The sequence below is a fragment of the Thamnophis elegans genome, chromosome 8 (genome assembly GCF_009769535.1).
Source record: "Thamnophis elegans isolate rThaEle1 chromosome 8, rThaEle1.pri, whole genome shotgun sequence".
NCBI lineage: Eukaryota > Metazoa > Chordata > Lepidosauria > Squamata > Colubridae > Thamnophis > Thamnophis elegans.
Genome location: NC_045548.1, coordinates 78434825 through 78505213, shown reverse-complemented (window position 1 = coordinate 78505213; position 70389 = coordinate 78434825). Strand labels below are relative to the sequence as shown.

Here is a 70389-nt window from a genome sequence, read left to right as displayed (position 1 = left end):
TGGAAGGGGAGGGCAGCTTTTCCCAACTTATTTGGGGGGGGGGAGAAGGGGACCCCCCTTTTGCAAGGGAGTCCTAAAAGCCCCCAATTAAAATCGCTCCAGCGGTGGGATTGCCCCCCCCCCACAAATAAATGCCAATTTTGCTGGATTTTTTTTTTTGCAAAAAATCTGGAGGTCTGCCAACTTTGCAAAGCTGGGGAAGGGGTTGCAAAAGACAGAGGGGGGGCTCATGCAACCCGGAATCCCGTCCCCCCCACCCCGGATCCAACGCCGCCCCTTCTTTCCCCAGCCGGAGCTCCGGAGTTTCGACTCTACTCCAGCCTTTTTCTCTCTCCAGCCTCGCAAGCCCAGGCAAGGGGGCCGGGCCTTGTCCAATGGCGGAGCCCCGTGGTCTGGAAGGGCGGCTCCCCTGACCAATCCAGAGAGGCGAAGGGAGGTCCGGCCCTGCCTCCCAGCGCCTTTCCCAGGGGAGTGGAAGGCGGAGCCGGAGGGGTTCGATCTCCCGGGGCAACCCCGGGGATTAGAACGCGGTGACGTCACCGAGGGAAAGAGCAGGCGGGTCGCGCGCTCCCTTGCTCGCTTTGAACTGCGGGGGGGGGGGGAAGCCCCTCTCGAGGCTAAGGATAGGGGAGGATAGAATAGGATAGGAAGGAAGGGAAGAGGAGAGGAGATAGAATGGAATAAGAATAAGAATAGAATAGAATTCAGAATAGAATAGAAAATAGACTAGAAAAGAAAAGAAGGAATAGAAAAGATAATAGAAAGAATAAAATAGAAAGAATAGAATAGTAAGTAGAATAGAATAGAATAAAAAATAGAATAGGATAGAAAATAGGATAGGATAGGATGGGATCATGGGATGGGATGGGAGGGAAGGGAAGAGAAGATAGAATGGAATAGAATAAAAATAATTAGAATAGAATAGAATTCAGAATAGAATAGAAGAAATAGAATAGAATAGAATTCAGAATAGAATAGAAGAATTAGAATAGAATAGAATAGAATTCAGAATAGAATAGAAGAATTAGAATAGAATAGAATTCAGAATAGAATAGAAAATAGACTGGAATAGAACAGAAAGAATAGAAACGAATAGATAATAGAAAGAATAAAATAGAAAGAATAGAATAGAATAAAAATAGAATACGATAGAAAATAGGATAGGATAGAATAGAACAGAATAAAAATAGAATAGGATAGAAAATAGGATAGGATAGGACGGGATCATGGGATGGGATGGGAGGGAAAGGAAGAGAAGAGAAGATAGAATGGAATGGAATAGAATAAAAAATAATTACAATTGAATAGAATTCAGAATAGAATAGAAGAATAGAATAGAATTCAGAATAGAATAGAAAATAGACTGGAATAGAACAGAAAGAATAGAAACGCATAGATAATAGAAAGAATAAAATAGAAAGAATAGAATAGTAAGTATAGTAGAATAGAACAGAATAAAAATAGAATAGGATAGAAAATAGGATAGGATAGGATGGGATGGGATGGAAGGGAAGGGAATAAAAGAGAAGATAGAATGGAATGGAATAGAATAGAATAAAAATAATTAGAATAGAACTCAGAATAGAAGAATTAGAATAGAATTCAGAATACAATAAAAAATAGGACAGTATAGAACAGAAAGAATAGAAAAGAATAGATAATAGAATATGATAAAATAGAAAGAATACAATAGAAAAAATAGAATAGAATAGAAAATGATAGGATAGGATAGGATAGGATAGGATAGGAGGGAAGGGAAGATGGAAGGGAAGGGGAGAAGAGAGGGGAGAAAGAAGAAGAGGAAAGAGAAGAAGGAAGAAGAAGCAGGAAGAGTAAGAGAAGAAAGAAGGGGGAGGAGGAGAAGAAATGAGTAGAGGGGAGAAAGAAGAGTAAAGAGGAGGAGGAGGAGGAAGAATAAGGAGAGGAGAGTAGAATAATAAAGAGAAGAATAGAATGGAATAGGATAGAATGCAGAATAGATTAGAATAGAAAATACAGAATAGAATAGAATGAAATAGAATAGACAAGGAATAAGAGCCGAGGCTACTTCAGCTGACTGTTAGCTGCAGTTTAGCAGTTCAAATCTCACCAGGCTGAAGGTCAACTCAGCCTTCCATCCTTCCAAGGTGGGTAAAATGAGGACCCAGATTGTTGAGGGGCAAGAGGCTGACTCTGTAAACCGCTTAGAGAGGGCTGTAAGCACTGTGAAGCGATATATAACCCTAAGTGCTACTGCTAAGATGGGAGAGAGGGAGGAAAGAAGGAAGGAAGGAAGGAAGGAAGGAAGGAAGGAAGGAAGAAAGGGCCGTGTTTGTCTAGTGGTTAGAGTGCAGTACTGCAGGCTACTTCTTTTGACTGCCAGCTGACTGAGGACCCAGATTGTTGGTGGCCAGAGGCTCTGTAAACCACTTTGAAAAGGCCGTAAAACACTGTGAAGTGGTATATAAGTCTAAGGGCTATTGCTAATAATGAATGGAAGATGATCAAGGAGAGATTCAACCTAGAAATAAGGAGGAATTTCCTGACAGGGAGAGCAATCAACCCATGGAACAGAATTTCCCTTCGGAGGTTGTGGGAGCTTCATCCCTGGAGGATTTCAAGAAGAGGCTGGACTGCCCTCTGTCAGAAATGATGCAGGGTCTCCTGCTTGGATGGGGTGGACTAGATGACCTGCAAGGTCCTTTCAAACTCTTCTGTGATTCTGTCTTCTGTTATTTTGGAAGTCAGCATTTTTGTTGAGCAGATAAAAAGAGGGAAAGACGTAAAGAGAAATCTAAAGCTGGTTCCCCAGCTCCAATCTGTTTTCCTTTGCAAAAGGGAATTCGATCTGGGCGGTGATAGATTTGGATGGAGGAGAGGAGCCGGAAGGAGCTTAGATACAACGCAGAGACTTTTGCGGCCAGATCCCATTTCTTTCCTGCTCTGGTGTTGATAGGGATGTTTCCCCTGCTCACTGGAGATACGCAGAGGACAGGAGAGCCTTGAGAAATCTTTGGCTTATCTCGGGCTGTGCATGAATAATCAGGACAGCAGCATCGGTGGTGATTTGGAGCACGGGAAACACGATAGGGACCAGCGGTGGTGCCATCGGTATCGTGGTGTTGGGAGAAACGTCCTCCTGGGTTCAGCTCCAAGTGGGGGGAAAAGACACTGGAAACATGGAGGCTGCTTGGAAAGATGGTTTAATGGTGGACCGGATCACATGGCAGGCAGGCAGAGAGAGAAAAAGAGAGGGAGAGAGAAGGGGAGAGGGAGAAAGAAAGAGAGAGGGAGAAAGAAAGAAAGAAAGAGAGGGGGGAAGGAAGAAAGAGAGACAGGGACAAACAAACAAACATCTTCTGGGTCCAGTTCCAAGTGGGGGAAAAGACACTGGAAACATGGAGGCTGCTTGGAAAGATGGTTTAATGGTGGACAGGATCACATGGCTTGAGCTCCTGAACAGAAAAAGGGGGATCAGATGCTTCCAGATGTTGGGTGAAGGAGAAGAGAGGGCAGAGATGCTGAAAGTCCCTGGCTTTATGCCCTCTCTGGCCTTTGATCTTGCGCTTGTCTTCTGATTGGTTGTCAGACTCCCATGGGGGGGCCATGCAGGGGCAACTCTCTAGGCTGCGCTTTGACTCCAAGTTTGGTTGAGCATCGCTTCTTCCCAGGTGCCCCGTGGTGAGGTGGGTAAAGGGCTAATACTATCATCCCTTCACCCCATCACCTTGGAGCTGAAGGGGGAGCTCTTTGTTATGTAGAATAGACTGCCTCGGCCCCGCTAATGGCCCATTGACAAAGGTGGGAGCTATTAAGAGTGATCTGTCCCCTGCCTAAAAACACAATTTCTCCATTTTCTGATCCAGGGAAAATATAATATTCTGCCTTTTCAGCATTTCCCAGGATATTTCGTTTTTTTCTAGGAGAGAGGGGTGGGTTTTGACTTCCCACAGTGGTGTAGGGCTTCTACTGATTCAAGGACGGATGGGTTGTTTACAGCGTTAACAGAGTTGGAAGGGACCTTGGAGGTCTTCTTTTTTTTTTAATTGTGATGGAGTGATGGAGCGCCCACAACCTCTGGAGGCAACTTCTGTCCCACTGGTTAATTGTCCTCGCTGTCAGGAAATTCCTCCTTACTTCTAGATGGCTTCTCTTCTTGATTAGTTTCCATCTGTTGCTCCTTGTTCTGCCCTCAGGTTTTTTGGAGAAGAGGTCTTCTTTGTGGCAGCCCCTGCTATCATGTCACCCCTGGTCCTTCGTTAGAAGCTGGATCTCATGATGACCATTGCTTATGAAGAGAGTTGGGGTCTCTAGGGACCATGTGATCCGCTCACTGGTTGTACTGAGCCACAATGTAGATTTATGGGTTTTTGTTGAGCACGATATGTCAAGTAAGTCAACTGAAGCTTATTCAACCAATCGCTGATGAGCAAATCAAAGCTTAAATGTGATTTGTGACCTCATAGACACTTGAAGCTGGTCTTGTAGACCATCACTTAATTGATGTAGCTCAGTCTCTGCTCACCTTGGCTTGAGGATCTTCAGCAAGAGAGAGATCTTCCATGACTCATGATTCATCCAAGTCCATCTCTCTTGACGTTGAACCTCAATCAACCTTCCTCATTTATTTATTTTTTAAGCCCCTATATCTAATCTCAATTTCTGGACAGCAGGAAACGAAGCCTTCCTTCATCCCCTCCATCTACATTTCTCTAGGTAAAAGTTATACTACATTCCTCTTCATGGCTTGTCTTCTAAACTCACGACTGTTGTCTTCTCAAACATGGAGCCCTGAATGTACAGTAGATGGAGTCAGGTGGAGGCATTAAAAAACCTCTTTTTTTAATATAGGTTACCAGCTGATAACCTGGCGTTTCTCTGGTCTTTATTTATGCTAATCCTATATTAGACAGGAAAAGGAATGAATTATATCTATAGTGTCAAGTCAAAGTAATGCTGGAATGCAGACAGACAGACAGACACATGAACTTGAATCCAAAATGTACACAATCGCTGTCAAAAGTACTGTGATTTGACAATATAGATATAATTCATTCCTTTTCATTTCAGCGGCCCAGGCGTTCCAGAGTTAATGCTGGAACACACAGACACAGACATAGACAGACACACCCACCCACACCAGGGGTGTTAGGGGTGTATTAACCCCAGAGTATTTGTTTCCAGAGAGTAAGTCATTTGTGTACCAAGTTTGGTTGAAATTTTTCAGCAGCCCAGGCATTCCAAAGTTATGCTTTGTACCAGTGGTGGGTTTCAAATTTTTTGGGAACCTACTCTGTGGGTGTGGCTTCCTTTGTGGGAATGGCTTGCCGGCCATGTGATCTGGTGGGGGTAGCTTGCCGGCCATGTGTTCTCTCTCTCTCTCTCTCTCTCTCTCTCTCTCTCTCTCTCTCCCTTTTGTCTCTCTGTCCCTTTTTTCTTTTTTTCTTTCATCTCTCTCTCTTTTTATTTCTTCCTTCCTTCCTTCCTTCCTTCCTTCCTCTCTCTCTGTGTCTGTCTGTCTGTCTGTGTGTGTGTGTGTGTGTGTGTGTGTGTGTGTGAGTGGTGGGTTTCAAAAATTTTTGGAACCTCTTCTGTAGGTGTGGCCTGCTTTCCGGGTCCACTGGTGGAACCTCTTCTAACCGGTTCGGTAGATTTGACGAACCGGTTCTACCGAATAGGTGCGAACTGGTAGGAACCCACCTCTGCTTTGTGTACACGTACACACACACACACACACACACACAATATCGATATGATATACCAATGGTTTTGGCTTTATTGTGGTTGCTGAACTTAGCCATTCTACTTGGTTGAAATCAGAGTGAAGCAAAGTATGGCTTAGTGGAGTTTTGAAATTCAGCTCCTAGGCTTATTAGGGGAAGGAAGCAAGGAATGCTGGTTTAATGTTGAACAGACTATGAATGGAAGCTTGTTTAGCCATTCCCACTGGCAGACAGATTCTGTGGGCTTCATGTACAAGCAAGAAAATTAATCCATTTTTTTTCCATCTGTCCAAAAACTCCTGTTTACAGGGTAGAGTTGAAATCTAACAATGATCCAGAGCTTCCAACATAATTGGTTTATGCTAGCATAGAATCGAATCTGTCTCAAAACCTTTGCATTTGGATTATATTCTGTCCCTTAGGTTTTATATGCTATTTTTCAAAATATAGTTTTCTCGAAACTTTTAGCCACATTAAAAACAATGCAAATATTAGAAAAAGAAGTGAAGAAAATAACAAATGAGAAATGAAATAGAAAAAAAAGAAAAATAGTTTCTCGTCTTCTTAAAAGAGGTTATAAATGCATTTATATTTTAATCTCTCTCTCTCGGGTTACTCATAATTTTCCCCTTTCCACATGGTCACCTTTGTCATCTTCAAACTCATAAATTACAAAAATCATTTTCTTTCTTTCTTTTTTCCCCATAAAAAGTTTGTAAGGTTTTTACCTGCTATGGTTTTTTTTTTAAATAATTTTATAAAACCTGGGTAGAGGTAAAGGTTCCCCTCGCATATATGTGCTAGTCGTTCCCGACTCTAGGGGGTGGTGCTCATCTCCGTTTCAAAGCCATAGAGCCAGTGCTGTCCGAAGACGTCTCCGTGGTCATGTGGCTGGCATGACTTAATGCCGAAGGCGCATGGAACACTGTTACCTTCTCACTAAAGGTGGTTCCTATTTTTCTACTTGCATTTTTTACGTGCTTTCAAATTGCTAGATTGGCAGAAGCTTGGACAAGTCAAGGGAGCTCACTCCATTACGCAGCTCTAGGGATTCGAACCGCCAAGCTGCTGACTTTTCTGATCAAGCGCAGCATCTTAGCCACTGAGCCACCCTTTATTAAACTTATGGAAGTCTAAAATACAAATAAAGATGAACGTATTGGGAAAATGGAGAAGGGGAAAAAAGGGAGATTTTTGATGCATTTGTCTTAATTTCTTTTCTCCTTCCAGAACTCTTGAGAATGTCATGGATTCCAGCCTGTGTAATGGATATGGTGTTCCCTTTCTGAGGTAAATTCAATAGGAGCCAGCCGTGTGCTGCAGCTGCCAAAAAAGCCAACACAATCCTAAACTGCATAAACAGAGGGATAGAATCAAGATCACGTGAAGGGTTAATCCCACTTTATAATGCCGTAGTAAGGCCACACTTGGAATACGGCATCCAGTTTTGGTCGCCACGATGTAGAAAAGACGTGGAGACTCCAGAAAGAATGCAGAGAAGAGCAAGAAGGCTCTTCTTGCTAAAACATATGAAGGATGGTTGCAGGAATGGGTATGTCTAGTTTAATAGAAAGAAGGACTAGGGGAGACATGATAGCATCTTCCAACATCTCAGGGGTTGCGTCAAAGAAGAGGGAGTCAAACTATTCTCCAAGGCACCAGAAGGCAGCATAGGTGGTATTTGGCAGCTGCCAAAAAAGCCAGTTCTAGGCTGCATAAACAGAGGTATAGAATCAAGATCACGTGAAGTCTTAATACTACTTTATAATGCCTTGGTAAGGCCACACTTGGAATCCTGCATTCAGTTTTGGCCACCACGATGTAGAAAAGATGTGGGGGCTCTGGAAAGAGTGCAGAGAAGAGGAACAAAGATGATTAGGGGACTGGAGACTAAAACATGAAGAACGGCTGCAGGAACTGGGTATGTTTAGTTTAATGAAAAGAAGGACTAGGGGAGACATGATAGCAGACTTCCAATATCTCAGAGGCTGCCACAAAGAAGAGGGAGTCAAACTATTCTCCAAAGCACTTAAGGGCAGCATAGGTGGTACCTTGCTCAATAGTAGTAACTGTGAGAGGGATCTTGGAGTCCTAGTGGAGAACCATTTAAATATGAGCCAGCCGTGTGCAGCAGCTGCCAAAAAAGCCAACACAGTTCTAGGCTGCATCAACAGAGGGAGAGAATCAAGATCACGTGAAGTGTTAATACCACTTTATAAGCCCTTGGTAAGTCCACATTTGCAATACTGCATCCAGTTTTGGTCGCCACGATGTAGAAAAGATGTGGAGACTCTAGAAAGAGTACAGAGAAGAGAAACAAAGAGGATTAGGGGACTGGAGGCTAAAACATGATGAAGAACGGTTGCAGGAACTGGATATGTCTAGTTTAATGAAAAGAAGGACTACGGGAGACATGATAGCAGTGTTTTGCTATCTCAGGGGCTGCCCCAAAGAAGAGGGAGTCAAACTATTCTCCAAGGCACCTGAGGGTAGAACAAGAGGCAATGGGTGGATACGTGTCCCGAGATCCTTAACAGTTTTGGGGTTTCTTGAAAGTTGAAATCCTGGAGTATTCTTGGGGGACGATGCAGCTGAGTTTTACGCACCTGTCTGAAGATCCCTTCTGCTGTGTTTGCATTTCAGAGAACAGCCGGCGTTAAAGAAGACCAGGCTTCAGACAGAAGAGGGGGCACATGTGGCCACATGTGGGAATAAGGCAGTAAGCATGGTGGAATTTTGTGTAGCATTTGCATTTAGTTGTGTGGTGGGAATGGCCTTGAGAGAAGAGGTGGGTTTCACATAATTTTTCCACCGGTTTGCCGCGTACCGAAACTGAGCATGCGTGCCTCCCGTGCATGTATGTGGCCTTCTGTGCATGCGGTTTTCTTGCATGCGCAGCTTGCATGCACGCACACTGCTTAGAAAACGGGGCTAAATAGGACGGCATAGAGCCGAAGCAGGTGGCCACTATCAGTTTGGCCGAACCAATCTGAACTGTCTGAATCCCACCACTGCTTGGGAGATAGGAGGAAGAGCTGCAGATTGGACAACTGGCAGATAAAAGATGTCTCACGCCACAGTAGGAAAAGGAGCATGGGAAGGGCCCAGAAGGGGACCCTCCCTAGTTTCCCAGAGAGTAAAAGAAGAGAGGGGCGAGAAATGTTTTTGTTCTTGCAAGATGCGACTACTTTAACCTTACAATAGAGATAGAGGTAATGCTTCTACAGACAGTCCTCAACTTGCAAACAGTTCATTTAGTGATCGTTCAAAGTTACAACGACACTGAAAAAATGTGACTTATGGCTGTTTTCCACACTTATGATGGTTGCAGCATCCCCACGATGACATGATCCAAATTTAGATGCTTGGCAATTGACTCATAGTTAAGACGGTTGCAGTGTCTCGGGGGTCGCACGATCCCCTTTTGCGAAATTCTGACCAGCAAAAGTCTATGTGGGAAGCCAGATTGCGCTTAACAATCAGGTGACTTAATTTATCAACCACAATTCACTTCTAGAAAGAGTGCAGAGAAGAGCAACAAAGAGGATTAGGGGACTGGAGGCTAAAACCTATGAAGAACGGTTGCAGGAACTGGGTATGTCCAGTTGAGTGAAAAGAAGGACTAGGGGAGACATGATAGCAGCCTTCCAATATCTCAGGGGTTGCCACAAAGAAGAGGGAGTCAAACTATTCTCCAGGGCACCTTTGGGTAGGACAAGAAGCAATGGGTGGAAACTAATCAAGGAGGGAAGCAACTTAGAACTGAGGAGAAATTGCCTGACAGTGAGAACAATTAGACAGTGGAACAACTGTTGTTGTGGATGCTCAAACACTGGAGGTTTTTAAGAAGATGCTGGACAATCATTTGCCTGAAGTGGTGTAGGGTTTCCTGCCCAGGCAGGGGGTTGGACTAGAAGACCTCCAAGGTCCCTTCCAACTCCAATTCTAATTCTAATTCTCTTCCATTCTATACTTTATTATTCTGTTCTGTTCTGTTCTGTTCTATTCCGTTCCGTTCTGTTCTGTTCCATTCCTTAATATTCTATTCTATTCTGTTCTGTTCTGTTCTGTTCCATTCCTTAATATTCTATTCTGTTCTATTCTATTCTATTCCTATTCTATTCTACTCTACTCTACTCTACTCTATTCGTAGTTACCTTTAAATCCTTCATGGCTTCTGGGTGGGTTACTTATGAGACTTAATGACTGTGACAAGAAAGGTCATAAGCCACTTTTTTAAAGTGCCATTGTAACTTCAAACGGTCACTAAATCAACTGTTATAAGCTGAGGACCGCCCGTAAACCCATTCACATTGTCTTTAACAGGTGATTGAACAGCAGGAGCAAGCTGCAGGCTCCTTCCAAAGTGATGGGCCAGAGGAGGAGAGGAGAAGAAAGAATGAGAGAATCCGTGTTGGGAAGGTAGAGGCAGAAGGTCATTCCACCCAGGAGGAGAAAAGGGGTGGCAGAACCACAGAAGGTCTGGACCAGGAGGGTTTCAGGGGAACAGAAGAAGGGAGGAATAATGACATGCAGCTGGAGCAGAACGTTGGACCAGGAGAGGGAGAAGATGTGGTGGACAGGGAAAGATCTGAGCAGAACATCGAGGTCAAGGCGGAGAAGGAGTGGGAAGGCGAGAGAGAGATGGACAGAGAATGGACTGATGAGGAAATCCCTCAGCTGGGAACAGAAGTGGAAGAAGAAGGAAGGACAGAAGGTGAGTCCAGACTTGGGGCACCATTTGAGATCAAGCTGGAAGGCAACTCAGAAGAAGAAGAAGAAGAAGGGACGGAAGGCCAAGGAGCCTTACAAGACCGAGTTGAAAAAAAGACCAAGAGAAGCAGAAGCAAAAGGGGTGTTCGAAACGTAGAATTTCTCAGGGGGTCCCGGAAAAGGAAAAACGAGGAAGTGGACAAGACTTTGAAGAAGAAGAAAAAGAAGAAAGATGAAGGAAATTGTGGGAGAAGGTCAAAAGCCGAGGAGGACAAGTGGAGATGGCACGTTTCTTATTTAAGTGATTTGTGATTTAGATGGCAAACGTTTTTGATGTTCAATCTCTACTATTGAAGTCCCCCCCCACTTGATTTTATACAGATAGAATAGAATAGAATAATAAAATACAGAATGGAATGGAATGGAATAGAATAGAATACGGAATGGAATAGAATAGAATAGAGTTGGAAGGGACCTTGGAGGTCTTCAAGTCTAGCCCCCTGCTCAAGCAGGAGAACCTATACTATTGCAGATAAGTATGGCACATTTCTTATTTAAGTGATTTGTGATTTAGATGGCAAATGTTTTTGATGTTCAATCTCTACTATTGAAGTCCCCTCCACTTGATTTTATACAGATAGAATAGAATAATAAAATACAGAATGGAATGGAGTAGAATAGAATAGAATACGGAATGGAATAGAATACGGAACGGAATAGAATAGAATACAACTGGAAGGGACCTTGGAGGTCTTCTAGTCTAGCCCCCTGCTCAAGCGGGAGAACCTATACTATTTCAGATAAGTGAGTGTCTAGTTTCTTCTTAAAATCCTCCAGTGATGGAGTGATGGAGACGTGGGTTACAGAGAAGTTTACCACCGGTTTGCCGTGTGTGTGCACACTCGCTTCATGAGTGTGTGTGCCTTCCGCACATGCGCTTTGCGCTCTCTCGCGGCTTTACACACATGCGCTCGCTTAAATAGGACAGCATAGAGGCAGGTGGGTCATCGCTATCAGTTCGGCCGAACCGGTCTGAAACGGCTGAATACCACCTCTGTGGAGTACCCACGATTTCTGGAGGCAAGCTGTTAGTTAAGAGAAAGACTTTTTCAACATTCAAATGCCCCCAACATTTTGGGGGAGTTAGTTTGAGGTAGGGTAAGATCGATCTATTGAATTTGCAAGGGTTTCTACATTTATTTACATATAAATATATAAATACAAATATATACTTATTTGTAAAGACATTGAAAAGCTGGGTAATAAGAATGGACAGTAAGTTATAAATCAAGTGTAGAAAAAATTGTAAGGCTTACAATGCAATAGCAATAGCAGTTAGACTTATATACCGCTTCATAGGGCTTTCAGCCCTCTCTAAGCGGTTTACAGAGTCAGCATATCGCCCCCAACAACAATCCGGGTCCTCATTTTACCCACCTCGGAAGGATGGAAGGCTGAGTCAACCCTGAGCCGGTGAGATTTGAACTGCAGAACTGCAGAACTAGCAGTCAGCTGAAGTAGCCTGCAGTACTTCACTCTAAGCACTGTGACACCTCAGCTCTTATTCCTTATCTATTCTATTTCATTCTATTCTATTCTGTATTTTCTATTCTTATAATATTTACAAGAAGCATCATAATTATTATAGTGCTTTGTTCCTGCTATACTTCTATTTATCCACTAGATGTCACCCAAGACCTCCGTTTTGAATTTCTGGCAGTTCTTTCAGTCTGGTGCCTTGGACTACGACTCCCAGAATGCATTGGTGTCTGGACTACAAGTCCCAGAAGGTGCTGCCACATTGAATTCTGTGGAATAGCCCATCTAGAAGAGAGCACAGAGTTGGAGCAAACTGTTAAAAGAGTCAACCTATGCATTGCTCATTAAAATAGCAATCACCTTCCAACAAAATTACTGGATGCATTAAAATTGCAATTTTGAATTGCAATTAAGAATCAGAAAGAAGCACCTTTTCCAAGTGACAGGTTTTATTACAGGATGAAAGCTTCGGGGATCGCTTAGAGTCCAGCTGATCCCAGCCTAAATCCTAACACAGTCCAGCCTGAAGTTTCTTTAAAACGTGAAGATGGGTGGACTTCAACTCCCAGAATTCCCCACCCTGCCTCTCTGTGCATCTGATGAAGGGAACTACAGCTGAATAAAACTTCTTTCTTTAAATATCAGATTTAGGTGTGGGAAAAGATGCCCCCAAATTTCTGAGCTTCTCTCCCCCTCTTGACTGATACGGGTCTCCTCCTCCTGGCAGGGGAATTCTGGGAGTTGAAGTCCACACATATTTACAACTCCTGGCTGGGGAATTCTGGGGGGAATGAATCCACCCACTTTAAAGCATGCTGGCTAGGGGATTCTGGGAGTTGAAGTCCACCCATCTAAAATCATGCTGGGTGGGGAATTCTGGGGGAATGAATCCACCCACCTTAAAGCCTGATAGCTGGGGAATTCTGGGAGTTGAAGTCCACACATATTTACAAGTCTTGGTTGGGGAATTCTGGGAGTTGAAGTCCACCCACTTTAAAGCATGCTGGCTGGGGAATTCTGGGAGCTAAAAGTCCACACATAGTTACAACTCCTGGCTGGGGAATTCTGGGGGAATGAATCCACCCACTTTAAAGCATGCTGGCTAGGGGATTCTGGGAGTTGAAGTCCACCCATCTAAAAGCATGCTGGGTGGGGGATTCTGGGGGAATGAATCCACCCACCTTAAAGCCTGATAGCTGGGGAATTCTGGGAGTTGAAGTCCACCCACCTTATTAAAGCCAAGATTGAGTAAAACAGTGTTTCTCAACCTTGGCAACTTGAAGATGTCCGGACTTCAACTCCCAGAATTCCCCAGCCAGCATGCTTTTAGATGGGTGGACTTCAACTCCCAGAATCCCCTAGCCAGCATGCTCCCAGAATTCTGGGAGTTGAAGTCCGGACATCTTCAAGTTGCCAAGGTTGAGAAACACTGGAGTAAAAACACTGGGTCACAGCATGACTTTCTGACTAAGGAGGACGCCTGTCTCTTTAAGGGAGCTCGATTGCTCTGGTATCGATTAGCTGCCCCTAAACCAGGAAATCCTTAAGAGGACTACATTTCCCAGGTGCCTCGGGATAATCCCATTGCACCGGAGCCTCCTAGCAAAGCGGGAGGCAGCATTTGGCGTGCGCTGCCTCGCTTTTGCATCATGCCTCGTGCAGGGAAAGGCACCACGCGAGCCCTGTTTAATTTTGCAAAATTTAATATTTATTTTTTTGAAAGCTAGGGATTGCACCATCTCACCCATGCACGTGGCCAGTTGGACATGACTGGGCTGGCAAGGCATGCTCAAGCATGGGCACAGCCTGGCACAGTGGGCGCGCTCTCCACGCCAGGTTGCGCCTCTGACTTTCACCCGGATTTGCGCCGCGTGGATCAGGGTCCTGGCCCCCAAAGCCAGGTACTGTGTTCAGGTTCTGCCAGGGTGTGTGTGTGTCGTGCAACGTGTTTTGCTGGTGTGGCATGGGGCGTGCGTGAGCGTGGAAGGCTCCCCAGCGTTGCTGGGCATAAAGCATGAAAGAGAAGGCTGGCTTGATTGCTCTTTATAATGATTTTCCATTGGATTTTGCTGCGTTTTTCTTAAAAGTGGGGTGCTAGAACTTCAAAGAGTAAGTGGTGAGATGAGGTCCCCCCAACCCCATGCCAACACTCTGCTAAGCAACCAATTGCCACAATAGTGTTACAACTATTTAGTTAGCCTGTATTACTATCCTCCTTCTCATCCTTCCTATTACCTATCTCCTTCTGTACTTGTGACTATAACTTTGTTGCTTGTAGCTGTATGGTTCATATTGGTTTATTTACTTTCCTAGTATGGTTTCCTAGTATCTTCCTTGTACCCTAACCACTTAGGACTATAACCGTGTTGCTTGTAACTTTGCAATTGATATTGTTTTATTTGTTTCCTGGTATGATTTGATTGCTTATTAGTGACCTATGATTATCGCTAAGCGTTGCATCTTGTGATTCGTGATGAATGTATTCTATAGTTCAGAAGCGATCTCCCCAAGTAGAAACAAAAGTACTTTTATATTCTTTTCTTGAATCAAAACAGTCAATTTTGCCATTCCAGCCATCAACATCTGCAACCATTCATCCATGGTGGGAATCGGGTTCCACCACAAAACCGCGGACGACAAAATCGCGCTCGACGAAAGCGCGTACGTGACGTCATCACAGCGCGATGAAAACATCGCGCTGTGATCGATAAATGTAAAAATAAAGTGAAAACCTTACCCTAACCCCCCCAAACCTAACCCTAAACCTAACCCTAACCCTTAACCTAACCCTAAATCTAACCCTTAACCTAACGCTAAACCTAACGCTAACCCTTAACCTAACGCTAAACGTAACCCTAATGCTCTAAACCTAAACCTAACCCTTAACCTAACCCTAACCCTAACCCTAAACCTAACCCTTACCTTCATGTGAATCGGCTTGCTTTAATTTTATTTTTATTTCAATTTTTAATTTTTTCGTCGCGCTGTGATGACGTCAAATGCGCGCTTTCGTCGAGCGTGATTTTGTCGTCCGCGGTTTTGACGGGTCACGGGGAATCGAAGTGTTCTTCCATATATATTTTTTTGCATGCAATAGAGTCTTGCTGCTGTCAACGTATATAATAACAGAATTCCAATTTCTTTTTTTCCTCCAGTTCTTTCTCCATTAAGCCCAAAAGGAAAAGTTCTGGTCATTTAAATAGAAATTCTTGCTGACATATATCCCAAACCTTTGATTTGGCCTGCAAGAAATTTACTTCTAAATCTCGAGAAAGAAGCTTAGCATCTTTGGAGTCCTTTGGATGGTGAATTCCTTCATTTCTCCCCTACTTCAACCCCCCCAATGTTCAACGTGCAAAACCATCGTTTTTGAGTTCCATGTTTATAATGAGAAGATTAGGGGGTTATAACTTTTTATCAGGCCTGAAACCCTAATGGGAACTTTGAGTATTATTTTGCCTTGGACTCTGATTTACTTTTGGATGCTGTTTGGAACCCTGAGACTTTTAAGAAGAGTTAGGATGTTAGGACTGAGGGGGGGAAAAAAGCAGGATTTAGGAATCAAACCATACACTCAAGAGGTTCTTGGTCTTCTCGGATGATGTTAACCCTTTCCAAACTTCCTCTCGCCAGGTGGGAAGAGGAGAAACGAGATGATGGGGTCAAATGGCATAAGTTGCACCACAAAGGACCCTACTTTGCTCCACCCTACCAGCCTCTGCCAAACTCCGTCAAGTTCTACTACAATGGTAAGTGGTCTTCTCTGGATTTGCATCTATGAAATATACTTTTTTATTTTCCATTTTCATAACATAAAATCGCATGTATACTATTACATAGACAATATCCTATTGTATTAAGTAGTAATTACATCAGTTCCTCTTGTCATCAACGCCCAGAAAGATAAAAAACCCATTATTGGCTCTTCTGCTCTCCATACACCTCTTTCTTCTGCCTCTCTCCTACCTCCTTTCTTCCCTCCATCATCCTTTCCTTCTCTACTTCCCCTTCCTTTCTCCTTCTCCTCTCTCTTCATTCCACTCCTCCTTACCCTCCTCATCTTCCCCCCTTACCCTCTCTCCTATCCCTCTCTTCCCATCTTTCTTCTCTCCTTTCCCTCTCTTCCTCTCATTCACTTGGTGTATTTCCGCTTCTGAGCAAACTCCATTCTATGTTGATGGTATTTATGCTTCCATATCAATATACTTAACATATCTTAGTTTTAAAGAAAAAAGAAGAGAAGACAGTATACATGTGCAATCATATTGCTTTAAAATCTAACACCCCTCGTCAAACCTAATATAGATCCCTCCCTCCCCCCCTCTCCCCCCAACCCTCCCCAGCCTTCCCTCCCCCGATTTCCCAGAACCCATACACGGTATAAATCTTTAACAAAAACAGTCTAGAATATATTTGAAAAAAGAATAGAAAATGTGTAACATCTTTACATTGAACTTAGCTCCTCCTTGCTAGGCTAACTTTGAACGATTTATATCATTCCTGATCTTAATCATAAGCTATCTGGAATTTCTTAGTCCCGTATTTATTTTGTATATAATCGATCCATTTTTTCCAGTCTCGTTTATATCTCTCATTTGAGTAGTCCTTAGGATATGCAGATATTTTAGCACCTTTGGGACAATCATGACTTGGATGACTTAGAATCTCTACAGACATCCAAGGTGGGGGAGAAGCTGGGTGTGGTGGCATCTCCTGAGCTTCGTAGATGGGTGGAGAGAAGAGCTGGTCCTTACTGGGATGGAAGGATAGCCAGGACCCCCACCTGATCACTACATGGTCACCCTCTTCTGTTGTAGGCAGGCCGATGAAACTTAGCCGGGCCGCTGAGGAAGTAGCGACGTTTTTCGCCAAGATGCTGGACCACGATTATACACGCAAGAAGATTTTCCGGGATAATTTTTTCTGTGACTGGATGCAGGTATCCACTGGGGAGGGGGTGGGGGTGGGGGGGCTATTTGGGAGATTGTTATAGTAGAAGTGCCCCTCCCTTCTCCCCCCCCAAAAGCAGAATGATGGAAAGGTGCAGCGGACAGATAGATAAAGTTGCTTAGGACACAAGTGTCCAAACTTGGCAACTTTAAGACTTGTGGACTTCAAGCCCCAGAATTAAACTTTTAAGACTTGTGGACTTCAACTCCCAGAATTCAACTTTAAGACTTGTGGACTTAAACTCCCAGAATTCAACTTTAAGACTTGTGGATTTCAACTCCCAAAATTCAACTTTAAGACTTGTGGATTTCAACTCCCATAATTCAGCTTTAAGACTTGTGGACTTCAACTCCCAGATTTCAGCTTTAAGACTTATGGATTTCAACTCCCAGAATTCAACTTTAAGATTTGTGGATTTCAACTCCCAGAATTCAACGTTAAGACTTGTGGACTTCAGCTCCCAGAATTCAACTTTTAAGACTTGTGGACTTCAACTCCCAGAATTCAACTTTAAGATTTGTGGACTTCAACTCCCAGAATTCAATGTTAAGACTTGTGGACTTCAACTCCCAGAATTCAACTTTTAAGACTTGTGGACTTCAACTCCCAGAATTCAGCTTTAAGACTTGTGGATTTCACTTCCACAAGTCTTAAAGTTGCAAAGTTTGGAGAGCCCTGGCGTAGAAATCCTTCTTGCTAACTCTTTCTTTGATATCTGCTTCTTCAAGTGGTTATATTAGCTAGGGGATTCTGGGAATTGAAGTCCACACTTCTCAAAGTAGTCATGCTGGTTAGACCAATTCTGGGAATCGAAGTCCATACTTCTTAAAAGTAAGGCATGTTGTCTGGGGAATTTTGGGGAGTTGAAGTCCACATGGCTTAAAGAAGCCATGTTCCACGGGAAATTCTGGGAGTTGAAGTCCATACTTAATGTTGCCATGCTGTCTGTGTGTCAGGCCTGCAGCCATATTTTCTTTTGAATCTTTGGCCTGCCACAATTTCTATTATTCTATTAGGCATTTTCTTTTCCTTTTTTTTTTTTTTAAAAAAAAAGCTTTTTATTTTTCCCTTTCAAATTCATTCATAGATATACATTCTTATAATTGCTGTTTAACATTTTATCTACTCATCATTAGCCTCTATGCTCATTTTTGCACACATATATAATACAGTTCACGTCCCTTTCTTGCAACCCCATTTTTTTTTTGCAACAACCTTATTCCTTCTATCTTCTCAACCTCCTTTCTCTTCTATTATTCATTTTCTATGGTGGGAAAACGGGAGTGGGGATTGTAAGGAGTGAGATGCTAGGTAGCCATAACAACATTCTTTCTAGGAAGACAAGGTCATCCTTCGTCTTTGCACCTCTGCACCTGACCGGAACTGAATGGGTGGAAGGGACCTTATGATGGACTTGTGAATGTGGGGGCAAGATCTTGAACTTTCAACTGGGTGGGGAAAACTGAGAAGCTTTCAGATTCGGATCTTCCCAGATGTGCCAACATGGCTCTCTTAATAAATTGGAAATTTGAGCAATACTTTCCCTTGGACTCTGATTTAATTTGGGATGCTATTTGGAACCCCGACATTAACCCGAATCTGACACTATGGGATTCTTCTGGTTGCCAATAAAGTTGCCAAGATTGATGAAGACTGGTTTTAAAAGGTATCTTACTGAACTTGTTTTCTAAGTTATGTACCGCTTTAGCACTTAGATGGCCGCCTCCTTTTCCCGTGTAGGTGATGACTCCACAGGAGAGGAAGAAAATCAAAGACCTGAAGAGGTGCGATTTCAGCGACATCCATAACTACTTTCTGGAAAAGCAAGAAGCCCAGAAGGCTTTGCCCAAGGAAGAGAAACAGGTGTGTAGACATGATTGACATTGGTAGAACCTGAGGTCTTTTTCACTCTTGTTGAAAAACGCGAGCAAAGCAAACCGGTTGTTACATCGGTTGAATCCCATCAATGAATAAGACTCTGCATTGGTGACAGGAAGGGCAATGGGCCAGTAAACACTTAGCTTCATTCAGTTGTCCATCGCGCAAGGGATTATGGGGTCAAAAGTTGATGATGAGTGATTCACTTAACAGCTGCGGCAAGAAAGGTGGTAAAATGGAGCAAACTCACTTAGCTAATGTTTTACTTAGCGACAGAAGTTTTGGGCTCACTTGTCGGTTGCAAATCGAGGATTGGCTGTAATCCCCTTTGTCTCTCCTTTTAATAGAGGTTGAAAGAGGAGGCAGAAAGAATCCAAGAGGAATACGGTTACTGCGTAATTGATGGGCATCGGGAGAAGATCGGGAATTTCAAAACCGAACCTCCGGGTTTATTCCGGGGCCGTGGGGATCACCCCAAAATGGGGATGCTGAAGAAGAGGATAATGCCGGAAGACATCATCATCAATTGCAGCAAGTGAGTCTGGAATTGTGCAACGATGGTGTCAACTCATCAAGTTGCCATGGTGAGGAAAGGGGTGGGGGAGAGCGCATTCCACGCATACCTTTGGCTAGAGTCGGATCTCAGCAGACTTGTGAGGGGTGCACCTCGTTGGAGAATGTGATTCATGACACAGACTGAGGGGAGGGAAGAAACGAGCAATGTTCAGCCATAATTTAAATGAGGTCAGATCTGACTGCAATGGGGTATTACCGAAATGTGTTCCTAATAAATGACTGGTTTTCTTTTGAAACTTGGCTCAAGGCTCGTGAATCAATTAGGACATCTGTGGGAAACCTGACAGATGGGTCTGTGGGCAGCGATTCCGAAGCTTGGCAATTTTTAGGATGGGTGGACGTCAACTCCCAGAATGCGCCAGCCAGCATGCTTTAAGATTGAGTGAAGGACTTGATGTTCTCACTTCCTCCCTCCTCCTTATTTAAAAATTCCGTTCTGGTTAATTGAAAGGGAGCGAGTTTGCTGTAGTAGTTAAGTAGTAGTTAAGACAACGGGCTTAGAGACGGTGAGGTCTAGTCCTGCCTTAGTCCTGAAAGCTGGCTGGGTGACTTTTGGCAATCTCTGGAAGATTGTGAGTTTTAGTCCTGTCTTAAAGCTGTTGGCTTTGAATCAGGAGACAGTGAGTTCTAGTCCAACTTTAGGCATGGAAGCTGGCTGGGTAACTTTGGGCCAATCCCTAGAGGACTACGAGTTCTAGTCCTGTCTTAGGTATGAAAGCCAGTTGGGAGACTTTGGATCAATCGTTAGGAGACAGTAAGTTTTAGTTCAGCTTTAGGCATGAACTTGGTCCAATCACCAGGAGATGGTGAGGTCTAGTCCTACCTTAGGCATGAAAGCCAGTTGGGTGACCTTGGGCCTATCAATAGGAGATGGTGAGTTCTAGTCCAACTTAGGCATGGAAGCCAACTGGGTGGCTTTGGGCCAGTCACCAGGAGACGGTGAGTTCTAGTCCTGTCAGGCATGTGTGATTTTAGGCCAATCACCAGGAGACTGGGAGTTCTAGTCCCTCCTTAGGCATGAAAGCCCCCTGGGTGACTTTGGGCCAATCACCAGGAGACGATGAGTTCTAGTCCCATTTTGGGCATGAAAGCCAACTGGGTGACTTTGGGCCAATCGCCAGGAGACGGTGAGTTCTAGTCCCATTTTAGGCATGAAAGCCCGCTGTGTGACTTTAGGCCAATCGCCAGGAGGCTGGGAGTTCTAGTCCCGTCTTAGGCATGAAAGCCCGCTGTGTGACTTTAGGCCAATCGCCAGGAGGCTGGGAGTTCTAGTCCCATTTTAGGCATGAAAGCCCGCTGTGTGACTTTAGGCCAATCGCCAGGAGGCTGGGAGTTCTAGTCCCGTCTTAGGCATGAAAGCCAGCTGTGTGACTTTAGGCCAATCGCCAGGAGGCTGGGAGTTCTAGTCCCATTTTAGGCATGAAAGCCAGCTGGGTGACTTTAGGCCAATCGCCAGGAGCCTGGGAATTCTAGCCCTGTTCTGGGCATGAAAGCCAACTGGGTGACTTTGGGCCAATCACCAGGAGGCTGGGAATTCTAGTCCCGTCTTGGGCATGAAAGCCAGCTGTGTGACTTTAGGCCAATCGCCAGGAGGCTGGGAGTTCTAGTCCCGTCTTAGGCATGAAAGCCCGCTGTGTGACTTTAGGCCAATCGCCAGGAGGCTGGGAGTTCTAGTCCTGTCTTAGGCATGAAAGCCAGCTGGGTGACTTTGGGCCAATCGCCAGGAGGCTGGGAGTTCTAGTCCCGTCTTAGGCATGAAAGCCAGCTGGGTGACTTTAGGCCAATCGCCAGGAGGCCGGGAGTTCTAGCCCCGTCTTAGGCATGAAAGCCAGCTGGGGGACCCAATTCCTAACATAGAGTGGGGAGACTTGTAGGGGGGAAGGTCTCCACCCTGCTTGAACAGCCCCGTTGCTCTCCTGCTGCTTCCTTTTTAACCTTTCAACCCTTCCTGTGGTTTTTTCCCTTCTCCCTCCCAGAGACTCAAAGGCCCCCCGGCCTCCACGAGGCCACCAGTGGAGGGAAGTCAGGTGCGACAACACCGTCACCTGGCTGGCCTCCTGGACAGAGAACATCCAGGGCTCCATCAAATACATCATGTTGAACCCGAGTTCGAAGCTGAAGGTGAGTCCCATCGTTACCTGCTTTCGGAGTTGGTCTCTCAGTTCCTGTTAGGTACAGGTGGATCTATACTTTCCACAGTTCACTTCGTGACCTTTTGAAGTTACGACGATTTCTGTCTTTCTGTCCCTTTCTCCCTCTCCTCTTTCTCTCTCTGTCACTGTTCCTCTCCCTCTCTTTTTCTCTCTCTCCTCTCTTTCTCTGTCTTTTTCTCTCTCCCCCCTCTCCTCTCTCTCTATGCCCTCTTTCTTTCTGTCTCTCTCCCTTCTCTCTGTCTCTCTCTCTCTCTCAACCTCCATCCCTCTCTCTTTTTCTCTATCCTCTCCTTTCTTTATCTCTCTGTCTCTCCCCTTCTGTCTCTGCTTCTCTCTCTCTTTCTCTCCTCTCCCTTGTTGTCTCTCTGCCTCTCTTTCCTCTCTTTCTGTCTTTCTGTCTCTCCCCTTCTGTCTCTGCTTCTCTCTCTCCTTTCTCTTTCCCTCTTTCCCCCCTCTCTGTCTCTCTTTCCCTCTCTCTCTGTTTCTCTTTCTCTCTCTCCTCTCTGTCTTTCTTTCTGTCTCTCTCCTTTTCTCTGCTTTTCTCTCTCTCTCCTTTCTCTTTCCCTCTTCCCCCCCTCTCTGTCTCTTTCCCTCTTTCCCTCTCTCTTTCTGTTTCTCTCCTTCTGTCTCTGCTTCTTTCTCTCTCCTTTCTCTTTCCCTCTTTCCTCCCTCTCTCTGTCTCTCTTTCCCTCTTTCCCTCTCTCTTTCTGTTTCTCTCCTTCTGTCTCTGCTTCTTTCTCTCTCCTTTCTCTTTCCCTCTTTCCTCCCTCTCTCTGTCTCTCTTTCCCTCTTTCCTCCCTCTCTCTGTCTCTCCTTCGTCTCTGCTCTTCTCTTCCTCTCTTTCCCTCTCTCCCTCTTCTGGTTTCCTCTTCCCTCTCTCTTTCTGTTCTCTCCTTCTGTCTGTTCTCTCTCTCCTTTCTCTTTCCCTCTTTCCTCCCTCTCTCTGTCTCTCTTTCCCTCTTTCCCTCTCTCTTTCTGTTTCTCTCCTTCTGTCTCTGCTTCTTTCTCTCTCCTTTCTCTTTCCCTCTTTCCTCCCTCTCTCTGTCTCTCTTTCCCTCTTTCCCTCTCTCTTTCTGTTTCTCTCCTTCTGTCTCTGCTTCTCTCTCTCTCCTTTCTCTTTCCCTCTTTCCTCCCTCTCTCTGTCTCTCTTTCCCTCTTTTCCATCTCTCTTTTCTGTTTCTCCTCCTCTGTCTCTGCTTCTCTCCTCTCTCCTTTCTCTTTCCCTCTTTCCTCCCTCTCTCTGTCTCTCTTCCCCTCTTTTCTCTCTCCTTCTCCTCTGTCTTCTCTTTCTGTCTCTCTCCTCTCTGCTCCTCTTCTCTCCTTTCCTCTTTCCCTCTTTCCATCTCTCTCTGTCTCTTCTCTCTCTCTCTCCTCTCGGCTTCTCTCCTTCTCTTTCCCTCTTTCTCCCCCTTCTGTCTCTTTTTCCCTCTCTCTTTCTGTGTCTCTTTCTGGCTCTCTCCTTCTTCTCGTCTCTGCCTTCTCCTCATCTCCTCTCTTTCTCTCCTCTTTCTCTTTTTGTGTCTACTGTCTCTCTTTTTTACACTCCTCCTTCCTCTTTCTCTCTTTCTGTCTCTCCCCTTCTGTCTCTGCTTCTCTCTCTCTCTCTCTCATCTCTTCTCTCTCTCTCTCTCTCTTTCTCTCTCTCTCTCACACACACACACGCACGCCTTTGCAAAAATGCTAGTCTCACAACAGTCCCCTTTTCTTCTAGGGCGAGAAAGACTGGCAGAAATACGAAGTGGCTCGTCGGTTGAAGAAGCTGGTTCACCGGATCCGACGCCAGTACCGGGCCGACTGGAAATCCAAGGAGCTGAAGAAGCGGCAAATATCCGTGGCCCTGTATTTCATCGATAAGGTAAGGGCATTGCAGCCCAGGTGGTTGGCATCCTTCCCTGCACCTCTTCCCAAAGACCACGTGGGTGGACAGGAAGCCCACCGAGGAGAATATTTGTAACTTGGGGGTTTGACCGGTGGGGTCCTCGGTTTTGTCCGAGTTTAGTTGTCTTCTTGCAGACGTTTCATGACCCAACTAAGGAACGTCATCAGGGCGTTTTTTTTTGAACTATTACCATCTGACAGCCGGTACAGGATAATAAAAACTAAAGACAAGCAGGCTGAAAAACAGCTTCCATCCCAGGGCAGGAACGATATTGCATTCTGTTGTATAGTGCAATATTAATAAATTAGCCGAGGTGGCACGGTGGTTAAATGAAGCACTGCAGGCTACTTCAGCTGACTGTTATCTGCAGTTCAGCGGTTCAAATCTCACCGGCTCAGGGTTGACTCAGCCTTCCATCCTTCCGAGGTGGGTGAAATGAGGACCCGGATTGTTGTTGGGGGCGATATGCTGACTCTGTAAACCGCTTAGAGAGGGCTGAAAGCCCTATGAAGCGGTATATAAGTCGAACTGCTATTGCTATTAATGCAATATCAGGGGCTTTTAATTCAATTGTGACGGATGTGTGTTTGTGGTTTTTTTTAATGTGTGATGTACACTAAAGGCAGCATTTAGTTTCGTGGTACGAGGGGCAGCGACAATAAAGTGAACGATTCCCCCCCTCCTTTGTCTCCTTCCAGCTGGCCCTGAGGGCGGGGAATGAGAAAGAGGAAGGGGAGACGGCCGACACGGTGGGCTGCTGCTCTTTGCGAGTAGAGCACATCGCTCTGAACTCACGGCAGGGCGGCAAGGAGAACGTGGTGGAGTTCGACTTCCTGGGCAAGGACTGCATCCGTTACTACAACAAGGTGTCCGTGGAGAAGCAGGTGAGCTAAGGGGTGGCCCCGATCCAACTGGGCGCTTCCAAAGAGCGTAACGCGGAGAGCTTAGGCCAGAGGTGTCAAACTCACGGCCCGGGGGCCGAATCCAGCCCGCCGAGTGTTTAGATCTGGCCCGTGTTGCCACCATGGAAACAGTGAAGGACCGGGCTGCGGTGTCTCTGCCAGCAAAAATAGATTCCTGAGCTCCGCTTTTGGCTGCGATGGCCTCCTGCAACCCTCTGGTCCCTTTCCGAACTTCCGGTAGGCCTGTTTTTCGCCCTCCCCAGGCTCCGGAGGCTTTTTTGGAGCCTGGGGAGGGCGAAAACGGACTCTCTTGGCCCTCTGGGGAGGCCGAAAATCAGCTGGCCGCTGGGTGCATGGGTGCTGGAGCTGACATAGGGCAACGGCTCGCGTGCCCTCAGAGATGGCTCCGTGTGCCACCCATGACACATGCGCCATAGGTTTTCCTTCACAGTTCTAATATTTCACAATGGAAATGCACCAGAGCTATTAGGGATCTATTGCCTACCAGGCCTGACCTGGATAATTGTTCAGAACATTGCAAAAACTTCCTTGTCCTGTAAGGCCTTCAAATCCCAGAAGAGATTAGAGAAGAATGTTGTTTGCCTAAAGACATTTGATGCCATCTCCCGGACTGCTGTATTGCATTATATTATGGCGTTCTGTTTATTTGGAATTTCATTGATTTCCCGTTTTCATTTATGGATTTGTACATAACTTAGAGTCTATCAGGAGTGGAACTCTACGTAACAAGCTGTCAACATCCAGCTCAAGAATCCAAATCAGACTCCCCTTTCATTCCGTTTCCCCAAAAAATCTTACTGTTTAATGAATACACTGCAGGGTAACGTCGAAGCAGAACTAACTCTGAAGTTCCCAGACACCAGTTCATAGAATTAAACAATAATTTCCCCAGCCCAACCTCTCACATAGTCCATGGAAACAAGTTCTCTTTGTTTACGGGAACCGTCTGCTTCAACGCGGCACCTGCTACGGTGTCCTTGAAAAGGTTTCAGGCTCTCACCGCCTTCAGCAGAAGCGTGGAGGTTTCGTTTCTCCATCTAACCTGTTCTAAAGCAACACCTCCTCCCCTTACTCAAGTGGCAAGTTGAAAAGAAGAGACACGTAGCTGCAATCGTTTCACACTTGACTGGCCTTCCCCCCCCCCCTCCCCCCGAAAGAAGAATGGATCTGGAAATATACAGATAGAAATGATTTTAATCACCTAATCTTCCCCCCTCACCTGGGTCGTTCAGGGTATCTAGAATGGAATTTCTTTATCATCTTAGCTGCTCTAACGTTATTCATTGGTACCCATTGTGTCTCTGCAAAGAGGGTATCCTTTCTGCTGTGGCCTCCCGGCGGCCAGCGGAGCTGAAAGCAGAGTCGGACAGTGAGGAGGTTGGGGAGGACCATGGGCCAGTCCTGGAGTCTGGGGAAGGCTCGGACGAGGGCTCTGCATCAGAGGCAGAGAGGGAGCTAGACAGCAGCGAGGCAGAGGAACAGCTGGAGCCTGTTCCCAGTATGCGCATGCGCGGAGCTTCCAGAAGACAACAATTAAGAAAGCAGGGTTGATTTAAGAGTAAAACCACACCTTGGAGGTGATTGGCCCCTCCCAAAAGGGTTTTTTTTTGTATAAAGTTTTTTTATTTTTTTAACACACATAAATTCCATTTTCAATTAAACAATGTGTTGTCTGGGTGCAAATAGTTTGAAGGATGGCCATAATGTTTACAACAATATTCACAACATTGACATTCTATAACAATAAAAATAATAATCATAATATTTACTTTTCTACCCCCCCTTTATTTCATTAATCTTTTTCTTACGTTTCCACGTTTCTAACTTCTGTTTTTGTTATCTAACCATTGATAAAATAAATCCCATATTATAAAATATTCAGTCCGTTCCTTTTCCTTAATTGCAAGTGTTAATCTATCCATTTCTGCACATCCTGTTGCTGTAAATTTTTTGAGGCCCTTATTGTGAAATCTGCCAGTTTGTTGCAGAAATCAAATCCAGAAAGCGTAACTGATTCAGCAGGATTCATTAACTTCTTTATATACATAATAATGCATGAGTAAATGTACAATACCAATAGTGGATTCTCCAACTTGGTAGTAGTTACAGGCAAAACACAGGCAAAGGAGAGTTGGGTTTCCGTTCAGAGTTCAGAGCTTAATACAGACTAGATTAGTTCTCTTGCACAGACTCAGAGCTACATAGGTAAGCCACGCCCAAGCTCCGAGCCATCTGGCGTGGCTCTCAGTCACCAAATAGTTCCCACTGGCTGACCCAGTTGCCATGCCTATACATGGGCTGACCTTATTACCATGTCCTCCTATTCCAGCCAGCCCCCAATGGCTGACCTGTTGCTATGTCCTATTCCAGTTCATGAATATTCTGACACAATCTGTCTTTGCTGTAAGGTGTTCAAGAACTTGCAGTTATTCATGGAGGAGAAAGAACCGGGGGACAGCCTCTTCGATAAGCTTTCTGTAAGTGCACGTTGTCTGTCTTGAATTTTGTACTCCTGTCTGTCTTCCTTGTTTTCCTTCAGAGAGTACATTTGTATTCTACTTCATTAGGTCTGAGGGAGAACGGAATGATGAGGTCCATCGTTGAATCCAGGACGTGGTGATGTGAAATTATTTGATGACTCAGTTTGCTTAAGCACATGGGGATCTGTTGTGGCCCAGCAGGTGCCGTTGGAGCTGCCACCAGACTCCGACAGCGAGGGGCCCTCTGAGTCGGCTCTGGAGGAGGTAGAGGACCCTGGACAGGGTTCCGACTCCGAGCAGGGCGCAGAGAGACTGGTTGGCCACCAGGTGGCGCCTGAGCCTTGGACCAGTGGGGAGGAGACAAGGGAGAGTGATCCAGAAGCCAGCAGTGCGTTGTTGGACTCATGCTTAATGGAGAAGAACCTGCCATTTATGAAATTACACAGTAATCTTACGATTGGGTGAAGTTTCAATAGGGGGGAATGATGCAGTAGGGGTATTATAGCTATTATGCTGTTTGCATAAGAAACAGGCTGTTTGCTTTTTTGTTGCAAGGAGGCAAATTGCTGTGAGGCAGAGACAGATTTTCTTTTCTTGTTTTCCTCCCCAAATTATACTTCAGAGCGTCTTACACTCTGAAAAATACGGTAATTATGTAGAATAGGTTTTTTTTTTTAAAAAATCATACATTTGCATTTCAATTCAAAGTGTCATGATCTCCTTATTCCAGGGATCTCCAGATTTGGCAACTTTAAGACTTCTGGACTTTAACTCCCAGAATTCCCCAGCCAGCCATTTTAAGTCTTAATGTTGCCAATTTTGGAGGAAACCCCCCCCTGTCCCAATCCATATGTGGTAGAACTGGCCTCCATTACCACCACAAAACTCTTTAGCAATCTTTATCCTGGATTAAAAATGATGGGAAGTGGATTAATGCCAATCCTACAACTACCTTTTAGGAAGAAAGGAATTATTTGAGAGTTGGAGGAAAGATAACGGCTATTCATGAATTAAATTTCTATCTGGACCTTCCTGAAATTGAAAGTCAACTGAGAGCTCTTACAAGGGCCACTGTTTTTCCTGCTCCTCTTCTCTAACTTTACTCCCCACTTGCCTTTCCAGACAACAACGCTGAACAAACATCTCCAGGACCTGATGGATGGATTGACAGCGAAGGTCTTCCGGACTTACAACGCGTCCATCACGCTGCAGGAACAGCTCGATGCGCTGACCAATGGTAAAACCAAATTGACACACCACATCCTAAGGTGTTCAGCTTTGGGGCCTCTGTTAACCCTGGCGGAATTTTTCAGCGCCTCTGGAGAACTTTTGATGGGGCGTATTTTGGGGATTGAACAGATGAATGGATTCACATTCCAAGGGGTGACGAGGTGGCTCAGTGGCTTAATGATGCTGGAGATGGTCTCTGCTCCAGCGGTTTGCGTGGCAAGGTGAGATCCCGTCACTCAGCTTCCACTTCTGTCCACCTAGCAGTTCGAGAGCCTTTTCTATGCAAGTAGATAAATGGGTACCACTTTGGTGGGAAGACACAGAGTTGGTGCTCTGTGCAGGGAGTCAGATTCCTGCTGGCTCTGAACCTTCCCGGTTGTGACACCCATTTTTGGGGTGACTCCAATGGAGAGAGATTGCCCTAGGATAATGTTACGGGAAGAGCCACTCGTCCCTAGGATAATGTTACGGGAAGAGCCACTCGTCTTCCTGGTGCGAAGCCAGCATGCTCACCTGTGACGCACAAAGGGAAGTAGACTTGTAGAAAATTGCAGCTACATATCCTAATCAGTTCATTGGCACTTAGTCTTCCTCTGATGCTAAGAGGAAGGGGATTGGGAGAGAAATTTCATGAAACTTTCTCTTGTGAAGGACACTGTCAGTTTGATCACATTGATTACAGTTAATCAGAGAACAAGTTGCCTCCATAAGGGGTTGGTGCTCCATCACTGGAGGCTTTTAAGAAGAGATAGGACAGTTTGTCCAGGATGATATAGGGCTTCTTGTTTGGGATTGGACTAGAAGGTATAAATTAACAGAGTTGGAAGGGACTTTGGAGATCATCTAGTCCAACCCCCTGCCCAAGCAGGAGATTCTGTTGTGGCCCGGCAGGAGCCGTTGGAGCTGCCGCCAGACTCCGACAGCGAGGGGTCTTATGAGTCAGCCCTGGAGGAGGTAGAGGACCCTGGACAGGGTGTCGACTCCGAGCAGGGCGAGAAGAGACTGGTTGGCCACCTGGTGGCAGCAGAGCATTGGATCAAAGGGAGTGTTCAGGAAAACATTTGGGAGTTGTATCAGGATGCATGCAGGCGCAGGGCTACTCAACGGAGTAACTACAGGAGGTGACTACGAATAGCTGATGCTGATCAAGATCCCCTCCTGCTGATAAAAAGAGACTGCTGGTGCCACGCCCTGGTTGCAGAAGTCAACGTTTTCGTTCTTCTTCTCGTTCGCGTTCACAAACCGAGAGAAGCCAACTTGGATAAGTGGCTTGATAAGAGAAGCCGGGTTTTCAGTGTTGTGTGAGTTATAGGAAATCTGCCAGAGCTATTATCTTTGTTTATTTGGGCTTGCAGCCAACAAGAGCTTGGACTGATTGAAACATTATTTTGTACGTCTGTTTGGCTTTCGTTCCCGGACGGAGAAGGGGTGGGTCAGAACAAGATTCTATATCATTTCTGACAGATGGCAATCCAATCTCTCCTTGTAAGCCTCCAGTGATGAAGCTCCCACAACTTCCGAAGGGAAATTCTGTTCCATGGGTTGATTGTTCTCACTGTCAGGAAATTCCTCCTTATTTCCAGGTTGAATCTCTCCTTGATCAGTTTCCATCCATTGTTCCTTGTCTGGCCTTCAGGTGCTTTGGAGAATAGCTTGGCCCCCACCTCTCCGTGACACTCCCTCAAATATTGGAAGACTGCTATCATGTCTCCCCTGGTCCTTCTTTTCATTAAACTGGACAGACCCAGTTCCTGCAACCGTTCTTCGTATGTTTGAGTCCCAAGTCCCCAAATCATCCTGGTTGCTCTTCTCTGCACTTTGTCTAGATTCTCAACAACTTTTTTATAGTGTGGTGACCAAAACTAGATGCAGGATTCTAGGTGTGGCATTATATCACTTGATCTTGATCGTCTTGAGTCTTTGAGCTAATTTCCCACACTTTGTACCCACAGAGAAGGACAGCTTGGCTGCTAAGCTCCTCTCCTACAACCGAGCCAACCGAGCCGTCGCCGTTTTGTGCAACCATCAGCGGGCAACTCCAAAGACCTACGAAAAATCCATGAAGAACCTCCAGGCGAAGGTGAGGCAGTCAAAGGGGAGACGGAGACACACATGCATTTTGCTGGAGACGTCTACGTAATAGCAATAGCAATAGCAATAGCAGTTAGACTTATATACTGCTTCATAGGGCTTTCAGCCCTCTCTAAGCAGTTTACAGAATCAGCATATTGCCCCCAACAACAATCCGGCTCCTCATTTTACCCACCTCGGAAGGAGGGAAGGCTGAGTCAACCTTGAGCCTTGGATGGATAGATAATAGATAAGATAGATATAGATGATGATAGATAGATAGATAGATAGATAGATAGATAGATAGATAGATAGATAGATAGATAGATAGATAGATAGCAATAGCAATAGCAGTTAGACTTATCTACCGCTTCATAGGGCTTTCAGCCCTCTCTAAGCGGTTTACAGAGTCAGCACATTGCCCCCAACAACAATCCGGGTCCTCATTTTACCCACCTCGGAAGGATGGAAGGCTGAGTCAACCCTGAGCCGGTGAGATTTGAACAGCCGAACTGCAGAACTGCAGTCAGCTGAAGTAGCCTGCAGTGCTGCATTTAACCACTGCGCCACCTCGGCTCTTCTATCTGCTTCCTCACAGGCCAGAATTTTTCTAGTTATGTCTAACTCTGATGGGATACTTTCTTTTTTCCAACACTGCGCATAGGTTATTCGCGCCGCAGTCAATGCATGGATAACTAAATAGGGCATGCCCTTCTTATACCCCTCTGGTATTATGCCTAGGAGGAAAATTTCTGGTTTGAACAGAATTTGATCTCCCGCCATTTGTTCCAGCCATAATTCTATCATTCTCCAATATCTCTTTGCCTTATGGCATGTCCACCACATTTGATGTTGTTGTTAGTTACAAAGTCATTCTCGACCCATCGTGACCCTATGGACCATGTTCCTCCAGGCCTTTCTGTCCTCTATCATCCTCCGGAGTCCATTTAAGCTCAGGCCGACTGCTTCAGTGACTCCATCCAGCCACCTCCTTCTCTGCCGTCCCCTTCTTCTTCTTTTGCCCTCCATCGTTCCCAGCATGAGGCTCTTCTCCAGGGAGTCCTTCTTCCTTCTCATCAGGTGGCCAAAGCATTTGAGTTTCCTCTTCAGGATCTGGCCTTCTAAAGAGCAGTCAGGGTTGATCATCTCCAGGACTGACCGGTTGGATGGCCTTGCAGTCCAAGGGAGTTAATGCAGGAGTCTTCTTCTCCAGCACCAGAGTTCAAAGGCCTCCATTCTTTGGCACTCAGCCTTTCTTATGGTCCAACCTTCACAGCCATCCATGGCAACTGGGAAAACCATCGCCTTGATTAGATGGACTTGTGTTGTCAGGGTGATGTCTCTGCTTTTGAGGATGCTGTCTAGATTTGCTACATCTTTCCTCCCCAGGAACAAGCGTCTTTTAATTTCTTGGCTTACTCCTCTTGTATTTCTAGATAGACGCCAGAAAGTGTCAGCTTTCCGATGCAAAAGTGGGGCTGAGAAAAGCCAGGGCGGAGCACAAATGCAAGAAAGAGGCGAAATCCAAAGCGTGAGTGAAAATCTTGGTTCTGTTGAGGCTGACGGTGTTTAATCTCAGCGATGGCTGTCCCTCCTCATTCTCGTTGAAAGGCATGTGGATATACGCCCATGTGAGAAGGTTCAGTCTAGTGGGGAAAACACCAGGTTAGAAACCAGGAGATGTGAGTTCAAGTCCCGCGTTAGGCATGAAAGCCGTCTGGGTGACTTTGGGCCAATCACCAGGAGACTGGGAGTTCTAGTCCCTCCTTAGGCACGAAAGCCAGCCTGGTGACTTTGGGCCAATCACCAGGAGACTGGGAGTTCTAGTCCGTCCTTAGGCACGAAAGCCCCCTGGGTGACTTTGGGCCAATCACCAGGAGACTGGGAGTTCTAGTCCTGCTTTAGGCATGAAAGCCAATTGGGTGACTTTGGGCCAATCACCAGGAGACTGGGAGTTCTAGTCCTGCTTTAGGCATGAAAGCCAATTGGGTGACTTTGGGCCAATCACCAGGAGACTGGGAGTTCTAGTCCCTCCTTAGGCATGAAAGCCCCCTGGGTGACTTTGGGCCAATCACCAGGAGACTGGGAGTTCTAGTCCCTCCTTAGGCATGAAAGCCCCCTGGGTGACTTTGGGCCAATCACCAGGAGACTGGGAGTTCTAGTCCCTCCTTAGGCATGAAAGCCAGCTGGGTGGCTTTGGGCCAATCACCAGGAGACTGGGAGTTCTAGTCCCTCCTTAGGCACGAAAGCCAGCTGGGTGACTTTGGGCCAATCACCAGGAGACTGGGAGTTCTAGTCCCTCCTTAGGCACGAAAGCCAGCTGGGTGGCTTTGGGCCAATCACCAGGAGACTGGGAGTTCTAGTCCCTCCTTAGGCACGAAAGCCAGCTGGGTGACTTTGGGCCAATCACCAGGAGACTGGGAGTTCTAGTCCCTCCTTAGGCACGAAAGCCCCCTGGGTGACTTTGGGCCAATCACCAGGAGACTGGGAGTTCTAGTCCTGCTTTAGGCATGAAAGCCAATTGGGTGACTTTGGGCCAATCACCAGGAGACTGGGAGTTCTAGTCCCTCCTTAGGCACGAAAGCCAACTGGGTGACTTTGGGCCAATCACCAGGAGACTGGGAGTTCTAGTCCTGCTTTAGGCATGAAAGCCAGCTGGGTGACTCTCGGCCAGCCATTCTTTCTTAGCCCACCCAGTCCAATTCGTGCCACAGGCCAGCCGGCCAATTCTTGCCACAACCAGTGGATCAATGCTCCTTCGATCCAAAGTCAGCATTGTGGGAATGCTGATTTTGAACCCCAAAGTCTTAAAATATGATTATAAAACAATTCCCCATCTTGGCTGGGGAATTCTGGAGCTTGAAATCTATCCATAAACGACCTCCCTGTTTTGCAACAGTGCTGTAGAGAAGAAGAAGAAACTGGTGAAGAAGATAGAAGAACAGCTGGCCAAGCTGAAATGCCAGGCCACCGACAGAGAGGAGAACAAGCAGATCGCCCTGGGCACCTCTAAGTTGAATTACCTGGACCCTCGCATCACCGTGGCCTGGTGGGTGAAGGGCAACTAGAAGGGCGTTTGAGAGGGAGGATGAAGGGTGGGGACGTTTAGGAGAAGGAGTGGCAGGATCTTGGGGGCAGAGTCAAGATAGGATTCAGCTTGGAATCCCTACGTCGTTGTTGTTAGTTGCAAAGTCGTGTCTGATCCATTGCAACCCCATGGAGAACGCTTCTCCAGGCCTTCCTGTCCTCTCCCATCCCCCGGAGTCCATTTGAGCTCACGCCTGTTGCTTCGGTGACTCCATCCAGCCACCTCCTTCTCTGCCGTCCCTTTCTTCTTCTTTTGCCCTCCATCGTTCCCAGCATTGGGCTCTTCTCCAGGAAGTCCTTCCTTCTCATTAGGTGGCCAAAGTCTTTGAGTTTCCCCTTCAGGATCTGGCCTTCTAAAGAGCAGCCAGGGTTGATCCTCCTGGGGGCTGGGGATGGCAAAAATGAGCGCAAAACGGCCCGTTTTTTGCTCGTTCCCCCCCCCCCCAGCCCCCAGGAGCACTTTGCAGGCCTCCCAAACCCTCTACATATCCATTTTTGTGAAGGGGGCGGGGTTTCAGGAAGCCAAAAGTATTAAGTGTATAAGACGCACCCAGATTATCACCCTCTTTTTTGGGGGTGCATCTTATACTCTGAAAAATACGGCAACCTAAGAAATGGTTGGACAATTGCAAAACATTTATGGGATTCGGTCTATCTACGTGGGAGAATGAGTGGCAGCATCCAGGGCAGTGGTGGGTTTCAAACATTTTTCGAACCTACTCTGTGGGTGTGGCCTCCTTTGTGGGCGTGGCTTGCTGGCCATGTGACCTGGTGGGAGTGGCTTGCTGGCCATGTGTTTTCTCTCTCTCTCTCTCCTTCCTTTTGTCTCTCTGTCCCTTTTTCCTTTTTTCTTTCATCTCTCACTTTTTCTTTCTTTTTTCTTTTATTCTTTTTTTCTTTTATTCTTTTTTTCTTTTTTCTTTTTTCCTTTTTTCCTTTTTTTCTTTTTTTCTTTTTTTCTTTCTTCCTTTCTTCCTTTCTTCCTTTCTTTCTCTTTCTCTTTCTGTGTGAGTGTCTCTGTGTGTGTGTCAGTGGTGGGTTTCAAAAATTTTTGGAGCCTTTTCAGTAAGTGGCCTGCTTTCTGGTGGAACCTCTTTTAAACGGTTCGGTAGATTTGACGAACCGGATTTGACGAACCGGTTCGGTAGATTTGACGAACCGGTTCGGTAGATTTGACGAACCGGTTCGGTAGATTTGACGAACCGGTTCTACCGAACTGGTGCGAACTGGTAGGAACCCACCTCTGATCCAGGGGTGGAGTCAAAAGAGGAACCAGCTTACAATCCCTACGTAGCCACAAACAAATCCAACCTCCCTTGAATTCAGTTAAACCTTTGTCTAAATCCCAGCAATCCTGACAGAACTGGAGCCCTGCTTAAAGTAGAAGCGCCTGTTTTGCCGTCGCGATCCTTTTAATTGCCTCCTGCATTTCTGCTTGGATGCTGATGTGTGTCCTTCCTTCTCCTCCGCATTCCTTGACTCCAGGTGCAAACGGTTTGATGTGCCCATCGAGAAGGTTTACAACAAAACTCAGCGAGAGAGGTTTGCCTGGGCCATCGCGATGGCGGATGAAGATTTTGTATTCTAAAGGAATCTAGGCTGCTCCCAGGTCGTTGTGAGTTGCTCGTTGGCATGATTTGTGTGCCTTTGCTAGCAGGGAGGGCCGTTTTGCACACACACAAAATACATCTAAAGGAGAATGGAGAGCCCATTGTTTCCTTTTCCGTGTAAAAGGGGAGACCGCCCTGTTTTATTTATTTACTAGCTGACAACCCGGTGTTGCCCCGGGTATTTATTTATAGGGGGAAAATGTCCGGACCAAATGTAATTTCTAATGTTGGATTTCCCCCCCCCTTGCCAGAGGAAGCCCCCTTGTGGAGTACTTGTGGAGTACTGTGAAGCCGTTACCACAGCAACTCCACTACGCTGTACAGTAGAAGCCATTTTATGGCAGTACAGTAGAAGCCATTTGAAGGCAGTACAGTAGAAGCCATTTGAAGGCACAACAAGCTGTATCGTAACAGAACACAACACCCCAAGCGGTGTTAAGGGTGTCTTACCCTCACGGTATTTTTTTCCAGAGAGTAAATCATCTGTGTACCAAGTTTGGTTGAAATTGCTCAAGGCGTTCCAGAGTTTATATATATATATATATATATATATATATATATATATATATATATATATATATATATATATATATATATATATATATATATATATATATATATATTGATGCCTTTGAGATATGGTGGATCACCAACGCAAAAGACAGGAGCTAAAAATCCTTGGAACAATTCCTTACATCTAGAGGATGTCTAGTTCAGGGAAAGATGTGTCACCATCATGTTCCCTTGGCTCATTCAATGTTGTCTTCTAATACTTTGAGGAGATACATGGAACCCAGGAAGAAAAGAGACTTCCGTAGGTCCTTTGGTGCATTTTCTAACTTTCCTCCTCCTTGGGTGCTCCTCACCACCTTAATTCCTCACCCTTTAGTGAGGACTCTCAAAACATTAGCTAGAACCAGTCGAGTGCCTTCCTTTGGGAGAGAAGACACAGAGCGAGATCCTTTCATCCTTAACAGGACTGTGGCCAAGACGTCGTTGGAGGTGCCTTCAAAAGATCAGAAGTTTGGGTAACTCAAAGACTGTCCCTACACACAGTTTTGGCACACTCAGTCATGAGAAGTTAAATGTGTCACCGAGTATTGGTAGTAGTCATTGTGCAAAGTTACCCCAGTCAAGAAAGATCTGCAGATGTTATCGCGATGGCAGATGTTGGCAATTCATACCCAGTTTAGGATGGTTTGGTTGAGTAAATGGTGTAGCAAACACTAGACTTGAAAACCAACGAATGGACACAAGGTCTACACCAGGGTTAGGCATCTGTGACCCTTTAACCTCAGCATGGCTCAGGAATTCTGGGAGTTGAAGTCCACAGATCGTAATAGTTGCTCAACATCTTGAGTGATTAATTCCAGAGTGTCTTTCTGGAGCCATTAGAAGGTGGAAGAACACCAGTTCCTTGCAGAATTAAAATTCTGGATCATCTGATGAGTAAAGATTGCTAATCTTCCCATAGAAATGATGGCGGTGGGAATTCGAGGGTTAAAATGTTGGTTTCAATGCCAGAGACTAAAACATCGGTTTTACTGGTGGGCACACACACCCTATTTCTGTGTTGGCAAACCTATGGCACCGGTGCCAGAGGTGGCATGCAGAGCCCTCTCTATGGGCTGTTGCCAGCTGCTCTTCTGGTTTCCGCCACATGCATGCTGGCCAGCTGTTTTCATGGGCGACAGAAAACGGCCTGGAAAATGGCCCCAAAACAGCCAAAAAACAGACTGTTTTTCGGCCCATTTGCGGGCATTTTTTTGGCTGTTTTTGAGCCAAAAACGGCCTGAAAATGGCCTCGAAAACGGGCAAAAACATGCTGTTTTTCAGGCTGTTTTTCAGTTGTTTTTGAGCCAAAAATATCCTGGAAAGGCCCCAAAAATGGACAAAAACAGGCCAGTTCTCGGGCTGTTTTCAGGCCGTTTTGGGGGCATTTTTTTGGCTCAAAACAGTCTGAAAACAGCCCAAAAAACTTTGTAACACCCTCTCAAAAAGAGCCTGAAAACCGCCAAAAAACAGGCACGCATGCGCCGGCTAGCTGGTCTTTGGGTTTGCAGCATTCCGGCGCGCACACATGCACACATGTTCCATTTTGGGCAGGTGATGCTGGAAAAGGTTCGCCATCCCTTTCCTATTTCAATTCAATTTCCTTAAACAATTCAGCCGTTGAGGTTGGTGCCACCGGTGATTAAAAGTATCCTTAAATCTAATCATTTCTAGAGTCCCCTTCAGGTTTATTGGATGATTTTCTGAGAAGAAGGTAATTGGCGGCCATTAAAATAATATTTATTTTGTAAGAAATGGGCTGATTATCAAAATGGAAAGAATTCGCTCCAGGATCAATTTGCTTACCTGGTAAAGCATAAGGGGCGGGGGGGGGGGGGGAATCTACTTTTTCTAGTTCAGTGGCTGTCCAAGCATCCTAGGAATGAATGCTGCTGACTGGGGATTATGGGCCTTTGTATCCAAGACAGAAGGAGGTGTCCCTTTGGGAGCAGCATGTTTTACGAGTTTTAAGTGCCAGCTTGGTGGGCTTTTGGCTGAATGCACCAAGCGGCTAAGAGGTTTGCTCATTAAAATAAAATTTTGCACAGTTCAATATTTGAATACCTTATTTCTATCACTATGTGAAGGAAGCAGCGTGAAATGCTTCAGAGCATGGAATTTGCACTTTTACCCATAGAATGAATATGTCAGAATATTTTCGTATGAAATCGCAACTACAATAATTTCATCATCGTGTATATTGATTTCTGTTCTTGATGCAATGGGAATAACGAGAGAGAAGATTTTCTGTTGTAATATATGCCATGCATTCATGTAGGTGGACAGAAATTTGTTGCAATAATACTGTTTGCTGCTCCTGTTTTCCCAGATCCCAATTCTGGGGCCTTTATTTTATTTTACTTTACTTTACTATTTTATTTTACTTTACTATTTTATTTTACTTTATTATTTTATTTTATTTTACTTTACTATTTTATTTTATAATTTTTTTATAATTGTATAATTGTATAATTTTATTTTACTTATTTTATATTTTTATTATATTATGTTATTTTTAATATTTTTTATAATTTTATTTTATTTTACTTTATATATATATATATATATATTATTTTATTTTATTTTATTATTTTATTTTACGTTACTATTTTATTTTACTTATATATAATTTTACTTTACTATATTTTTTTATTTTATTTTATTATTTTATTATTCTATTATTCTATTATTCTATTATTCTTTTATTCTTTTATTCTTTTATTCTTTTATTCTTTTATTCTTTTATTCTTTTATTCTTTTATTCTTTTATTCTTTTATTTTATTTTATTATTATTGTATTATTATTGTATTATTATTTTATTTTATTTTATTCTTTTATTATGTTTTTTTAAGAAGTGCACTGTCCCAGGAGAGTTTTTTTGGACTGTGTCTTTCTTTTGGCTTGTTCCACAGAGGATCTATCTTTAAATGTATTTTCCGAGATCAATTCGCAGGAGAGAAAAGAGTTTTTCCTTGGATTATTCCGTTTTTGTAACGTTTTTTTGCAACCGATTAAAATGGTGTTTGAAAAGATTCAGGCGGTTTGTTTTTTCTTGATGCAATGCAGCCTCTCGCCACACGAGGGCGTGCATCTTTGTAGCGTCTGAGGTTGTTCGGTCGCATTCACGGAGAAAGATGAAGATTGAGGACAAAAAATAGAAATCTGGTTCCTTTATCGGAGGCTGCAAGTGACTTGCGCTCTGACTGTGAGCCACCTGGTTGTGTGAACATGCCCCTATTTGGTGGCAAGAAAGCCAGAAAAGGGAAGGGAAGGGAGGGAAGGAGGAAAAAGGGAAGGAAGGGAAAGAAGAGCGAGGGAGGTCTGGAATTTAAGAGAAAGGAAGGGAAAGGAAAGGGATGGGAAGAAGGAAAAGGAGGGAAGGGAGGGAGGCCTGGAATTTGAGAGAAAGGAAGGAAAGTAGGAAGAAGGGAGGGAGGAAAAGGAAGGAAGGAAGATGGGAAGGGAGGGAAGTAAGGAAAGAAATGGTGAGAAGGAAGGGAAGGAACAAGAGGAAGAAAGGAAGAGGGAGGGAGCAAGGAAGAAAAACAGGAGGAAAGGGTGAGGGAGGTCTGGAATTTAAGAAAGGAAGGGAGAAAAGGAGGAAATGGAAGGAAGGGAGGGAGATTGAGTTTGAGAGGAAGGAAAGGAGGGGAAGGAAGGGGGAGGAAAGGAAGGAAGGATAATGAGGGAAGGAACGGGAAGGAACAACAGGAAGAAAGGGAGGAAGTAAGGAAGGAAAAAGAGAAGAAAGGATGAGAGAGGTCTGGAATTTAAGAGGAAGGAAGGAAGAGGGAAGGGAGGTCAGATTGGCGTTTGAGAGGAAGGAAGGAAAGAGAGTTCAAGGAAGGGAGGTTGAGCTTAAGAGGTAGGAAGGGAGGGGGGGAAAGAGGGAGGAAGGAGGGAGGGAAAGTGAAAGAAGGAAGAGGGAAGAAAGAAAAGGAACAAAGGAAGGGGAAAGAAGAGAAAACTACAGAAAATACCAAACCAAGTAGAGGATATATAATGTTATGAAAAGTACCAACTCTTGATTTACAACCATTCATTTTGTGACCGAAGTTGCAACGCTTCTCGCACTTACAACTGTCCCCGCAATTCCACAGTTGCACAATCAGGCTTCAGAAGCTTTGATCACCAACATGTATTTATGGTAGAGCAATTTTGCTGATGGTGAGGTAATTCCCAGGACTTCACGTTCTGGAAGGAGCCTGCTCAAATGTCCAGGAGTAGAAATTCAACTCCGATGCTCCCCAGAAGGAGTTCAGGACATGCTGTAATTCTTAATTGTATGGTGGATTTAATCTGCTCAGAAGTGTGTCGAATCGTCCCTTCTTCCTCCGTGTCACTGCACAATTACAAGGAGGAGATGAATGGCAACCTTCCAGGGTGTGAACTACTCCTTATCCGGAGGGAATGCAATTCTACCAACTCAATACAATGTGAACCTTTCCTCTCTCTGTCTCTCTTTCTCTTTCTCTGTCTCTCTCTTTCTCTCTGTCTGTCTCTGTCTCTCTCTCTCTGTCTCTGACTCTCTCTCTGTCTCTGTCTCTCTGCCTGTCTCTGTCTCTCTGTCTCTTTCTCTCTCTCTCTGACTCTCTGTTTCTCTGTCTCTCTCTGTCTCTCTCTTTCTGTCTGTCTGTCTCTTTCTGTCTCTTTATCTCTCTCCCTGTCTCTGATTCTTTCTCTCTGTCTCTGTCTGTCTCTCTGTCTCTTTTTCTCTCTTTCTCTCTCTCTGTCTCTTTCTGTCTCTGTGTGTCTTTCCCTCCCTCCCTCTCTCTCTCTGTCTCCCTCCCTCCCCTCTCTCTCTGTCTTTGTCTGTCTGTCTGTCTGTCTATAGAGCCGAGGTGGCGCAGTGGTTAGGGTGCAGTACTGCAGGCCACTTCAGCTGACTGTTATCTGCAGTTCAGCGGTTCTAAACTCACCGGCTCAAGGTTGACTCAGCCTTCCATCCTTCCGAGGTGGGTGAAATGAGGACCCGGATTTTTGTTGGGGGCAATATGCTGACTCTGTAAACCGCTTAGAGAGGGCTGAAAGCCCTATGAAGCGGTATATAAGTCTAACTGCTATTGCTATTGCTATTGTCTGTCTTTATCTATCTATCTATCTATCTATCTATCTATCTATCTATCTATTTATCATCTATCTATCTATCTATCTATCTATCTATTCCAAGGAATGGATTGTTATTAAATGAATGGTTGCAAGTTGAGAGCTACCTGTATTCATAGTTCCCTGGAACCATCCAGATAATCCTTCTTAGTTACTTCAAAAGATCCTTGATGAACAAGAGATACCTAGTCTGTATCTTCTCTATATCTTCTCTGTGTCCTCAACACTTACACATAAATCAGACAGGTTCCATTGGCCAGGCTTTCTGGATAATCAGTTTAGTAGATCCTGCATCATGAGCAGCATTCACGTTGCCAGGAACGTGAGGGCCTCTGATCCAAGTGTCTTGCAAATCCAATGATCTTCAGGTGATCTTCAGCCAGCCAATGACTTTCCCTAGGTGGCAAGGGAAAGAGGAGGAGGACCTTTTGATGGTGGAGAAAGTGTCCGTGATATGTTTTACCACACCTATTTTCTGGTGGCAGTCATTGATTTTCTCAGTTGTACCTCCCAAAGGGGAAGGCCAGACAACTCACCCACAGGCGTGTATATCATTGTTCACCAACATCCCAGTTCCTTTGGAGAAGGTAAGTCCACGGCTTCATCAGGTCCTCGTCCTCCAAGGTTCAGTCGAGGGCGCCAAGGAAGAAAGAGAACCTCCAATCATGAAGATCTACCTTGTCGTTCTTGGCCTGCTGCTTCTGCTTAAAAATGAAGGTAAGCCCGCAGTACTGGATCAACACAGATTGATTGCCAAAGCTGGCTTCAGGCACCGGCAAAGTTACATGACTTTTGATCTGTTCATTGACCTATTTTATTTGAATCATTATGTATTGGGAGAGGTAGAACATGTCAAGAGTTAGTTCCAGTTCTACCAGTTGTTCAGTTGCTAAGTCATAGGCAACTCTTTGCGACCGCATGGAGCAGAGCATGTCAGGACCTCACGTCCTCCACTGGTTCTCAGAGTTTGCTCCAAATTCATGTTCCTTGCGTTGATGACACTAGCTAACCATCCCCTCCTCTGCCGTCTCCCTGCTCCTTTGGCCTTCCCTCTTACCCAACATCAGGAAATGATCTGAAGGGTAGTAAGGGTCCAGATCTCCACGGGGAGATCGTTCCAGAGGGCCGGAGCAGCCACAGAGAAGGCCCTCCCCTGAGGAGTCGCCAGCCGACATTGGCCGGCAGATGGAATTCGGAGAAGGCCTAGTCTGTGGGATCTAATGGGTCTTTGGGAGGTAACTGGCAGGAGGCGGTCTCTCAAGTACCCAGGTCCAATACCATGTAGGGCTTTAAAAGTAACGCCTAGCACCAGTCATCTTTTAAGGAACAGTTGTCTGGAGTACATATGGGCGATCCCATGATATTTCCTTTCTCTGGAGAGATTTCAGTGGCTACGATTTACTCTCTGACTGCTGATCTCAGCCATAAGGCCACCCTCACTCCTACAGGGACATGTAGCTCACCATGTCCTCACCGGAAATCACAAATTGTGACGTAGACACAAATGACGACAGAACAACACGTTGTACCAATTATCCTGATTGTAAGGTCCTAATACTCTGTGAAGGGATGCGGTGGCTCAGTGGCTAGGACACTGAGCTTGTCAATCAGAAAGGTTGGCAGTTTGGTGGTATGAATCCCTAACGCCACGTAACGGACTGAGCTCCCGTGACTTGTCCCAGCTTCTGCCAACCTAGTTCGAAAGCACGTTAAAAAATGCAAGTAGAAAAATAGGAACCACTTTTGGTGGGAAGGGAACAGCGTTCCATGTGCCTTTGGCATTTAGTAATGCCGGCCATATGACCACGGAGACGTTTTTGGACAGCGCTGGCTCTTCGGCTTAGAAATGGAGATGAGCACCGCCCCCTAGAGCCGGAAACAACTAGCACACATGTGCAGGGAAGCATTTACCTTTACCTTAATACCCTGTGTCCTGGAGAAATGGAAGATTGAAGGTGAAAATTTAATAGAAACAAAGAAAATGAAGCAGCAGGAAGTACAAGTAAGCTGAAAATATAGACCAAGAAAGAAGAGAAAGAAAAACGAGACAAGATTGTGGGGACAACATCGGAGGCAGGCTGCGGAACTAAGGTAGGGATGTAGAGTAGGATATAAGTACCGTATTTTTTGGACTAGAAGACGCACCGATGTATAAGATACACCAAGATTTCGAAGAGGTAAGTAAGAAAAAATGTTTTTGCCTTCCCTGAGCCCCCAACAGCATTCTGCAGGCTTCAGTGGGGCTGGGGCAGAGCAAAAATGCCCCCGTTTTTGCCTTGGGAGCATTTTTGCCTTGATCCAGCCCTGTTGAAGCCTGCAGAGTGCTCCTGGGAGCTCAGGGAAGGCAAAAAAGGCTTCGTTTTTGTAAAAAATGGCCCATTTTTCGCAAAAATGGGACGTGGAGAAGGGCTTCAGGAGGCCAAAAATGGCTGTATTCAGTTTATAAGACGCACCAACATTTCCCCGTTCTTTTAGGGTGGGAAAGGTGCATCTTATACTCCGAAAAATAGGATAAATAGCAAAAATCAATAAAAAAATGCAGCTTTACTTGGAATAGCTTACATCCTGCGATGATACCTTTCTGTCCATGAAATATCCATATGGTAAGGCCACACTTGGAATCCTGCATTCAGTTTTGGTGGCCATGATATAGAAAAGATGTGGAGACTCTGGAAAGAGTGCAGAGAAGAGCAACAAAGATGATTAGGGGACTGGAGGCTAAAACATATGAAGAACGGTTGCAGGAACTGGGTAGGTCTAGTTTAATGAAAAGAAGGACTAGGGGAGACATGATAGCAGTCTTCCAATATCTCAGGGGTTGCCACAAAGAAGAGGGAGTCAAGCTATTCTCCAAGGCACCTGAGGGCAGAACAAGAAGCAATGGGTGGAAACTAATCAAGGAGAGAAGCAACTTAGAACTGAGGAGAAATTTCCTAACAGTGAGAACAATTAATCAGTGGAACAGAATTTGCCTCAAGAAGTTGTGAATGCTCCAGCACTGGAAGTCTTTAAGAAGATGCTGGATAGCCATTTGTCTGAAGTGGTGTAGGGTTTCCTGCCTAGGCAGGGGGTTGGACTAGAAGACCTCCAGGTTTCCTCCCAACTCTGCTATTCTATTCTATATCTGCCTCTCCTCAGGAAGGGCTTGGTACGTGGACAAAAGTGCCAAATCTAGTCTGAACATCTGGCTGACTGTACAACCCACCAATAAATATATAATGATAGACGGGGTGAGCTTATTATCATTATCATGACTCAGTATAATAGCCTTATCTCGAACCTTTTCAGCTTTTGCTTGCTGGTCTAAGATCAAAGTCAACACTTTATATTGTTGTTGGACTTTAAAGGAGGATCAGCAGTTAAAGATGCCGAGCTTGCCAGCTGGAAAGCTGATAGGCTGCGTTTGAGACCTATATAGCAATAGCAATAGCAGTTAGACTTATATACCGCTTCATAGGACTTTCAGCCCTCTCTAAGAGGTTTACAGAGTCAGCATATCGCCCCCAGAGTCTGGGTCCTCATTTCACCCATCTCAGAAGGATGGAAGGCTGAGTCAACCCTGAGCCGGTGAGATTTGAACCGCCGAACTGCAGATAACAGTCAGCTGAAGTGGCTGCAGTACAGCACTCTAACCACTACGCCACCTCGACCTGAGATGAAAAGGTTCAAGATAAGGCTATTATACTCAGTTGGGGATTCAGAGGCCAAAACACATCTGGAAATGTTGGGCATGAGTATTTGCCAGATGTCGCTTTCCGGAGCTGAAACATTCTTTCCTTGTTCCCTCCTTCCTTCTTGCCTCCTGCAGTTTCCCCGCTGACCTGCTTCACCTGTGAAAACCAGTCCAGCAACCTGCGGTGCCTCCGTTTCAGAGAGTGCAGCGAGGAAGAAGGGTTCTGCGTGACCGCCGTGGCCTCGTATAAATTTGGTATGGACCAGCTGTCTGCAAGGAGTATAAAACCTTCCATTTCCCACCATCCAGTCAGAGCTGAAGAAGCTTCTTGGATGAGAATCTTCTTGGATAAACGAAACACTCCCAGTTATTTTCATCATTCTTCATAGGATAGTGGGGTTCTCCAAACACATCCCTAACTAGTCCTCCCCTGATCCCCTCTTCTTTGTGGCAGCCCCTCAAATATTAGAAGTCGGCTATCATGTCACCACTAGTCCTAAGGAAAAGAAGGACTAGGGGTGACATGACAGCAGTCTTCCAATATTTGAGGGGCTGCCACAAAGAAGAGGGAGTCAAACTATTCTCCAAAGCGCCTGAAGGAAAAACAAGAAGTAATGGATGCAAACTAATCAGGGAGAGAAGCAACTTGGAATTAAGGAGAAACTTCCTAACAGCCACAGCAATCAACCAGTGGAATAGCAGTTGCCTCCAGAAGTTGTGAATGCTTCAACAATGGAGGTTTTCAGGAAGAGGTTGGACAACTATTTGTCTGAAAGGGTATAGGGTTTCCTGCTTGAGCAAGGGGTTGGAGTAGAAGACCTCCAAAGTCCCTTCTACCTCTGTTTATTGTCTTCAAATTGGGTGGAATTGCTGTCAATAAAATCAATCCCTGTAGTTGTGTTGAAGCATTTGTACTCAAGATATATCAATTTATCTCACTCTCAGCTTCTTCCTTGTGTCCTTCAGGTGTGATGACTGTCAAAAAGAGAATCACCAAGAGATGCTCAGCCTTTTGCCCAGATCTTCAGATGGTGTTGGGCTTTGCTTCATTTGGGAGCTCTTGCTGCCAGCAATCCTGGTGTAATATTTGGGGATCTCTAGGGGAGAGGAATGCCACTCAATGATCGGAATGGCCAACCATTGTCCTGTCCAAATCTTCTGATGACAGAACTTGAAGAAGAGTAAGAAGTTACCAACAGAGGCTTCTTGGCTTTCATCTCTTCGCAGGGGTTCCAGGAGAGGGATGCAGGTTGAAGAGATGGAGCCAAATCTCCTGAGCTTATGCAGAACATCTCCAGAACAAGTCCCGTCTCCTCATTTTGCAATTTGTGTTTTTATAAATAGGCAAATGTTGTGAGAGTTACGTAGTAGATTTACCTTTGTCTAATCTCTCCACTTTGTGATATCCCATGTCCAAAATGGTCTACCATAGCTACCAGTTATGAAGTCATGAAATCTTGCATCAAAAAATATTCTATGGTAGTTTCTCCCACTCATTGAAGCCCTGAAATTTGGGGGTCTCACATCCAAAATGATTTACAATTTCTTCTCCCACTCAAAAAGGTTATGAAATTTAGGGTCCCATGTCAAAACGGATCTAGGATAACTTCTCCCATTCAAGGACGCTCTGAATTTTTTTTACAATGAAAAGTTGAAAAAAACACTCTTTTTAACTATCACTCCTCTACCAATTATTCCCATCCCAAATACCAGCCCCCCTCCCCGTTTCTATGGCAGCCGAAAGCAAATAGCAAAGCAGAGGCTGACATCTGGCCCTCTGTCAGAAAGAGATGTCATCTCTGCAAGAAAATAAAAACATAATACAATATACAATATAAGTATGCACATGTCAAATAACATTAAGGCTTATCAGGGTACATGGCGTAGAACTTCTGCAAAAATCTGGGAGCTCTAACATGAGATTTGTCGGCCCATTCAGCATGGGAAGGGGGAAAATGTTTCCAGGAGACCAAATACTGAATGCGACCTCTATGTTTCCTGGAATCCAAGATATCTTTAACTTCAAAATGTTGCTCTCCTTCAATAAGAAGAGGGGCCGGAGGTGCAGGTTGAAGTAGATGAAAAGAAGAAGTGTGCTCCGGTTTCAATAGGCTCACATGAAACACAGGATAAATCCTACTAAGGTTTTTAGGCAACTCCAATCTTATGGATACAGGATTTGTGATTTTCACAATGGGGAACGGACCTAGATACTTCGGGCCCAACTTCTTCAATTTGTGGGTGGTTTGCAGAAACTTGATGCACAAAAACACCCAATCCCCAACTTTGTATTCTTTCGGCTTAGTTCTCTTCTTATCAGCCTGTTTTTTGTGAGCCTGGTGGGCTGCTTCCAAGGCTTTGCAGGTCATGGGCCAAAACTGTCGAAGTTGATCACTCCACTCAGATAAGGACAAAATTTGCAGTTTCTCCTGAGGTAATTCAGGAATCGGTACAAAGTCCTGGCCAAACACAACTTTAAAAGGGGTCATGCTGGTACTGTTGTGCCCAGAGTTATTGTACACCACTTTAGCATGTGGTAACAGTTCAGCCCAATTATCCTGTTGATAATTGATGAAACACCGGAGGTACTGTTCCAAAACAGAGTTAGTCCGTTCGCAAGCCCCATTAGTCTGAGGATGGTGGATGGAGCTTAGTCCATGGGCAGAGCCAATCAACTTCAGGAACTCCTTCCAAAAGAGGGAGGTGAATTGGACCCCCCTATCCAAAATTATGCTCTCAGGTACTCCAAGTACTGTTTGAGTTGGAACCCCAAGTTATTCTTCCAACATTCTCTCTCTTTTTTTTCCAGCTTCCATGATTTTGCAGCTGGTTTTGAAATTTGAAACTTCACCCTGCTGCTTCAGTCCTGTGATCTGGGCTGTATGTTAATAAAGTTTTGTCTCGACCTTCATCAATATCCCACTTTGCAAACTCATGTCCACAGTGCAAGGAGGGGGAAAACTCGGTTCCCCTCTTCATTAGCTCTAATTTAACCATTCATGTTGACTTCCCATAACAGGGGATATCTGCAGCATAAGGTTCAAGGGTGAACGCGATGGTTTTAATGGTGTCATTCAAATTTTTGCCGGTGTTACTTCAAAATCAAGAGCCGAGGTGGCGCAGTGATTAAATGCAGCACTGCAGGCTACTTCAGCTGACTGCAGTTCTGCAGTTCGGCTGTTCAAATCTCACCGGCTCAGGGTTGACTCAGCCTTCCATCCTTCCGAGGTGGGTAAAATGAGGACCCAGACTGTGGGGGCGATATGCTGACTCTGTAAACCGCTTAGGGAGGGCTGAAAGCCCTATGAAGCGGTATATAAGTCTAACTGCTATTGCTAAGATGGGGGCTGGGATGAGAAGAGCCAAGTTCTGCCTGCTCCCTTAACAACCAGGTTTCCACAAGGCATGCCAAGTTGACAGCTGCATCCCTGATAAAATCACAGATGTGTTTATCACCCACAGAACTTGGCATTCAAAAGCAATGCAGCAGGCAAGACAATCAAAGATACGATAATCAGGACTGAGGATAGAAGCCAAGAGTTGCACACTTTCAGGTGGTGGGATCCCCCTCCAAGAAGAATTCCCACTCGGCCCCAATGCCCAGTTAGGTGATTTCTGGTGTAATCGCCAACACTTGAACCCAGGACTGAGAGAGGTTGAGAACAGCCTTCAGAGTCAGCTGTTGAATCAAGATGTTTCTTCTTTCAGGTGGGCATGATGGAGAAGGGGCCTGCAATCCTTCACCCCCAAATCCCCCACCTTTACTTCAAGGCATCCTCCTCTTCCTCCCAGTTTGCCCCAGAGAGTAGAAAGGGAGGGAAGGAACAGTGTTGGACTCTGAGATCTCACTGAGAAAGGACTCAGCTGATAGTTTCTCCTCTTTCTTGACCTGTCTGGATGTAAGGTTATTACCCCGTAAATCAATCGAAGCCATGATTCAACAGCGATTGGACCTAATCCTGCTCATCCCAGCCTGTGGGATCCTGGAGGAAGACTCTCTACCGGTGGGTTTTGTGAACGTTTTTTTTCCAAAAAAAAAATCAAAACACTTGAGTTGAATGCTAAGGTTTATTTGATTCTCAAACTACAGAACTAGCAGAAGGAAACTTGCAGAACAAGAGAAAGAGGAGAGAGGGTGGGGTGTCAAAGAAAGCAGGTGGCGAAGGGATTATGGATCACTCTATGGAAATTGGTTGCACTTGTCTTCCATGCAACATCGAATAACTCTCGCCGGCTCCGTAGTACAATTAGTAATACAGCCCCGATTGATATTCATTTCTGTGAAGGAAAGACAAAGCAGAATGATTATTTTAAAAAAACACCACAGAACAGATCTGTGGCTGTGGCTGGAGAAAACGGTGAACCCACTTTTAAGACATTCACGGATTCCCTCCCAGTAGGAAGGCAGACCTCCTACCTCCTCTACTTAATACTTGGGAGCAAAGGAATCAAGAGGAGGTTTCTGGGGAAGTCCCGTGTTTTGACATGACTCAGGGGCAAGTCCACCTTTCTTGCATTTCCCTCCCCCTTTCTCTAAAGAAGCTTTCTCCCTACAATCTGGGCTGTTGCAGAGAGAGATGGGGCTCCCCAGTCCAAGCCCCCCTTTCCTTCTATTCCTTAGACCAGTGATGGTAAACCTTTTTCTCCTTGGGTGCCAAAAGCACGCACCCGTGCCCACACCACTAATTTCATCACCCCTGTGCCATGTCCTCTATGCATGTGCACATGAACTCCACCTGCTTCCCCGCACATGCGTGCACACCCTTTTTGGAGCCTGAGGAGGGCGAGAAAAACCTCCCCACCCCCCGGAGGCCCTTCAGAGGTTGGAAATGGGCCATTTACTGACTTCCGGTGGGCCCGGTAGGTCCATTTCTCACCCTCCCCAGGCTCCAGAGGCTTTCCTGGAGCCTGGGGAGGGCAGAAATCTCCTCCTCCCCCTCCTTCCCCTCTGGAGCCTGAAAATGCCCTCCCAGAGCCTCCGTGCGAGCCCTATACTTACCTGGCATCACATGGAGACTCCTGCGAAGGGAAGGGAAGGGCAGCATGGGGGGGGCAGGCACAAATCAACTGCCCAGCGCACAAATGCTTGCTGGAGCCGAGCTAGGGAAAAGGCTCATGTACCTGTTGATATGCCTCCATATCAGCCACAGGTTGGCCATCAGGGACTTAGGGGCAATTCCATCCCTCTTGGATATTTAATGTGAAATCTCTAAACTCAGCCAGTTACAGAGGAGACTGTCAACTTTCCCAGCATTCTTCCCTCCCCTTTCTCTGAAGAAAGCTTCCCCTCTGTAGCTCAGCTGTTCCTGGAAGGGATGGTGCCCCCCATTCGTAGCCCTTCTTTCCTTGGACTCCTTAGGCTGTCCGGCAACAGACCTCAGAAGGACCAGACAGGACACAGACAGGTCCTCCGTGGTCTGCAACGCTCAGCTGCCTTTGGGAGCTCTGGTTTGCATCCCCCCCACACACAAACAAATTGGGAGAAGGAATAATAACTGCACTTACTGATACCCAAAAACCCTTCTTCATACGATAGATAGCATTGAGTGTCGGTTCCTGTACAGGTCACAGTATCCCAACAAATCCGGTCCTTGCAACACGTCAGGGAATTTCCTGAATGAAAGAAAAAAAAACCATTGAAATTGTAGACTGAGATTTATTTTATTTTTTTGTGGGGGGGGGAATCTTCTAACGTTATCTATGAGATGATAGACCTTTTCATGTGTGAAAATTTCCCTAGAAAGATCAAATGGTCTAGAAATGGGAAACCTGATTTCTATTCCCACCTTAGGCATCAAAGACATCGGCGTGACTCTGGGCCAATCACCCGGAGGTGGTGACTTCTAGTCAAACTTTGGCCATAAAAGACAAGTTAGTGACTTTGGACTTAATCACCTCTCTGCCCATCCAACCTTCACAGCGTTGTTGCTGTGGGGGAAATAGGAGGAAGGAGTATTAGGTTTCTTCCTCGTTACAAAACTAGATAGCCATATTACTTAGACTTTTATTCCGCTTCACAGTCCTTTACAACCCCCTCTAAGCAGTTTACAGAGTCAGTCTCTTGCCTGCAACAATCTGGCTCCTCATTTTACCCACCTCGGAAGGATGGAAAAGGCCGAGTCAACCTTGAGCAGGTGAGATTAGAACCGCTGAACTGCAGATAACAGTCAGCTGTAGTGGCCTGCAGTACTGCACTCTAACCACTGCGCCACCTCGGCTCTTGGAGAACTGCAGGCAGCCAGCAATAAGCAGAATTAGCCTGCAATGCTGCATTTTAACCCCTGCGCCACAGTAGCTGGGATAAAAGCTGGGATTTAAAAAAAAACACCTAACCTCTTCTGAAAGAAGCCATGAAATAAAGGCAAATGGAAACCTAAGTGGCTGGTGAAGCAGGGTTGGGGTGGGTAAATCCTAGGATGGGAGACCCCCAAGGGTGTTTGATAGATTGGTGGGTCCCAGGAATCTCAGCAACAACAACCAATCTCTGGTTGATGTTGAGGACTGCCCAGGCTTGACTTGAAGGAGGCATCTCTGGTCCCCTTTGGCCGCACCGTCCAAAATACTGAAGGACGGCAAATCCAGAGGGAGGTGAGCAGAAACATTTTTCATCTCCTTCCCTGGAGGAATCCCATGGCAGAACTCACTACGCAAAGGAGCCTCCACTTTCAGAGGCAGTCTACCCCAGAATTCTATTTCCCCCCTGAAGGCTCCCATGGACCTTCCTTATGCAGGGCAAAACGGTGAAAAAGTCCCAACAACAGGATGGATCACAACTACCCTACCTCTCCCCTTGTTTTGGGTTTGATTATCATCCAAGATCAAAGTTTGGTGACCTTACCAAAGTCCAGGCACACGACGGTCACCACCACCAAGGTCAGCAGCAGAGTTTTCATCTTGAGATCTTCTCTTTAGCTTGCAATGTGTAGCCCAGGATGGAAGCAGACACTTATTTATACCCCTCTGAAATGGGGTGGGGGTGGGGGTGGATCTCTGGGATTAAGAGAGAAGAAAGGGGAGATTCAGGAGAAAAGGAAAGGTCAGGGGGTGTGGCCTTTTTGCCCCCGAGACAAAAAAAGATCAGGTGAGGAACCAACCAGGAAAGAAATATAATTCCGTGTGCAAAATCTGGGCACCTGGACAAGTGGCATCTCTTCCTGTATTTAGACAAGATTATACAATCCATACTTAATGCAAAATTTAACAAAATGTTTCTCTGCAAAGTTCAGCATGTTCCTATTCTTTTTTATTTGTAAGTCAATTAACCAAGTAGGCAACTTCTTTGAACCTTCTAAACTCTCAGGTTGCGACTGTGGCTCTGCCTTCACTCAAGAAACAAGGCCTCCTTTGAGTAGATCTGAGCATGAGTGGTTCTCTCTAAAATTAGCCTGTGGACTGAAGGATTCACAAGATCCAAAACTCAGGGCAGACAAGGAAGACGGATAGAGGGCTGGTCAGACACCACAGTAGGGAATCTGGTACAAAACTACCAGCAGGAACAGCAAGACAGAAGATTCCAAGGGATGCCTTGAGTCCTAGGTCAACAATTCCTGCAAGGAAAAGATCTTCTTACGGATGATTTTAAAACCAGAAATTCCTCCAACCTCCAAAACCCTTTTGTCCTTGATAGGTGTTCATAAAAAAGATCTTCGCAGATCAAACCTGGCTTCTATTGTGCCATAGAGTGGCTCAACCTTGGTTCTGATTAATTTTCAGCCACAGGTCAAGAGTCTGCTGAAACATCCTCATCAAAAAAATTATAAACTGATTGTTAGAATCTTAACCAGGAAATTGTTTTTGTTTAACATGAAAGAGGAAGTGAGAAGGTCAATCAGGGCCCCCAGAAAATCCTTCGACAGGGGATAAGAGACTTCTTAGGGCTGTGAGAAACTCCAGAGAACCAGGGGAAAAGGAGAATGTTCCAGACCAGGATGGAAAGCAGATGCAAAGGGAGAATCAGGGTGTGTTCCAGGGTGGGTGGAATCAAGTGGCTTTACCCAGAAGTAAGGTGATCAGACGTCCCGATTTCAGCGGGACAATCACGCTTTATAACAATTTGTCCTGTGTCCTGGGCCGTTTTAAAAAAGTCCCGATTTTCTGGCTTCATGTTGAAAGCCCAGTGGATTTGCTTAAGAAATCCTAACTGGGGAAAGACAAAAGACACTCTGTCTAATCCCTCTCTCTGTCTCAGTACTTTCATTGAAGATATAATTAAAACTTTATAGCAAGAAAACGGACCCCCCGCCCCTTTTTCCTCATTTTATAAGAAAAAATGACCAAGTACCATAGAGCTCCAGGAAACATGTGGCTAGAGAGGTCGCGAGTGTTACTTCCTGGATTTTCCGGAGGGGAGGGGCACAGAGGTTAAAGGTCTGCTCGTGTAGAAAAAATGGTGGCAGTTTCTTTGAAAAATATTTCCCTGACTAATTTCACCATTTCAATTTGCTCAGTTCTTTGTATTAACATCTACATCATTCTGGGTTGACTTGGAGTGCAAGCCTGCTGGTAATTGACCTGGGTTTTTTTTCTTTTATTTTTTTAATGTATTTTAAAATAATATTTTATTTATTGTGCATAGGATTTTTCAAAATTCTGTGTGGATTCTTTTTTTAAATTGTCTTAGACTATTTAAAAAAAGATTCTATCCAAAATAAATTGAAGTGAAACCATGTTTAAAAATTCTATGCACAATACTTTGAAATATATTGTGCATAGAAAGAATAGTTTGAAATGTTTTACTTCAATTTATTCTGTGTGGATTCTTTTTTAAAATTGTCTTAGGCTATTTAAAAAAAGATTCTATCCAAAATACAAAATACCAGCTGCAGTTATTCACTTAAGAACTGTGGCAAGAAAGGTGGTATAATGGGCTTAGTGATCAAAGTGCATTGAAAAAAGTGACTGATGACCATTTTTCACACTTAGCGACCATTTTCACACAGTGACCATTTTCACTCTTAGCGACCATTGCAGCATCCTCATGATCACATGATCAAAATTTTGATGTTTGGCAACAGTTACAATTTATATTTGTAAATTGTAGTTATGTTGAAATAAAAAAATATTACAATACTATTTTTGCGTTGTATGAAAATTTTGGTTGCTCCGTATAAAATTTTCAATCGACCCCCCCCCCCCCGTTCAAAGGTGTCCCTCTTTACCAATCTGAAAATCTGGTCACCTTACCCAGAAGAAAACTAAGGAAGTTTCTCAGGACTGGATTCAGTTACCACCAAACCAATCTAGGCTTCTGAATTTCCTCCTGTGGTTCTACAAAGTTTTTAGATCAGATTCAACTGTAATTTGTCCTGAAATATCAAGAACTTCATCTAGAGAATCAAGAATATTGGAAATATGGAGAACCCAGAGAAAACGGGTTTTTTTTTCTAACTCCAAGCAGTGCAGGAGTCCAGTCCACCCCTAAAATTCATTAGGAAAACAGTGGGTCAATATGAGCGTAAACTGCATGAAGTAGGTTTTATATCATAAACATATTTTGTTGCTCCTGTAGTTGCCAGCAGTTTCATACAGCACGCCCACCCACCCCCCAGCCCCAGAGGTCAGACACAACCCTGCTGTGGCCCTCAATGAAATTGAGTTTGACACCCCTGTCTTGGTATTTGCAGCATTTATCTATAACACAACATCCCCCTCTGCTTTCCTTCAGACAAAGCCTTTTTGTTGCAATGTCCTGGTTTTCGATTCTACAAAACTCAATGCATCGTGCAGTCTTCCTTCCAAGATGAAAATGGAGGGAGGCTGAACAGCAGTTTATGGGTCCAGAATGCGTGGTCTCCTGCCTGGAGGCCAGAAGGAGCATTATGGATTTAACATTAACCAAAACAAAAAATTAAAATACCCAGCCGTTTAACATGAAAAGGTACTAACTGGAATACAAATATTAGTTGTGTCGCAACTGTGAACATTTTTTTAAACCAGGAACCAAGTGAGTAAATGCCACGTCCCTCTTCACAGCTAATAGGGATGATACAATAATTTTATACGGTGTGTAATGTTTGCCTTTCATAAGCAAAGACAGGTACACAACTCTCTTAAGCCCTGTTGTATTTGGAGTTACACCAAGACTTTTTAGCTTTTAATCAATCAACCCGAAGCATCAAAATACGCCTAGGGAGGGGACAGGGGGACAAATAGCGAGGTGGGGGATAGAACAGAATTTTAATTGGGGCAGAGAACATACAATTCTGCGCGTCTCATCCTCATTTTCAGCACAAGGGTAACTTTCAAGGATTGCTGTCTAACCTGTGCAGACTTTGCCTTGAATCAATAGTTGAATTTCCTCGTTTAAGATCTATTAACCTCTGTAGTGGAGAAAGTCTGAGAGTTAAAGAATTTGCTCCAATTCAGGGGTGGTGACCCTATGGCACGGGGAGCCATATCTGCCGGGACATTAACCGTCAGCACCAGCACACATGCGCACGCTGGCCGTCTCATATTCGGCCTTCCGGAGGGCCTGCGGAGGCCGTTTTCACCCTCCACGGGCTTCAGGAAAGCCTCTGGAGCCTGGGGTGGGGGAAAAAGTTCAGAAATGAACTTTCAGTAGGCCAATTGGCCCTGTTTTTCGCCCCCCCAGGCTCTGGAGGCTTTCCTGGAGCCTGGGGGGGGGGGCGAAATTGGCCCCTCCTAGCCCTCTGGAGGAAATACCAAGCTCAGCTTGAAGGCGAGCAGTGGGTCACAGTTCCCTCTCACAGGTATTGTTTTTGAGCCAAGTTTCACCTAGTTTGTACATCTACCTTTGATATATTTTTTTCCTGAGTAGGTGCAAAAACCTTGCTTTTCTCCACCTTAAATTTCGTATTGTTGTTCAGGTTTTCTTCTGGAGTGTTGGCTGTTCCTGCCAGCTTGGTGTGATGTGCAAATTTGATGAGTTCCCTTCTATTCCCTCATCTAAATCAGAGCCAAGGTGGCGCAGTGGTTAAATGCAGCACTGCAGGCTACTGCTAGATCAGCAGTTCAGCGGTTCAAATCTCACCGGCTCAGGGTTGACTCAGCCTTCCATCCTTCCGAGGTGGGTGAAATGAGGACCCAGATTGTTGGGGGCAATATGCTGACTCTCTGTAAACTGCTTAGAGAGGGCTGAAAGCCCTATGAAGCGGTATATAAGTCTACTGCTATTGCTATTGCTATTACAAAGACATTGAAGAGTACTTGGCTTAAGATGGAACCTTGTAGTACTCCACTGCTCACTTCCCACCATGTAGATGTAATACTACTAAGGGTTACTCATTGAGTATGGTTTGTCAGCCAGTGGAAAACCTGGACACATGGACAGTTGATATCTCTTGAGAGACCGCCTTCTGCCGATTACCTCCCTAAACCGACCAATTAGATCGCACAGACTAGGCCTCCTCCGAATTCCATCAGCCGGTCAATGCCGACTGGCGACCACACGGAGGAGAGCCTTCTCTGCTGCTGCCCCGACCCTATGGAACGAGCTCCCCATGGAGATCCGCACCCTCACCACGATCCAGACCTTCCGCGCAGCCCTCAAGATCTGGCTCTCCCAGCAGGCCTGGGAATAGGTTTCCAATCACCCGCCCGAGTGTTTGATTGCTGAATGAAAGTTGTGTTTTATCATTTTCCTTTTGTTCACTTATTGTTTGTTTTGACCTTGCACTTCCCCTCCCCTGTGGTTGTAAGCCGCCCTGAGTCCCCTCAGGGAAAAGGGCGGCATATAAATTCCAATAAAACCTTAAACCTTAAAACCTTAAACCTGAATTTAGAGAAGGTTGTGTAACCTGTGCGAAGTTCAAATTGAAACAAAAGGGCAACTTCTGGAGGCAAGTCATTCTGCTGATTCCTTGTTCTAACTTTTAAGGAAATTTCTTCTTAATTCTAGATTGCTTCTCTGCTTGGTTGCATGGCTTCTTGTCCTGCCTTCAGATGCTTTGGAGAATTGGTTGACTGTCTCTTCTTTGGGCAGCCCCACAAATATTGGGACACTGCTATCATGTCACTCTTAGTCCTTCTTTTTATTGAACTAGTCATACTCAATTCCAGCGATTGTTCTTTATATGTTTGAGCCTCCAGTCTCCTGATCATCCTTGTTGCTCTTCCCTGTATTCCTTTTAGAGTCTCAACATCTTTTTGGCACCGTGGAGACAAAAGTTGGATGCAGTATTCCAAGTGTGGCTTTACCAAGGCCTCATAAAGTGGTATTGGCACTTCACATGTGAACTTGATTCTCTCCCTCTGTTTATGCAGCCTAGAACTGTGTTGGCTTTTTTGGCAGCTGCTGCACACAGCTGGATCATATTTAAGTGATTGTCCACTACAACCCCAAGATTTCTCTCATAGTTGCTGCCATTGAGCCAGATCCCACTCAGATTATACCTGTACGTTTGGTTCTTCTTGCCTAAATGTTGAGGCTTAATTTTTTCAACTTTGAATTTCATTTTGTTAGATAGGGCCCAATGTTGAAGTTCGTCAAAATCCTTCTGTATCTTTAGCCTGTCTTCTGGAGTATTGGCTATTTCTGCTAGCTTGGTGTCATCTGCAAATTTGATGAGTTCCCCATCAATTCCCTCATCCAAACCATTGATGAAGATGTTGAAGAGTACTGAGCCTAAGAAAGCGGCTTTGGGTACCCATCTGCATGCTTCCCACCACTTAGATGCAGTTCCATTGGAGAGACACAATGTCTGAGAATTAAAACATTTGCTGAAAGATTGGAATAGTCTAGAAGGGAGCATCTCCTGATTTGGAGACAGACTCAACCGGTGTAGCACCAGATGGTTATCAAAGTGACTCAGGAGGAAAATGGAGGATTTGCCAACAAGTTACAAATCCATCTGATGCTGAGACTGCCTGCCTCAAATATTTCTAGTTTACCAAGAAGTAGGTTGTGGTCTACTTTGTCAAATGCCCTGTTGAAGTTCAAGTATACTATGCCCACAGCATTTTGCTGGTCTACTAATTTAGTCACTGTGTCAAAGAATGAAATAGGATTGATTTGGCATGATCTGTTTTTAACAAACCCTTGCTGGCTGCTTTTTATAGCTTTATTTGTTTCTAGATGTTCACAGATGTGTTTTTTGATTATTTTTTCCAATATCTTCCCATGTATTAATGTTAGACTGATTGGTTTATAGTTTCCTGGGTCTTCCCCCCACTTTTTATTTTTATTTTTCAACAACAGATCTCTAATATCCACGCCACCTATAGCACCTTCTACTATCTCAATCCCGCCTACCTCTCCTTCTTCTTTTCCAGTCAAAGCTGAAGACACCGCTCGTGATTCTGTCACTGATTCTTTATGTCCAGTCTCCTCAGTCTTCCCTCTGAGATGTTATTTGGAAAATGTTTCTGCTTTTTCAATTGAATCTATTCTATCTCTTTGTCCTTGCCATACAAACATTAAACCTTCTGGTATCAACCATCTGTAATTAACACCTTTTTTTGAGTAGGGTTTTAGTCAAAAATTGATATTCTCTTCTCGATTCTCTCACCCTTCTTGCTATTTGCTTCAAAACTACAATCTCCTTGCCTTTGTACTCCAGTTTTCTATCTCTTGCTTTCTGAAGTATTTGCATCCTAATTGCTTTCTTGGTAAATCTTACATGAACTTCCCTTGGCAGGTCATTTATTGCTGCATATCTTGTATAAACTCGAAATGCTTCATCTATAGCATCGACCATCTTCTCTTGGGTTAACTCGAGGACATTTGTCAAAATTTCTATCATTGTTTGTAACAGGTTTTCACCTTTTCCTTCTTCTATGTTTTGGAATCTTAGAAAAAATTCTGACCTTTCCGTCTCCCAATTCAGTATTCCAATATTATCTTTTTCGACCACACTCAGTCTATTCTCACTCTCCCCAATTTTCTTCTCTCTTTGGTCACCTTTTTCTTCAATTTTTTGTAGTCTGTCTTCATATTTCATCACCATTTGTTGAATACTATCAATTTTTTCATCAGTTTTAACTGCTTTTTGTCCCATGTTCTCCGTTCATTGTTCCCGTTCATTGTTCTATTGTCTCAATTCTTTTTTCCATGTTTCTGTTCTCTTTTCGATGGTATCTGTTTTTACTTGCAAATTCTGAATTCCTTGCATAATCATCTCTAAGGTAACTGCCTTCTCTCCCTTTTCTTTTTCCTGTTGTAACATTGTCTGTATTGATCTTTGTCCTCCTGCTGGTGAGGAGGAGGCTGTTGTTGTTGTTGCAGAACCGGTGGTTATTATTCTTTTACTCATCTTCAAATTTTTCTATATTATAACCCACTTGGTATAAAAGTCAGTTGTAATCCAGAGTGACCGTAAGGTGATCAAAGTTTTTAAAAAAGAGGAAAAAAAAAGAAAAAGAAAACAAAAAGGCAGAGGAGAAAAGGAAAGAAAATTATGTGGAAAAAAAGCCAAGAGTAAAACAAGAAAGCAAAACAGAGACAGTAGGAAAATCTACTGTCAAAAATGTGAAAAGGAAAAAGAAAAAAGAAAACCCATAAAAGACAATAAAAATCTTCAATCTTTTCTATGCCATAATCCAATTGAAAAAAAACCCAAAAATTGAAAACAACCAGATACGGAACCCAGATTCACAGCAAAAAGAAAAAGGAATAGTTTCATGGCTTCTTGTAAAGTTAAAGCTCTCTAAACAAAAGAAAAATAAATTCAAAACTTTTATAAGATATAATGTATAACGTTAAGAACATACTACAATGATATCTTGTTGTTGATAAATAATTTTAATAATTGAAAATTGGTATATATATATGTAGCGACTATTTAGAATATTTTGTTGAAAAATGACGGAATAAGATTTCTGTTTGAATGTATGATGTACAAGGATAATAATGAACATAAGCATACCTGATAGTCGATTGGTGGAATTATGCATAATTGAAAACAGTGATATACAAATATAAATGGTTGGTAAAAAATTTTTTTTTCTATTAAATGGGATTATATAAAGGTATGCTGTTATCAAATAGATAATCAAGAATGTAAGGGAATCATGATTTACTGGAAAAAAATAATACTAATTGTAACTGAACATATACTGTACAATGAAAGTGAGGTATTTAGTTATACTAGATGAAAAATCTGAGATGGTAAATATTATTCGAGAATATGGATGCAAAAACACATGTAACCAAACGACATGCTCTATGTGATGATGGTTTTTTTTATTGTTGTGTGTATGTGTTGTCGATGTAGAAAAGATGTGGAGACTCTGGAAAGAGTGCAGAGAGGAGCAACAAAGAGGATTAGGGGGCTGGAGGCTAAAATATATGAAGAACAGTTGCAGGAACTGTGTATGTCTAGTTTGATGAAAAGAAGGACCAGGGGAGACATGATAGCAGTCTTCCAATTTCTCAGGGGTTGCCACAAAGAAGAGGGAGTCAAACTATTCTCCAAAGCACCTGAGAGTACAACAAGAAATAATGGATGGAAACTAATCTAGGAGAGAACCAACCTAGAATTAAGGAGAAATCTATTGACAGTTGGAACAATTAATCAATGGGATGACTTCCCTTCAGAAGTTGTAGGTGCTGTATTGCTGGAAGTTTTTAAGAAGAGATTGGATAATCATTTATCTGAAATATTTCAGGGCCTCCTCCTTGACCAGGGGGTTGGACTAGAAGACCTCCAAGATTCCCTTCCAGCTTTGTTATTTTATTATTGTGAAACAGCTGACGATCCCTCCAAAGGTTTAAATGTAAAGATAGTTAAATTCCTTCTTCCCCCTCAAGTTTGATGGAGCTTAAGACAAAAGCTATATCTATTAAATCAAGGCAAATATTTTGGACAGCAATTTTATTTACAACTACCTATACCCGGCCAAGCATTGCTGTGGCCCCAGTCTGATTAAATGGAAAAGAAAGAAAAGAGAAAGCACAAGTTTCTAATATGTTTAATTTCAGGTTTCAGGTTTCAGGTTTCGTTTTATTTATATGCTGCCCTATTCCCAGCGGGACTCAGGGCGGCTCACAAACCCAAGAGGGGAAGGGAAACACAAGAACTACAAATACAAGCATTTAAAATAACCAACAGACATACAATCGAGAGGGGAAGGGAACTCATCAACCCCAGGCCTGCCGACACAGCCAGGTTTTAACGGCTTTTCGGAAGGCCTGGAGAGAGGTGAGGGTCCGAATCCCTGCGGGGAGTTCATTCCAGAGGGCCGGAGCTGCAACAGAGAAGGCCTCCCCCGGGTAGTAGCCAGGTGGCATTGGCTGGTAGATGGCACCCGGAGGAGGCCGACCCTGTGAGATCTAACGGGTCTTTGGGAGGTAATTGGCAGCAGGCGGTCTCTCAAGTACCCACAATTTCACAATGCTTGTGGGTATACAATATCTTTGTTGTTCCATTGTCTGTGCAGATATAGAAATTGCCTGGTTTGCTGACTCTAGAACACGCAACATATAATTGTCCATGTGAGAAACAATTTTCAATTGCTGGAAAGACGTTGGACCGGGCACATTTACCAACAGCAGGAGAAGAAAGAAACATTCCCAGGGTGGTTCGCTCTGGGCAGGGTCATGCTGTTGCGATCAGCGGCAAGGTTCGTGAGGGTCTTGTCCACCTGGCAGGCCCTGCCACTTGCTGTACCAGGCATGGCTCCCCCGGCAGAGGCGGCCCCCGCATGGAAGCGAGCCACGTTGGTATATAAAAACACGTGCATATTCGAATGCAATGTTGTGTCAAAATTTCAAAGCAATCAGTGAAGAACTTTCGTAGATTTAAGATTTTGAACAAACAAACATTTACATTTTTATTTATATAGATTATCCCTGTGCCCCAAATGAGGTTGAAAGGCACAGAAGTTTCTGATCTCTCCATCAACTAAGATTCTATTGTATCCCCCAGAGATACACTGGTTGTGGATATTTTGATGCTTCAAGTTGAGTGATACAGCTAAAAACCTCGGCTTAAGGTTAGTCTTGGTGCACTTCCAAACACAATAAAGCTTAAGAGAGAAGTTTACCTGTTTTTGCTCATGCAATGCAAACACAGCACACTGTGCAAAATTATTGTACTATGCATAGTGTTCCTGTCAGTGAACCTACAGGAATAAAGGAAGAACAGAGAGGTGGCATTCATTCATTTGTTTCCTGGTTTAAATAATATCACAGTTGCAATACAGCCATGATTGTCTTTCTGATAGAATCATTTGCCAGTAACCCACTAGATATTTTTAATTTTTGTAAGGTGGAGACATCAGATATTTCTTCAGTTCAGTTTCAGTTTCAGTTTATTGTATTTATATGCCGCCCTTTTCCCCCGAAGGGGACTCAGGGCGGCTCACGACTTGAACCGGGGAAGGGGGATACAGACAAAAATTAAAAAAAAAAACAAGCATAACAATATATAATTTAAAACTCACAACAGTCATACCATTCAAGATGGGGGCAACAGCTCTTTAGCCCCAGGACTGTCGGAACAGCCAGGTTTTGAGGGCTTTGCGGAAGGTCTGGAGGGTGGTGAGGGTTCGAATCTCCATGGGGAGTTCGTTCCAGAGGGTCGGAGCAGCCACAGAGAAGGCTCTCCTCCGGGTAGTCGCCAGTCGACACTGGCCGGCGGATGGAATTCGGAGGAGGCCTAATCTGTGGGATCTAATCGGTCTAGTGGAGGTAATTGGCAGCAGGCGGTCTCTCAAGTACCCAGGTCCAATACCATAAACTGCAAATCCTCCATTCTGCTCCTGACTCATATTGGTCACCATTTGGTGGTACACCAGTTACGTCCATCACCAAACCAGGAGATCCTGGTCAGTCTTACTCATGCCCTCCTGTCCTCCCTTCCAGACTATTCCAATATTTCAGCAAATGTTTTAATTCTCAGACCTTGTGTCTCCCCAAGCTCAATGGAACTGCATCTACATGGAGGGAAGTGTGCTGTGGGTACTCAAAGGTTCTGTCTTAGGCCCGGTACTCTTCAACATCTTTAACAATGATTTGGTTGAGGGGATTGATGGGAAACTCATCAAATTTGCAGAGAACACCAAGCTGGCAGGAATAGCTAATACTCCAATACCGAAGATAGGCATAAGATACAGAAGGATCTGGGTGGACATCTACAAAAAATGAAATTCAAAGGTGAAAAAACTAAGCCTCAACATTTAAGCAAGAAGAACCAAATGTACAGCAATAATGTGAGTGGGATCTGGCTCAGTAGCAGTAATTATGAGAGGGATCTTGGAGTCCTAGTGGACAACCATTTAAATAGGAGCCAGCCGTGTGCAGCAGCTGCCAAAAAAGCCAACACAGTTCTAGGCTGCATAAACAGAGGGAGAGAATCAAGATCACTTGAAGTGTTAATACCACTTTATAAGGCCTTGGTAAGGCCACACTTGGAATACTGCATCCAACTTTTGTCTCCACGGTGCAAAAAAGATGTTGAGACTCTAAAAGGAATATAGGGAAGAGCAACAAGGATGATCAGGAGACTGGAGGCTCAAACATATAAAGAACAATCGCTGGAATTGAGTATGACTAGTTTATTAAAAAGAAGGACTAAGAGTGACATGATAGCAGTGTCCCAATATTTGAGAGGCTGCCCAAAGAAGAGACAGTCAACCAATTTTCCAAAGCATCTGAAGGCAGGACAAGAAGCCATGCAACCAAGCAGAGAAGCAATCTAGAATTAAGAAGAAATTTCCTTAAAAGTTAGAACAAGGAATCAGCAGAATGACTTGCCTCCAGAAGTTGCCCTTTTGTTTCATTTTGAACTTCGCACAGGTTACACAACCTTCTCGAAATCCAGTAAGAGATATCAACTGTCCACGTGCCCAGGTTTTCCACTGGCTGACAAACCATACTCAATGAGTAATCCTTAGTAGTATCACATCTACATGGTGGGAAGTGAGCAGTGGAGTACTACAAGGTTCCATCTTAAGCCAAGTACTCTTCAATGCCTTCGTAAATGATTTAGATGAGGGAATAGAAGGGAACTCATCAAATTTGCACATCACACCAAGCTGGCAGGAACAGCCAACACTCCAGAAGAAAACCTGAACAACAATATGAAATTTAAGGTGGAGAAAAGCAAGGTTTTTGCACCTACTCAGGAAAAAAAAAATCAAACGTAGATGTACAAACTAGGTGAAACTTGGCTCAAAAGCAATACCTGTGAGAGGGAACTGTGACACACAGCTCACCTTCAAGCTGAGCTTGGTATTTCCTCCAGAGGGCCAGGAGGGGCCAATTTCGCCCTCCCCAGGCTCCAGGAAAGCATTCGGAGCCCGGGGAGAGCGAAAAACAGGGCCAATTGGCCTACTGAAAGTTCATTTCTGAACTTTTTCCCCCACCCCAGACTCCAGAGGCTTTCCTGAAGCCCGTGGAGGGTGAAAACGGCCTCCGCAGGCCCTCCAGAAGGCCGAATATGAGACGGCCAGCGTGCGCATGTGTGCTGGTGCTGACGGTTAATGTCCCGGCAGATATGGCTCCCCGTGCCATAGGTCACCACCCCTGAATTGGAGCAAATTCTTTAACTCTCAGACTTTCTCCACTACAGAGGTTAATAGATCTTAAACGAGGAAATTCAACTATTGATTCAAGGCAAAGTCTGCACAGCTTAGACAGCAATCCTTGAAAGTTACCCTTGTGCTGAAAATGGAGGATGAGTCGCACAGAATTGTATGTTCTCTGCCCCAATTAAAATTCTGTTCTTTTTTGTTTTCCCACATGGGGATAATATAAAGATATACTCTTATTAAACAGATAATCAAGAATGTAAGGGAACTATGATTTATTGGGGGGAAAAATAATACTTTGTAATTGAATGTATACTGTACAATGAAAGTGAGGTATTTAGTTATATTAGATGAAAAATCTGTGATGGTAAATGTTATTCGAGAATATGGATGTTAAAACACCTGTAACCAAACGACATGCTGTATGTGATGATGCTATTTTGTGTGTGTATATTTTTTTCTGTTTTTTTTATTGCTGTCTGTATGTATTGTTTGTGTAATAAAAATAAAAATTTATTTTTTAAAAAATCTGTTCTATCCCCCACCTCACTGTTTGTCCCCGTGCCCTCTCCCTAGGCATATTTTGATGCTTCTGGTTGACAGATTGAGCTAATAACCCTTGGCTAAAAAGTCTTGGTGTACCTCCAAATACAACAGGGCTTAAGAGAGTTGTGTACCTGTCTTTGCTTATGAAAGGCAAACATTACACACCGTATAAAATTATTGTATCATCCCTATTAGCTGTGAAGAGGGACGTGGCATTTACTCACTTGGTTCCTGGTTTAAAAAAATGTTCACAGTTGCGACACAACTAATATTTGTATTCCAGTTAGTACCTTTTCATGTTAAACGGCTGGGTATTTTAATTTTTTGTTTTGGTTAATGTTAAATCCATAATGCTCCTTCTGGCCTCCAGGCAGGAGACCACGCATTCTGGACCCATAAACTGCTGTTCAGCCTCCCTCCATTTTCATCTTGGAAGGAAGACTGCACGATGCATTGAGTTTTGTAGAATCGAAAACCAGGACATTGCAACAAAAAGGCTTTGTCTGAAGGAAAGCAGAGTGGGATGTTGTGTTATAGATCAATGCTGCAAATACCAAGACAGGGGTGTCAAACTCAATTTCATTGAGGGCCACAGCAGGGTTGTGTCTGACCTCTGGGGCTGGGGGGTGGGTGGGCGTGCTGTATGAAACTGCTGGCAACTACAGGAGCAACAAAATATGTTTATGATATAAAACCTACTTCATGCAGTTTACGCTCATATTAACCCACTGTTTTCCTAATGAATTTTAGGGGTGGACTGGACTCCTACACTGCTTGGAGTTAGAAAAAAAAACCCGTTTTCTCTGGCTTCTCCATATTTCCAATATTCTTGATTCTCTAGATGAAGTTCTTGATATTTCAGGCCAAATTACAGTTGAATCTGATCTAAAAACTTTGTAGAACCACAGGAGGAAATTCAGAAGCCTAGATTGGTTTGGTGGTAACGGAACCCAGTCCTGAGAAACTTCCTTAGTTTTCTTCTGGGTAAAGCCACTTGATTCCACCCACCCTGGAACACACCCTGGTTCTCCCTTTGCATCTGCTTTCCATCCTGGTCTGGAACATTCTCCTTTTCCCCTGGTTCTCTGGGGTTTCTCACAGCCCTAAGAGTCTCTTATCCCCTGTCGAAGGATTTTCTGGGGGCCTTGACTGACCTTCTCGCTTCCTCTTTGTGACAACAGCCCTCCCCTTGCTCCTCGAGTCAGTAGCCGAGCTGGCAGTTGAGTTCCCCAGACTTATGATACTGGGGGACTTCAATTTGCCTTCGCTCGGTGAACACTCTGATGGAGCACAGGAGTTCATGGCTTCCATGACAGCCATGGGCTTGACCCAAGTAATCCAGGGTCCGACTCACTCAGCGGGTCACACACTCGACCTCGTATTTCTCTCGGAGCAGTGGAGTTGTGATCTTGGTTTGAGGGGTAGTGAGATCTTGCCCCTGTCATGGTCAGACCACTTCCTACTGAGGCTTGACTTTCGGAGACCAATCCCCCACTGTAGGGAGGAGGAACCGATTAGGTGGTTCCACCCCAGGCGCCTTATGGATCCTCAGGGTTTCCAGACGGCGCTTGGTGTTATGCCTGATACTCTCGCCCGCAGTCCGATGGAGACCTTAGTTGCTACTTGGAACTCGGTAGCATCTGAGGCTCTCCACTGGATTGCGCCTTTACAGCCGGTGCGCGGCAGTGGATCCAGGAGGGCCCCTTGGTTTACCAAGGGCCTCCAGGAGATGAAGCGCCAAAAGAGACACCTAGAGCGCCGCTGGAGGGCCAGTAAATCTGAGTCAGACCGAGCACTTTTGAAAACCTGCATCGGAGCATATCTATCGGCAATACGGACAGCTAAGAACAACCACATTGCCGCTCTCATAGCGTCCGCTGAGTCACGCCCTGCCGCCTTGTTTAGGGTGACCCGCTCCCTCCTAAATACGAGGGTTGCGGATAACCCTTTACAAGGTAGAGCAGAGGAATATGTCCAGTTTCTCGCGGACAAAGTTGCTCGGCTTCGGATGGACCTGGACTCCAATTGTGCAGAGCCAGCCGGGGTACTGGGGGAAGGTCTTGAACGACATCTCTGGACTGACTTTCAACCTGTTGCTCCTGATGAAGTGGACAAGGCCATGGGAGCGGTGAGTGCTGCCACATGTGTACTGGACCCGTGGCCCTCCTGGCTGGTCGTGAACAGCAAGGAGGCGACGCGGAGCTGGATCCAGGCGATGGTGAATGCTTCTCTTCGGGAGGGCTTCTTCCCACTGGCATTGAAGATAGCGGTGGTGAGACCCCTCCTGAAGAAGCCATCGCTGGACCCAGCTAGTTTGAACAATTACCGTCCAGTCTCCAACCTCCCCTTTATTGGGAAGGTTGTTGAGAAAGTGGTAGCCTCTCAACTCCGATGGTCCTTGGATGAATCCGATTATCTGGACGCCTTTCAGTCTGGATTCAGGCCTGGCTACGGCACGGAAACCGCTTTAGTCGCACTGACCAATGATCTCTGGAGAGCCAGGGATGGAGGTCATTCCTCCATCCTAGTGCTCCTTGACCTCTCAGCGGCCTTCGATACCATCGACCATGGTATCCTTCTGTGACGGTTACGAGAGGTGGGAGTGGGCGGCACCGTTTTTCGGTGGTTCTCCTCCTACCTCTCGGACAGGTCGCAGTCGGTGTTAGTTGGGGAGGAGAGGTCAACCCCTAGGCCCCTGAAATATGGGGTCCCTCAGGGTTTGGTCCTTTCCCCCCTTATGTTCAATATCTACATGAAGCCACTGGGTGAGATCATTCGACGGCACGGGATAAAATACCATCAATACACGGACGATACTCAGTTGTATCTGTCCGTCCCGTGCCAACTCAGTGAAGCAGTTGACATGATGTGCCAGTGCCTGGAGGCTGTCAGGGTCTGGATGGGGGTTAACAAGCTTGTTCTCAATCCAGACAAGACCGAGTGGCTGTTGTGTTTCCCTCCCAAGAATTTGGCCAGTACTCCATCGCTCAGGCTGGGGGGTTGAAAATTTATGCCCCTCAGACAGGGCACGCAACTTGGGAGTCCTCCTGGACCCACAGCTGACTTTAGAACATCATTTGAGAGCTGAGATGGCCCAGTGGTTAAATGCAGCACTGCAGGCTACTTCAGCTGACTGCAGTTCTGCAGTTCGGCTGTTCAAATCTCACCGGCTCAGGGTTCACTCAGCCTTCCATCCTTCCGAGGTGGGTAAAATGAGGACCCGGATTGTTGTTGGGGGCAATATGCTGACTCTGTAAACCGCTTAGAGAGGGCTGAAAGCCCTATGAAGCGGTATATAAGTCTAACTGCTATTGCTATTGCTATTTGTCGGCTTTGAACAGGGGGGCATTTGCCCAGGTTCGCCTGGTGCACCAGTTGCGTCCCTACCTGAACCAGGAGGCACTCGCAACAGTCACTCACGCCCTCGTGACCTCAAGACTGGACTACTGCAATGCGCTCTACATGGGGCAGCCCTTGAAGAGTATTTGGAGACTTCAACTTGTCCAGAATGCAGCCGCGCGAGCGATTGTGGGTGCACCTCGGTACACCCACGTTACACCTATCCTCCGCGAGCTGCACTGGCTACCGATCGGTCTCCGGATACGCTTCAAAGTGCTAGTCGTAACTTATAAAGCCCTTCATGGTATTGGACCTGGGTACTTGAGAGACCGCCTGCTGCCAATTTCCTCCCAAAGACCCGTTAGATCACACAGGGTCGGCCTCCTCCGGGTTCCCTCCACCAGCCAATGCCACCTGGCTACCACCCGGGGGAGGGCCTTCTCTGTGGCAGCTCTGGCCATTTGGAACGAACTCCCCGTGGAGATTCGGACCCTCACCTCTCTCCAGGCCTTCCGGAAAGCCGTCAAAGCCTGGCTGTGCCGGCAGGCCTGGGGTTGACGAGTTCCCTTCCCCTCTCGACTTGTATGGTTGTATGACTCTTGTGTATTTTAATCACGTGTATTGTGTTTTACGTTCCCCTTTTCCCCCTTTGAGTTGTCCGCTGCCCTGAGTCCCTCCCGGAGAAGGGCGGCATACAAATAAACTAAATCTTAATCTTAATCTTTCATGTTAGAGAAAAACAATTTCCTGGTTAAGATTCTAACAATCAGTTTATAATTTTTTGACGAGGATGTTTCAGCAGACTCTTGACCTGTGGCTGAAAATTAATCAGAACCAAGGTTGAGTCATGGCACAATAGAAGCCAGGTTTGATCTGCGAAGATCTTCTTTATGAACACCTATCAAGGACAAAAGCGTTTTGGAGGTTGGAGGAATTTCTGGTTTTAAAATCATCCGTAAGAAGATCTTTTCCTTGCAGGAATTGTTGACCTAGGACTCAAGGCATCCCTTGGAATCTTCTGTCCTGCTGTTCCTGCTGGTAGTTTTGTACCAGAATCCCTACTGTGGTGTCTGACCAGCCCTCTATCCGTCTTCCTTGTCTGCCCTGAGTTTTGGATCTTGTGAATCCTTCAGTCCACAGGCTAATTTTAGAGAGAACCACTCATGCTCAGGTCTGCTCAAAGGAGGCCTTGTTTCTTGTGTGAAGGCAGAGCCACAGTCGCAACATGAGAGTTTAGAAGATTCAAAGAAGTTGCCTACTTGGTTAACTGACGTACAAATAAAAAAGAATAGGAACGCGCTGAACTTTGCAGAGAGACAGTTTGTTAATTTTTTCATTGTATGGATTGTATAATCTTGTCTAAATACAGGAAGAGATGCCATTTGTCCAGGTGCCCAGATTTTGCACACGGAAGGATATTTTTTTCCTGGTTGGTTCCTCACCTGATCTTTTTTGGGCTCGGGGGCAAAAAGGCCACACCCCCTGACCTTCCCTTTTCTCCTGAATCTCCCCTTCCTTCCCTCTTAATCCTAGAGATCCAGCCTCCTCCCACCCGCCCCATCTCCGAGGGGTATAAATAAGTGTCTGCTTCCATCCTGGGCTACACATTGCAAGCTAAAGAGAAGATCTCAAGATGAAAACTCTGCTGCTGACCTTGGTGGTGGTGACCGTCGTGTGCCTGGACTTTGGTAAGGTCACCAAACTTTGTTCTTGGATGATAATCAAACCCAAAACAAGGGGAGAGGTAGGGTAGTTGTGGTCCATCCTGTTGTTGGGACTTTCTCACCCTTTTGCCCTGCATAAGGAAGGTCCATGGGAGCCTTCAGGGGGAAAATGGAATTCTGGGGTAGACTGCCTCTGAAAGTGGAGGCTCCTTTGCGTAGTGTGTTCTGCCATGGGATTCCTCCAGGGAAGGAGATGAAAAATGTTTCTGCTCACCTCCCTCTGGCTTTGCCGTCCTTCAGTATTTTGGACGGTGCGGCCAAAGGGGACCAGAGATGCCTCCTTCAAGTCAAGCCTGGGCAGTCCTCAACGTCAACCAGAGATTGGTTGTTGTTGCTGGGATTCCTGGGACCCACCAATCTATCAAACACCCTTGGGAGTCTCCCATCCTAGGATTAACCCACCCCAACCCTGCTTAGCTTCCACACGGAGACCAGACACTTAAGTTTCCATTTGCTTTTATTTCATGGCTTCTTTCAGAAGAGATTAGATGGGATTTTTTTAATCCCAGTTTTTATCCCAGCTACTGTGGCGCAGGGGTTAAAATGCAGCATTGCAGGCTAATTCTGCTTACTGCCGGCTGCCTGAAGTTCGGCAGTTTGAATCTCACACACTCAAGGTTGACTCGGCCTTTTCCATCCTTCCGAGGTGGGTAAAATGAGGAGCCAGATTGTTGCAGGCAAGAGACTGACTCTGTAAACTGCTTAGAGGGGGTCGTAAAGGACTGTGAAGCGGAATAAAAGTCTAAGTAATATGGCTATCTAGTTTTGGAATGAGGAAGAAACCTAATACTCCTTCCTCCTATTTCCCCCACAGCAACAACGCTGTGAAGGTAGGATGGGCAGAGAGATGATTAAGTCCAAAGACACTAACTTGTCTTTTATGGCCAAAGTTTGACTAGAAGTCACCACCTCCGGGTGATTGGCCCAGAGTCACGCCGATGTCTTTGATGCCTAAGGTGGGAATAGAAATCAGGTTTCCCATTTCTAGACCATTTGATCTTTCTAGGGAAATTTTCACACATGAAAAGGTCTATCATCTCATAGATAATGTTACAAGATCCCCCCCCAAAAAATAAAATAAATCTCAGTCTACAATTTCAATGTTTTTTTTTTCTTTCATTCAGGAAATTCCCTGACGTGTTGCAAGGACCGGATTTGTTGGGATACTGTGACCTGTACAGGAACCGACACTCAATGCTATCTATCGTATCAAACAGGGCTATTGGGTGG

General features: G+C 44.9%; 4 protein-coding genes across 4 annotated transcripts in view; 3 read left to right on the top strand and 1 right to left on the bottom strand.

Moving 5' to 3' along the window:
* The window catches only part of RHPN1 (rhophilin Rho GTPase binding protein 1), a 55220-nt gene extending 54838 nt beyond the window's left edge, over nucleotides 1-382 (bottom strand). The window contains 1 exon segment of the mRNA XM_032222984.1: nucleotides 1-382. This exon segment is cut by the window's left edge and continues 200 nt beyond it. The gene's annotated coding sequence lies outside the window, so the exon portion shown is untranslated.
* A 13186-nt stretch (nucleotides 383-13568) lies between these two features.
* Nucleotides 13569-34990, top strand: TOP1MT (DNA topoisomerase I mitochondrial). Its single transcript, XM_032222985.1, has 14 exons — nucleotides 13569-13855; nucleotides 15588-15703; nucleotides 16772-16893; nucleotides 18645-18767; nucleotides 19130-19317; nucleotides 21335-21479; nucleotides 23223-23366; nucleotides 24089-24274; nucleotides 26722-26790; nucleotides 27916-28030; nucleotides 29976-30103; nucleotides 31530-31624; nucleotides 32993-33142; nucleotides 34666-34990. Exons 1-14 carry the CDS (start codon nucleotides 13740-13742, stop codon nucleotides 34766-34768), a joined length of 1800 nt encoding a protein of 599 aa, XP_032078876.1. The 5' UTR covers nucleotides 13569-13739; the 3' UTR covers nucleotides 34769-34990.
* Nucleotides 34991-41114: 6124 nt separating this feature from the next.
* Nucleotides 41115-45246, top strand: LOC116512069 (lymphocyte antigen 6E-like). Its single transcript, XM_032222345.1, has 3 exons — nucleotides 41115-41166; nucleotides 44258-44377; nucleotides 45089-45246. The coding sequence occupies exons 1-3, from the start codon at nucleotides 41115-41117 to the stop codon at nucleotides 45244-45246; spliced, it is 330 nt and encodes a 109-aa protein (XP_032078236.1).
* Nucleotides 45247-69068: 23822 nt separating this feature from the next.
* Nucleotides 69069-70389, top strand: part of LOC116512068 (neurotoxin 3FTx-8a-like) — a 2689-nt gene continuing 1368 nt past the window's right edge. The window contains 2 exon segments of the mRNA XM_032222344.1: nucleotides 69069-69123; nucleotides 70284-70389. The exon segment at nucleotides 70284-70389 is cut by the window's right edge and continues 2 nt beyond it. Coding sequence (XP_032078235.1) covers nucleotides 69069-69123; nucleotides 70284-70389 — 161 coding nt within the window.

Bases quoted from the DNA above. Each gene is read 5' to 3' on its own strand.
- TOP1MT (XM_032222985.1), top strand. From the start codon at position 13,740: ATGCTCAAGCATGGGCACAGCCTGGCACAGTGGGCGCGCTCTCCACGC. The intron at 16,894-18,644 runs GTATCCACTGGG...TTTCCCGTGTAG, and splicing joins TTTTCTGTGACTGGATGCAG to GTGATGACTCCACAGGAGAG. The intron at 31,625-32,992 runs GTGAGTGAAAAT...GTTTTGCAACAG, and splicing joins AAAGAGGCGAAATCCAAAGC to TGCTGTAGAGAAGAAGAAGA.
- LOC116512069 (XM_032222345.1), top strand. From the start codon at position 41,115: ATGAAGATCTACCTTGTCGTTCTTGGCCTGCTGCTTCTGCTTAAAAAT. The intron at 41,167-44,257 runs GTAAGCCCGCAG...TGCCTCCTGCAG, and splicing joins GCTTCTGCTTAAAAATGAAG to TTTCCCCGCTGACCTGCTTC. The intron at 44,378-45,088 runs GTATGGACCAGC...TGTGTCCTTCAG, and splicing joins CGTGGCCTCGTATAAATTTG to GTGTGATGACTGTCAAAAAG.